Source organism: Coptis chinensis, chromosome 9 (assembly GCF_015680905.1).
Source record: "Coptis chinensis isolate HL-2020 chromosome 9, ASM1568090v1, whole genome shotgun sequence".
NCBI lineage: Eukaryota > Viridiplantae > Streptophyta > Magnoliopsida > Ranunculales > Ranunculaceae > Coptis > Coptis chinensis.
In genome coordinates, this window is record NC_141464.1 from 53477004 (window position 1) to 53549092 (window position 72089).

General features: G+C 37.7%; 3 protein-coding genes across 3 annotated transcripts; 2 read left to right on the forward strand and 1 right to left on the reverse strand.

The window, feature by feature from the left end:
- Window positions 1–2977: 2977 nt before the first annotated feature.
- LOC147476691 (pluviatolide O-methyltransferase-like) lies at window positions 2978–4755 on the reverse strand. Its single transcript, XM_086583336.1, has 3 exons — window positions 4646–4755; window positions 3599–4370; window positions 2978–3418 (listed from the first exon to the last, which is right to left on the reverse strand). The coding sequence occupies exons 2-3, from the start codon at window positions 4235–4237 to the stop codon at window positions 3119–3121; spliced, it is 939 nt and encodes a 312-aa protein (XP_086439462.1). The 5' UTR covers window positions 4238–4370; window positions 4646–4755; the 3' UTR covers window positions 2978–3118.
- A 14787-nt stretch (window positions 4756–19542) lies between these two features.
- LOC147476692 (secreted RxLR effector protein 78-like) lies at window positions 19543–20028 on the forward strand. Its single transcript, XM_086585799.1, has one exon. It carries the CDS (start codon window positions 19543–19545, stop codon window positions 20026–20028), a length of 486 nt encoding a protein of 161 aa, XP_086441925.1.
- A 3450-nt stretch (window positions 20029–23478) lies between these two features.
- On the forward strand, window positions 23479–24152 carry LOC147476693 (histone H3.2). The gene has a single exon (XM_086584446.1). It carries the CDS (start codon window positions 23604–23606, stop codon window positions 24012–24014), a length of 411 nt encoding a protein of 136 aa, XP_086440572.1. The 5' UTR covers window positions 23479–23603; the 3' UTR covers window positions 24015–24152.
- Window positions 24153–72089: the final 47937 nt, after the last annotated feature.

Below are 72089 nucleotides of genomic sequence, written 5' to 3' on the forward strand. Positions count from 1 at the left end.
ATGCACCTAGACTTATTCTAGTGTCATGTAGGAGTAGAGTAGGATTTATTTTTCAAGTCATTTACATTCAAGTCTTGTTTTTACTTTTTGTTCTTCAATTCAATCTTTTTCTTTTCAAGTTTATATTTCAATCTTCAATCAAAATTATTTATTTTCAAGTTTATGTTTCATTCATCAATCAATACAAAGTTTGAGTCATTCAAAACAAGTCATGAGTTCTAGTTAAGAATACTACCTTTTCTTCTTCACAACTCCCATCAATCCATATTCTAAACAATTTATGGTGACCCTTAACTTCAATACTCTTTGAAACTTACTTCCACAATCAGCAACTTCAATAACTAGAACCAATGTGAGGTCTCTGCTTGATAAGATTAAATGCAAAATTTCAGGGTGGAAAGGCAAACTCTTGTCATTCATGAAGCAGAAACTCTCTTAAGAAATTTTCTTTGGAGTGGTAATCCAACTATAAGCAAGAAAGTGGTGGTGGCATGGGATAGGTGTTGCAAACCCACTAGTGAAGGGGGACTTGGTATTTGAAGAATGAAAGAGATGAATCCTGCATTACTCATGAAATTAGCTTGGCATGTTCTTACAGCAGATGATGACTTTGCCTAGTTCATGAGGCATAAGTATTTTTCACGAGACGAAGAGCCTATTAAATACAACACTCGGTCCTCTATCTAGTTCGGTATTAAGTGGGCTTTTGAATATATAGAGTAGAATTACCAATGGAATATTGGAGACGGTTCAAAAATTGATGTATGGAGATATAATTGGTTGGGAAATTCAAGTATAATGCAAGAATTGGGACTGACTAGTGCTGATCTTAAAGGATGCAATGCAAGACTTGACCAAGTAATAAGAGAAGGTGAGTGGAAAATACCAGTTCCTGTTCAGCATGTTTTTGTGCAAGCTGGAATCAACTTGGATCACTTGCCTGTGTTAGATGCTTCAGTACAAGATTCAAGACTGTGGTTACCGGATTCCATAGGACAATTTAGTGTTGCGTCAGCATTTGAATTGATCAGAGCAAAGAAACCTCAAGTCAATTGGGCTTCTATGGTTTGGGATCCCGCTATCCATCCTAACATCTCTGCCACGACTTGGAAACTATGCTCTAAAGGTGCAGCTATGGATGATGCAGTTAAGCTAAAAGGTGTTAAATTGGCTTCTAAATGCTACTGTGGGTGTGCAAACGAAGAATCTCTCCATCATATTCTATGGGAATATGATATTGCCAAAAACTTGTGGGGATGGGTGACTCAAAAATTTGGTATTACTACAAATTTCTCTTCTCTTCAAGAAGGGAGAGCAGAAGTAGCTTCTAAGAATGGTATTAAGCAACTATGGCATACAGCATTGATTAGCGGCATTGTGGTTCTATGGAAACAAAGAAATATGGTGTATCATGATGATTGTAGGCCAAGTTCACAAACATGTCAGAAAATGCTCACTGCCAACATTCATATGGCCTATAGACTGTCCACAAAGTCTATGTCGAGCTTAACCAATGAAAGCATTCTAAGAAACTAGGGTCTTCCACCCATGCCCAGGATGGCACCCAAAGTGCAAAGTTGCAGATGGTTCTTACCAGACGAAGAGATAATTAAGGCAAATGTGGATGGCTCTTCAAGAGGTAATCCAGGTTAAGCGGGTGTGGGAGTCGTATACAGAGACTACATGGGTCAGTTTAAGTTGGCGATGACTAGAAACATTGGCAACCAAACCAACTTCATGGCTGAGGTGTTAGCCATCATAAAGTGCATTGAACTAGCAGTACAAAAGGGTTGGTATATACTTTGGGTAGAATCTGATTCCACGACTGCTATACATGCTTTCGGACATAATAGGCTACCTTGGTTCGTCACTCATAGGTGGAACAAGTGTAAATCTAAGATGCAACAAATTTATCTCACCTCAACTTGGAGGTAAGTGAATATGGCTGCAGACTATGCTGCTAGACATGGAGCTAGTGCAATAGAGATGATAGCGGAGTTAGAGGAAGGAAGGCCCCACTGGCTTCGAAGATGGGACATGCCGGATACTACATACTATAGATTCACTGACTAAATGTACTCTTAAAGGGTGACTTGTTGGTTTTGTGCTATATTTTGGGACTTGTATCTTGGAGGGCTTATGATAAAACACTCCCTTTGGCTTAACAGCCACTTTGTATATCTCCCCTTTTTTTATTATTTATAAAATCACATTGCTTACCGAGCCAAAAAAAGGACATGAGTCTTGTTTACATAGAGATCAAAGGTTTGTTTTTGTTTCTAATATAATATTAGAAACCTACTGTAATAAGGAATTCAAAACTTGCTTAAGAAGTAAAACTAGTTTTGGGAATTGGCTAAGCCCACTAACATATCACACATGAGAAACTCAAGCTAAAGCCCGAACCCGACTAAGTTAGTGGTAGCTTACCAATGTGGGACTATCACACAAACATAAAGTAGGAGGGAACACTCATTGTTCTACTTCTTCACTTTGAATACACAGGTAGTTTGAAATACACAAAGGAGAATTCCAACAATTATTGTTTGTTGTGGTTGTTGATTCCATAGCTTAGGTTTGTGGTTTGGTTTGTGGTTTGTGGTTGTTGGTTGTTGGTTGTAGTGAAAACTTAGATTTGATTGGAGTTTGGAGTGTCCATATACAAACTATCTTAGAGGGGCGTGATTGATTGGCCTCGTTTTCCTGAACATGCCTATCACAATTTGTGTTTGTGTATATCACACTATATACACATGTGGTAGCTACTTCAGGAAGAAATCTGTCCGTACGTAAAGTCGTCATTAGTTGAATACGGTAGGTTCTACTCTGTTTAGTTAAAGTTGTGCCGCTAACTATGAAGTCATTTGATAAAAACTCTTTTGGGAACAAATGAGTATGCATTTCTTTTGTCGCAAGGTTAGGGGCAAGCAAAAGAGTATACAGCCTAAATGAAGTTACAAACAGAGAGAGAAGTGTATACAGTGACAACACGATAAACTGTATTATATCATGATACCCATAACTTACTATGCAACTTTCTAGACCAACGCAGATTTTTATTTTGAAGGAAATAAAAGGAAGAGAATAGGAACGGGACATGTTAATCGATAGACTTCAACTATGGGAAAACTTCAATAACAGATTTTGAACCGAAACCATGAGTGATCTTGTAACTCGTAAAACCAGCCTCTAGGAAGAGTTTCTCCCATTCAGTCTCTGTTCTCTCTTTTCCAGTAAGCATAACCATCATGAGAATGTCGAAGCAAAGTTGAGTTTCTATTGCTTCATTTTTTCCTTTATTGACATCCACTACTATATCTATGATAATCACTTTCCCATTATTGTTTACTGATATTGCTTCTTTGCATCGCTTCAGTATATCCACGCATTCCTCGTCGGTCCAATTATGCATAATCCACTGTTTGATTAGCAAGTTTGCACAATCAGTAAATGGTCTTTGTTTTTCCAAATCGAAATCAGACAGTTTATAACAAGGTCATAACTCATAAGTATGTGAATCTCGTTAATTATTACATCAGGTGGGATAAACTAGCTACAAAAAAAATGACTGGATTGAAATAAAGGATAAGAAAAGAACCTTAAGTAGGATGATATCTGCATATGGAATATATTCAAACATGTCACCACCAACGAATTCTACATTTTCACTCCCTTGCATGTGGGAGACTACATGGGGAAGATCTAAGACAGTGCATCTTAAGTGGGGGAATGCCTCTGAGATTGCCTTAGCACAGCTTCCAGTGCCACCTCCTACATCAACCAGTGATGAAAACCCCTCAAACATAGGCTTACATTCTTTAACCACCACATTCATCACGAATTCTGAATCCGTAGACATTGAGGCATCAAAGCTCTTGCTAGCGTCAGAGTGTTGGGAGCAATAACTCCAAAAGTCCATCCCATATGCGGCCTCAAATGGTGTCGACCCTTTTCCTTGGAACCAGGAACTCATGAAATGACAAGGCGTTACACACAAAGGATCTGTCACTGCTAGCAAAAAAGATGACAGGTTTATGTCATGATTATTCGAGAGGAGCTTGGATGTAGGTGTTGACACATATCCTTCTTCGCTTTTGAGTTCGTGGATCTTCTGTACAGCAAAGAAGCCAGCGTGCACCAATACACGCATGAGACGGAAAATAGGAGCTGATTTCGTCTCAGGGATAGATAGTGCCTTCACCAACTCTGATAGGGTGACGGGTGACGGGTTTGTCATTGTTGTATATGATATCTGGTATGCCTAATTGTACTGCACACCTCAATGACATGGTAGTTATGTAGCTTAGTGTCTGATTCCATATATGCGCTTGAGCTGCAACATCCTCCTTTGCACTAGTAATGATCTCCATCTACATACATACAAAGTCAAATACAAGAAACTGGTATTAATTTGGTAAGGAGTTTGTTTCAATTCAGATCTTATAGTAATTCCAAGTGATTAAATTCCAGCCAGACTTAATTTCAATAATAGAATTCTGCTGCCTCTACTGGTCCAAAAAGTAGATTCATAAAAAGAAAAATCACATCTAGAAGACATGTATGTAAAGACTAAATCTGACAAAATTCTCTTACTGCCTAGGAAAATCTGGATTTACGTACAAACTTTCATAAGAAATATGTCTACCTGCTTTTTTCCAGCTAGATCAAGTTTCTCAGACATAGCTAGAGAAAAAAAGAAAGAGGAATTAGTGGGAAAGCATTCAGTTTACTCTGTTTTGTATATATGTGTGTGGGTGTGGGAATCAACAAAACCATAGGTAGTACAACGGTATGTATTGCTAAGTTAACATGCATCTAAGATGCTTGCCAGGGTGCCAATGTATAACTACTATAACAATTGTTCCCGGCGTGTTTTTTTATAATATTTTTTTATTTAATTAATTAATTTAATTGTTTATTTTAAAAATTAAAATTGATTGGACTCGGGATACGTGGGCTGGTTTTGGGCCCGAAGTTCGTGTTGGCTTTGGGTTTGGACCCAAGTATATAAACACTTTTTCTAGAAAATAGGGTTCGAAGATAATATAAATTATTAAAAATGGAGGCGGTTTGTTTCTTTGGAGCATTGGGCCAATGACCGGGCTAGGAGGATTTGTCGAAATTGTTCATACATGTGAGTAGCTATTTTGCTATTTCACCGGATTGATGATTTTCGTGTATCGGTGAATATTGTTTAATGTTTATGTTTTTATATCTTGGTCATTATATTGCTTTAATTCAAGGCCATCACGATGTCTGTTGAAAACTCTATTGAAAATCTTGTTGTGTAGTTAAAAACTTAAACTCAAAATTTTGGGATTTGGAACCTGTTGGAACTTCGAAAGTCGCCAATGGCGTCGCGAGTCCAACAAAGAAGAAATCGCCTAGTTTTTATTGAACCGTTGTTGTAATGTGTTTGGTGTGAGGTATTGACGTGGGGATTCTCCGAAGTTTTGTGTCCGGCAAGAATGGCATCGCCTATCTTGACGCCGGTTTGAAACCTTGTCCCGGTGATTCTAAATTTCATCGGCTTGAATGGTTTGATTAGTTGATGGACGTCCGGGATGTAAGATTGGGAACCTGTTGGAAGCTCCCAAGAGGCGATAATGGTGCCGGCGCCATTCTTCGGGCTACCGAAAGGTTTTGGATATTTGTGTTTTATTGTTTGGGTTGGTCGGTTGGATGTGTTTTGGTTGGATTAAGGTGCGTGAGGGTCGCTGAGTGGGTCGTAGGAAGCCATTAATGGCGGTTCAAATTATTCGAGATCTAGTTTTTGAGAAAATATATATTGATTGATTTGGGGTTTCGGTTTTGTAAATATTGTATGGTTTTCATTCTCGCCATTTTCGAGTTGGTTGGGGACGAGTGGGGATGAGTGGTGGCCGGTTTCGGTGGTTTGAGGAGAACCGGTGAGAAGATGATGAACAGTGATCCGATTTTGGGCTTGGGCCTTAGTCGCTTTTGGTTGGGCCATAAACTTTATATGTTATGTTAGGCCCGATTCTATTTTAAGTTTTGGGCCCGATTTTTGGTTGTTTTGTTTGGGCCCAATTTAATTAAGTTTTGGGACCCGGTTTTAGTGTTAGTTGTGGGCGAAGTTCTATTCGATTTGGGCCAAACTAATTAGTTGTTGGGGCCCAGCTTTCGGTTTGAGTTTTGGGCCTAAACACTAGTTAGTTATTGGGCCGGATTAATCCTTGGTTTCGGACCAGTTTCATATTAAGTTTAGTTTGGGCCCAGTTTAAGTAAGTTTTGGGACCAGTTCTAATATTAGTCTATGGGCCCGTTTCATTTGTATTTTTGGACCGAACCACTTAACTGTTTTTGGGCCCGTTTCTAATATTGCTTGGGCCAGTCCATATAATTTAATATAGATCCATTAGGTCGAATTAGAATAAATAAGTGGACTTTTAGACTTAGGGTTCTAAGGTTTGGGCTTGGCGATTAGGTCCAACCATTACCTTAGTCAATGAGCCCGCGTGAACCATGCACTTTGACCTTAGCCATGAACCATGGCTATGACTCTGAACACAAAAACACTAAACGCCAGTTTGACTTTGACTAGGACAGTTTGACTTTGACCATCGACCGTTGACTTTGACCTTTGACCATGGACGGTTGACTTTCACCTTTGACTTGGACAGTTTGACTTTGACCATGACATGTTGAGTTTGACCTTGACCATGAGGTGTTGACCTTTGACCGTTGACTTTGACTGTTGACCGTTGACTTTGACCGTTGACTGTGAATGTTGACTTTTCCAGTTTTTCATATGTTTGTTTATATGGATATATATATAGTAATAAAATACTGTCGGATATTGTATAACTTGGTTGGTAAATTATCTAATTTAGATTTGACGTGAGTAGTGTGTAAAAGCATTGGCTTTTGATTGTGGATGGATTGTTTAATTGTCACGCGTTTTATGTGTATATTATATGGACACATATAGTAATAAAATGCTGTGGAAGCTTGTATAACTTTGGTTGTCATTATCTAAGAAAGATTTGACCTTGATGATTGGGTATTTTTTTGTTAAACAAGAGAAAGTAAGTTCTGTGCGTCAGCTTTGCAACACAAAAAGCTTCGATCGTTTGGATACAATGGAAAGAGTTGTTCCATTCGAAGATATCCCGTCGAAAATCAATTTGCTGAAATTAGGATTTTGACCGTTTTCAACCTAAATTTTCTTCTAGATAGTCTGAGATTGGGACTTCGAGTTCTACATGAAAAAGTATGTATACATACCTTAGTTTCTAAATAATTAAGTTACATGTCATTTGGATGAATGTAGAAAAAAACCATAGCATTGACTATGTGGTCGATAAGAACTAATGAAGGCTTGATTCCAATCTTGAAAGCTTTGGATCGTGGCGACTTTGAGCAAAAGTGCAGCCACTACACTATACTATATTAAATATTATATATTAGTTATTGTGGTAACTATATGTGAACGTGATTGGTAATGCGTGATTGTGGTTATTTAACATGTATTCACGAAACATTTAACTAATGTGTTATTCCCCGATTGAACCTTTTTTGATATCTATGATTTATATAATTGATAATGAGGTGAGTTGATTAGTTATTGTGTTTGGAATCTTTAGTAATGAATTATTGTTTGAGACGATGTTTGTTTTGTAATAAAAAATATTATAATAAAATGAGAACTCATGAGTGTTAAAATCCGTGTAAAAAGTGTCCGTGAAAGTTTAATGTGTAAGCCATCTTTAGAACTCTCCATACTCGGGATTTGGTAATGAGATATTATGACTTGTGATGTCATGTGATAGTTGGGTATTCATTGAATGTGCCATGAATGACCCGGTATTCATTGAATGTGCCATGAATGACCCAATCGTTTGACCGCCCTAGAGAGGAACTAAGGTATTAGCCTTGGGTTGGTCGTATTCCTTGAATGTACACGGGAATGTAGGTTTGGGTATTCCTTGAATGTGGCGGAATGACTCGGGGCATTTATTGAATGTGCTATGAATGGCCCGTTAGTGTTATGATGGGTATTCCTTGAATGTGGCGGAATGACCCAAGGTATTCATTGAATGTGCCATGAATGACCTGATATTTTGTTATGCCCAAAAGAGGCTTTGTGATTATGTGTATGGAAAGCCCGAGATGGTCATGACTCACAAGTTCTGAGTTTACAAGATGAAAGTATGTTTCTGGAGGCTGATATCCCGCTTGGGGCGACGTGTCTTGTAGTGGTACTTCGGTGTGAGTGAGTATACGGGATATGTGTGATTTGGCAAATGTGTGTAGTGCAAATCGTGGAGTAGGAACTAAAGGTTGGGCTGTGTCTTTGAATAAATGAGTCAACGAGATAAGTAATAAGCAAAGTAAAATATTGATTTTCGTGTGATGGAGTTATTGCATATGATGTATATGATTTCTTATGATAAATGTTTACGTGGTTTGTATGAGTTGATACTCACAAGGGATGAATGTACTCCTTGGTTGTGACTTTTCCTCGTTCTCATAAGTAGGCAGTGATACTAAAGTAAAAGTATATGAATTGTGTGATGTTATGGATATAAAGTGTGACGGTGAATAATATTAGTAAATGATTGTAATTTCTATGTGAAATGAAATGACTATAACTTGATATGTTATTACGAAAATATTAATGACTTGTGATAGTCCGAGATCTATGGTTATGCACGCTAAACTTTATGACGAATAATCTTTGTCATATGAATGACTATCATTAATATAGATATTATGATAAGTGGTATTCCTCAAAGATACGGGACGAACCAGGTTATATCAATTAGACTTCAATGTCTTAAATGAGGTTGGGTCATGAATAGAATTTTGACTGGCTGAGATAAATCAATTTATTGTGATGTCTAACTCTGTTTTGCAGGAGGGTAGGAGCTATTAATCTTTTCTGCAGGGACGTAAATATCCTACCCTAAGACGACGTGTTGGCTTAAAGGTAAGGTATACCAAACTCATATTTAATTAGGTTATCATATGTGCAGTTAATAAATGAAATGTAAGTGGTATTGTATTGTGAGTTATCTTGGAAAGTGGGAATGACGAGTAATATTATATGAGATTCTTGGAATTTGTATGTTGGGGGTGGAATCTTACTTGGGAAGAAACTACACGCCGTTTTTGGAAAACGGAACTATATTGTCTTCAAGTTGAAATGGTTTGAAATGTTACATTTATTCATTTGAAATATTATTATATATATTTTGTTGTTAGTCTACTCATACCAAAGAAATTCAATTTTGCTGACCCATGTTTGCTTTGTTTTGCAACGTGGGTGTGTTCTTAAAACATAGATGGTGGAGTCACGATGGATGAAGACACGTGACTTGGATTTGCTCTTGAGTCTTACGGTTTAAGTTTTAAAGTGTACGGTTTTGAATTGAAACAAATGTAATAGAGTTGGTTAGTAAAAATTTTATTTGTAAATGAAGCGTTGTTCTTTCGGTTTAATCTGATCTCGAGTTTAATATCGTGGTTGATAATATGTTAGTGGGTTTTGTTTCACCCCGGGTTTCCAGGTGAGTGAATATCAGTTTTAATTATTCTGGAAATTTGGGGTGTGACAACTACACTTCTTAGATTAATTGTTCATGGCCGGCGTCTTCTTAATTCATTAACAAGGTGATGCAGATCAAGACAATTTGAGGCCCTATGCCAAATTATAAAAGAGGGGACTTCGAATATTGACTTATTATATATGGTATTTTATTGCTTCTTATAACATTATATTGCTAGTTTTTGAAGCTTTTAATAAATAATGACCCACCTTCCCTTTTTATGAAGAATTTGTTGGACAACGATTGTTTACCGAACAGAGAATGAAGAAGCAAAATGGCGCATATTACGGTTATTACCACTTTAAACTAGTAACAATATGCGACCCTGCTACGCACCGGTTCTTGTAACGTTTTGCACAAAATGGTACTAATAGCGCAGCCACGAAATTTCTTGAATAAACCATGAGACTTGAAAAATCCTAATCCTCAAGGACCTATAATAGGAAGGAGGTAGATTCCAATAGTGCAGGGAGGTATTACTAAATAATTAAATAAAATGAAGTGCTTACAAATACGAATTACTAAATAATTAAATAATAGGTGTTTACAAATATGTAGAGAGGTGTTACTTAAAAATGGAAATAAGTAGATTAGAAATCAAGAAATGAGGCTCACCTCCTTCATTCAGAACTCATTACACTAATCCACCCTCAAATCGCTAATACCCACTAAACCCCCCTATTTTTAAGTCGTTTATATGTAACCTCCCTGTTTTTGTAAAAGTAATTAAATCTCGGTCTAATTTTAATATCCTCACCAAAATTATTTCCTTTTCTACCCTTTCACTGAAATAGAGATTTAAGATTGACGAACCACCGAGGATTACAAAAAAAAAATGAAAAACACTGAAACAATGATGTTCTTGTTTCACCATTGAAGAAATAAGCTTCCACTTTCAGATTTTCATTGTTTGTTTGACTATTGAAGAAACAAGATTTGACATTGAAGATTTATAAAATGGTTATTCTTACATCTGAGAGATTGAAGAAAGTGGTATATATTTTCATCTCGATCGTCTTCAAATTTGTGTTGGATGCTTTCTCAATTTGATTACGAACTCTATTCAATTAATGCTTCTTTCGTATTTTATAGTTTTATGCAATTATACATCTTGATATTGTTTTCACTTTACTTTAACTTTGTTTTATGTGTTTCTATTAGATTTGAATTTGTTATGAAAAGTAAAATTTTAAGTGATTTCATCGGTTTTTGGCATAGTGTTATTACTATGAAAAGTTAAATTTGCATAGTGTTCATCAATTTTGACATTGTTTTTGTAAATGCAATGAAATGGAGGGATTGTGCTTTTCTGTCATTTGTTGCAAAATCCTAACTAGTGTTCGTCTTGGCGCTAATTTTATTATCATGGATTTTAAGGGGGAAAATGGTCGGATTTTATTCCTTTATCCATTGGACATTTCATTTTATTCGTTCTTTGAAGCATAGTGTGATAGAGACAGACTCGGAGCTTCAATCCTTGGCGTGCTTCTGTTGGGTGAAAAGTGAGTACCGTTGCTATGGCCACCGCAAACTTCAACTCTTGGATTATGCTAGAAAGCCACTTGCCTGTCACTACAATGGTGGACAAGATCCGTGGAAAAATTATGAAAATGATGTCTAATCGGCAAGAGTTGGAAGACCAAACAAGAAACGGAAGCAGAGCACTAGTGTTGCAAGAGGTAGGAAGAAGAACAAGTGCCCTTGCTATGACCATCGCAATCCAAGAGTGGGCTCCACTCCTACAACATGCTCTGCACCGATTCAATTATTTGCTATTTGATGGTTGCTCTTATATAAGAGCAAGATGTTGATGATTTTGCATTATGCTTTGATTTATTCTTTGATGTTGCTCGTATATAAAAAATGAGATGTCGATGAACCTGCTTTCTTTTTTTTTTATGTTGTTGGATTTTATAGTTTGACATTGGATTTTATATGTTATGATTTTTAGTTAGAGATTTTTAAAACAACTAGTTAAAAGCGGTTTTGTATTAGTGTGTAAAGATACTTTTACATAGTAACTTTTGGGACGACTGAAATTAGCCTGACACCTAACATAATATATGTAAATGTATTTTTACATAGTCATTATATATGTAAATCTATATTTATATAGTAACTTAACCTATGAAAACATACATTTACATAGTTACTTTTTGGTAATAAAAATTGTTCGACACCTAATGAATGTAAATGTATTTTTACATAGTCATGTATATGTAAATCAATATTTACATAGTAAAACTACTATGAAAATTTAAGATTGCAGAGTAAAACTACTATGCAAATTTAAGATTGCAGAGTAAAATTTAAGAATGTAGAGTAAAAGTACTATAAAAATGTAAGATTGCAGAGTAAAACCACTATGAAAAATTAATATTGCAGAGTGAATTTTAAGATTGCAGGATAAAACTACTATGAAAATTTAAGATTGCAGAGTAAAACTACTATATGGACTTGACAACCTTTAATAATCGAACCCAGGGGAAAAACAATATTTCGACTTAAGTCTTACTATGTACCATCACCACATGTTTACATCTCCATAACTGCATATTTTTTTTTCTAAATAACTTCATATAATAACAGTTTCAAAGACACAAACACTCCAAGACCTACCTATTAAGGCTTATCAAAACTCTAACATCATGAATTTTTGAATTGACTACTTAGAAAATATAAGAATGCATAGTAACAATTATTACCAAGTCTGTGGTTCCCTTTCTAAAATACAATATGTTTTCAATTCTAGGAATGAACTAACCATTGGCACCATACCAACTTTAAAATCCGAACAAGCTCGACTTCTGATTTTCATGTGGAAATTTAAATTTACATAGTAGTTTGACATAAGAAAATTTAATTTTACAGAATAATTTGATATATGAAATTTTGAATTTACATAGAAGTTTGATATAAGAAAATTGGAATTTACATATGAAAATTTAAGTTTACATAGTAGATTTGTGAAACAAAACATGCCTAATGTAGATTTGTGAAACAAAACATGCCTGATGAAAATATTTGTACTATGCAAATTTAAAAAATGCATAGTAGTAGTATTATGCGAACTTAAAACTACATAGTAATATCACATCACTCTGAAAATTTTAATTTGCATAGTTTAACTCTCTAATCGTTGTGAAAGCTAGAACCAAAAAGAAAAATATCCCCAACAAACCCAAACGGCCAAACACAAATTTTGTTGCAAAACTTTTACAACCAATATTAACATTCAATCTTTAGTATTTGGATTTCTCTTTTCAAGTAGGAAATCAACAATGTCGATATTTAATCTAATATATAATGAGAACAAATTTAGAAATTGAATTTTCATTATCTTCACCCTATTTTCAATCTTCAAAATTGTCGTTCGAATGAATCTATAACCTTCTTTAATTCTTCCACCATAAAATCGATATTAAATTCTTAGAATTTGGGATTGTGGGGAAGACAATACCATTTGAGATGGTTCTGAGTTTTTTGAGAAGTTTTCTCTCGTAAAGAGAGAGAAAGCTGGCCTAGGTTGTTTTAATTACGTGGGTATTTTGGTAAGTTCTGGATGCATAAAAAAAACAGGGGGGTTTTATGGTTTAGTCCGTAAGGAGGGGGTTTTTATGTAGCCACTTGAAGGTAGAGGGAGATTAAACGCAAAACCTGGATTAGAAATACACTGAGAGTAGATTCCGAGAAAGTCGGCTATCTAATAGTGTAGAGATAACCCGCACGACCCTTATTATTTTAAAATTGTCGAAAAAAGACATGGATGGTAAAAGGTAAGACGCAAAATAAAAACTGTCCCACCCAATCAAATGACTCGACTTATTTGGTAGGCATGTTCAGTGTGCATATTTATTGTAGTACTAGGGTATGCCTGTGCCTACGGCCCGCGAAACCTCAACGCGCTTTCCGTGCGAAACAATTCGAGACGTACACGCGCTTTCGGCACGAAACAACTCGTCACGCCTTCGGCGCAAGGCCAACCCAATTGCCCATTATCCATAAGCCAATAGCATCAATTGGGCCAACCAATTGTGCAGTTCCATGTCAAATTTGGAGGCCCAATAGTTTATAAGCCCAGTCGCAATTGTTGACTTTTGGCTGATTTTTGGATAGATCTCATAGTATTTATTGCACTTGATAAAATTGCACAAACCCTCCAAACACTTGGGTTTGCCAAGTCATATTTTGGTGAGAATGATTACCTACCATTTGATAGGGCATTTTAGGCCCCACACTTCTCTATTTTGTTAGATAGATGCACAACAATCAGTTTGTATACCTTAAAATAAGTGCACATATAATTGGTGTGCATACCTCAATAGCTAGGCATGTGAAGAAGTAATATCAACAACCAATGTATATTATACATGTGTCCGACACATTACATTATTGAACATTTCTCCAATCAAGCTACTTACATGTCACCCCACTCAGTAACTGACCTCACACAGGGCATATCACCGATCTCCAAGAACGCTCACCAATTAGTTCAGATGATTACTTATTCTCGGATTGCCTACCTCATATGATAATATAACGGTCATAAACGCATAGGACAAATATTTCTAGCAAGACCGGAGCTTCAGCCACGCTCATCAGAAGAAGAGAAAATATCACTAAGATTACTATGTAAACTTGATTCATGTTCACCGGAGAAGTTGATACATAGACAACTCACATAGACCCAAGCTCAGTCAATACCACATTCTCCACCATTTTCTCTCATTTTCCTAGAATTGTATGCATGGTTACGCACAATACGAATTTTTACATTGCGTTGTCTGCATGTCAAATTTCTTGAGAAAATTTTATTATTCACTTGTTATTCTCAAGCCCACGAAACATGAAAAACCTCAAAGAACAAAAATTGTCGACCAAATCGAATAATGAATGAAAGCATCATATCCTCTTGCAGCAAGAAAATTAGTCACTCAAAAACCAAGTAGCCACTCCCAAATTGTACTTTGATGGTGCATTTAGGATTCTAACGGCGGGCCCAATAATTTAGGAATTTAGGAAAGTGGACCCTTAGGTGTGCTAGAACTGGGCCTCCTATTTTTGGACTCCTAATGAGGAGAGATTGATCTTTCCACGCAAAGGAGAGATCTATTTTAACAAACGTTGGATGGGAGCTGATTTGATCCGGAAACAGAAAGATTACACACTAGTGTTTTATTTGGAAACTCTACGTGTCTGACAATTGACAATGACCAAATTAGAATAGATAAATACAAAAAAGACCCGTTAATCCTCGCATCTTCTTTCCCTTTCTCTTTTTAAGATAGATCAATCTTCCCCATCTTTGTTCTTTTCCATTTTTTTTGTAATGAACTGTAATGGTAATAATGTATAAAAATAAGGAATTCATCAATAAGATGAACACGGATTCTATTAGTACTGATTAAAAGACAAATATTTCATCAAGAGGTTCAACAATGCAAGAAAAAAAATAAAGACAAAGTATTATACAACTAAAATTATAAATTTATTCATCTCTTCAATCCTTCAACATATGAATACATGAACAATCTGTTCAAGTTCTTCATTGAGTTTGATAAAAATCAAGACCCATTTGCTCAAGTCTTGATGAATTTTCCCCTTTTTGAAAGATGCTCAGTATAATAGGTTGTATAAATTTACACAGCCACATAGGAGCCACATGTGTTTTTAAAAGAGATTTACATAATAAGTTTAATGTGTAAAAAAACACATCCAATAGTGAACAAGTGATGTTAAACAAGTGGAACTCATTGTGTTTAAAAATGTGTAAACTTAGTGCTCATCAATCCATGTGAAACTCAGTGCTCACCAATCCATGTGAAACACATCAAAATATATAAAAACAAGTGATGTTGGCTTCCCATTGGTTTAAAATAATGAGAATGCAAAACTTATGAAGTCCCATTTTTTAAGTAGTGGGTAATTAGAACTAATTGAGTTTAAAAATGCGTAAAATTATTTTCATTTTTAGATATGTGTTTATACATTTTTAAACTAAAAATGCTTTTATATAATTTTTAAAGTTGGATATTTCAATTTGTACTAAAAGTGGTTTACACAATCATTGGTCATACTCTAAGATGACGGGTTTAAAATGTCATTTTCATTATTCATTTCTCTTTATTTAAACTCCCCTAAATTTTTTTGGTTTGGTTTTGTGAGCCACACAGTGCCTTTTTCGAGAACCAAGTTTTCGAGCTTAAGTAGTAACAATGGGGACCAAATTTTCGGAACCCGGTGGTGATATAACTTAAATAGCTTAAGTGATCCTATGCCCTTTTTTGCCGCTTATAGTTAAAATACAAAGAGGGAGACAGGTTCTTATCTTAAAACCTTTAGTTTCCCTTCTGTTTTAGGAAATTTCTTTGCAAAGTTCCTGCTCGCCAAGGAACCCTACCCTTCTCCTCTTGTCTTCTTCTTTGTCTAATCTTATCCCGGTGAAATCCTCCACAACTCGAGTGTGTGAGTTCGGGAAAGATTTCTTGGTAGTTGTCTTGTGTGGTAAAATCCTCCACTTTGGATTACGATGTGAGTTGCTCAAGATAGTCGACTCCCTTTGATCGCCTTTATTGGTAAAATCCTTCACTCTTGAGAGTGAGAGTTAAATAGGACGAAAAAAGGATGAATCTGTATGAGTTTGAAAACCCCAACCGCTCCAAATTTGTGGCTGTTGGTAACCCCATATGGTTGCACAAGGCTTACCCGAAATAATCCAAGAGTCCCAAATTGGGTTCCACTAGATCAACATCCGAGAGTAGTCATGTTGGCCCCCGAAAAGGTATAGATAGATATGGCTTCAACCAGAAAACCCTTTGTCTTAGGCAATAGAGACACGAAATCAACAAGCTACGGTACAAAATAACGGTGGTGGCTCTAGGTGGAGTGCCCTGTTTGGACGGAATGGAAACCAGGAATCTATAGTAGCGTTCACATCGTATTCTCTTAGTATTATAGATGGCGTAGCTCAAGTACCAGAGGAACTGGTTGAGCAGGGGATAAAACAATGGGATGAGTACTTGGTTGGATACTTCTTGGATAAGCGACTGTCGTTCCCTATGGTCAAAGATTTCCTAGGAAAGAAATGGAAGCTCAAGGGAGAGTTTGATATTACGGTCGATAAGGAGTTGTTCTATATGAACTTTACCATTCGAAGATCGGCAAATGATTTTAGATGAAGGACCGGTGTTTATTGGGGGAGAGTGTTTGTGATAAAGCCTTGGACAATTGACGTCAACAGCCTACGAAATAAGGAGAATACTATACCGTTATGGGTGAAGTGATGGGCGCATACTCAAAAGGAGATGTGGACTTTGGATGGATCCTCCCTTTTGGCAAGTTTGGTTGGTGGAACACCAAAGTTTATGGACGATGCTACTGCCAAGAGGAAACGGTTGACGCGTTTGCTCGATTTTGTATTGAATTTCCGGTAAACCACGGTATAAGGATAACATAAAGATAAAGGTTGGGGATCGCGAACTTGATATTCCTTTGGAGTATCCATGGAAGCCTTAGTCCCGTGAGAAGTGTTGTCGCTTTGGGCACACCACACAGCTATGTGGAAGTCGGGCAACGAGGTCGGGTCCGCGGCGAGATGGGCAACCGTATGTTGGTGGAGGGACAAGTAGAGAGTGTGGACGGGAAGGAAGAATGAACACGAGAAGAAGAAAGCGCCGATGGCAACAGAGAGGGATCTTGATAGGGCACAAGAGAGTGTGTATGTCGGCGAGCAGTGGTAGAAGGAGAATCTTCTCATGCCCTTGTGGTTCTTTGGAAATGTTGAGAGGGATCGGATGCGCAGAGTTTGAGCAGTGGTGAACAGGAACAGTGTGGGCTAAGCTATCAGAGGCCTAGTGCAGAAGGCCAGCAGGGTACGCAGAACAGCATTTAGCTAGTATCTCCAGGTCGAGTTGAAGGTACTTTTCAAGGGCAAGAGGATGGCGCTGATAAGCTTATGTTGACGATAGTGGAACCCCCTTCCAAAAGAAGGCGTAATTATACATCCCGAACTGCGAGTGTTTTTTGCGAAAGCGTAACATCTTTGAGGAACTTGGCGGACTTGGAGGAGGACGACCTCTCCGGATCGCGGAACCCGAGAACATTCAGTGACTCGCAATCCACTCGTCCCAAAGCGAGCGTAGCACCAGAGAATAGTCTTTGTCCAAACAAGAGCCCAAAACAACGTAACTTCGTATCAAAGAGGCGGCTTGAGAAGCGTGGAAAAGGACGGCCGAAAAGGGTGTGGGAAGCGGCGGGGTCACTAAACCTATTCCTCATCAATGATTAGGGTGTGTAGTTGGAATATAAGAGGATTGAGCGATCACATGAAAGCAAAAATTTAAATAAGTTTATTGTGGAGAAGAAGATTAGTTGCATGGGCTTGTTGGAAACAAAAGTGAAGAGGGAAAAACACCTCTCTATTGCTGATTTGGTTTGCCCATCGTGGGAATATATACATAATTATGCGAAAGTGATGAACATGGACGATATGGATTGCATGGGATACGAAAGCAGTTTGGATGTACATAGAGAGGTGGAAGGGGGGCCCGATTCTTACATCGCAAGGTTGAGAGCCTACAAAGATGGGTTCTCCTTTTACCTTACCATTGTTTATGCTAGTAATAGAGTCATGAGAGGCTCATCTTGTAGGATGAGCTGAAAATGATAAGTGCCGGAACCCAAGGTGCGTGGTGTGTGATGGGAGACTTTAACAATGTGCTTTTTTTTGCACGAAGAGTGGGAGATAGGGCTGTCCACCCCGCAGAGACTCTCCCTTTGGCGAAGTTGCCTAAATACGGGCAGGTTTGACCACGCCAGAATCTGGATGCTTTTACACATGGAACAAATGTGGGGATAAAATAAGGAAGTGGTCAAGATTGATCGGTGTCTCATCAATGCGCCTTGGCGTCTATTCCAAAGAGCAACAAAGGTGGAGATCCTAACCCAAGGACTCTCTGATCATTGCCCGTTGATTCTGAGTTTTTTGCAAACTTTTCGAAGTAACACTCCTTTTCGATTCATCAATGTGTGGATAATGAGCCAGGATTTTATGCCTACTGTTAGGGCTTGTTGGGAAATCGAGGACCATGGGAGTCCGCCATTCATGCTAACAAGGAAACTCAAAAGTTTAAAAGGTGTGTTGAAAGGGTGGGCACGATCGGTTAGGATCGATACTTTCGAAAAAGGGGGCTGAAACAAGAAGTGAACCGAAGCGCGATTCAAGAAAAAACTGAACGGTCAGCCACTTGACCTTACTCTTAGTGCACAAGAGTTTTCTTTGTGAGGAAGAAGCCGGTGTCACCTTCTCAAGCCGGAGGAAGCCGAGTGGTACTACAAAACCGATATAGATTGGTGAGCCGGGGATAAATGCAATCGCTTTTCTTCAATTCTTTGAAAGAGAAACAAATCAGAAATAGGGTGTGGAGTATTACGGATCGCAAGGAACTATAAGGGAAGGTAAAGAACCAAACCAGTGAAGCATTTCTGCGCACTATAAAGAGCTACTTGGGGTGTCGTCGACTTGTTGTGACACCGATTTTCGAATGGTGTGCATATTACCGAGGTAGAACTTCGCACACGCCCGGATGTTAGCTTCCCCTATTAGGGACATGGAGATTAAAGATGCACTGTTTTGCGATGGGAGACAACAAGGCACCGTGCCCGGATGGCTTCAATGCTTGTTTCTTCAAAAACATCCGGGATATTATCGAGATGATTTCATTAGAGCTATTCAGCAGATTTTCAGCCATAAGCGGATACGAGTATAAACGCTTACCTTTAACTGCGTGGTCTTATCCCGGTTGAAAAATGCCTCGCGATATTGCTTCTTTTCGACCTATAGTATGTTGCAACATCGCGGTACAAATGTGTATCAAAAGTGTTAACTAACAGAATGAAAGATTGCATGTCATCTTTGATATCAAGCCCCCAATCGCTTTTATTCCGGACGATCAATTCAGATAATCTTTTGATGGCCCATGAACTGTTGCGTGGGTATTCAAGGAAGAATGGGCAGAAGAGATGTGCAATAAAGCTGGATATTCAGAAAGCTTATGACTCTGTCTCTTGGGTAGCAATTGAAGCAATTCTACACAAGTTCAAGTTCCCACCTCTGTTCATAGAATGGCTCCAGATGTGCTATACTTCGCCGTATTTCTCGGTGATGGTAAATGGGTCTCCTGAAGGTTATTTTCAAGGGAAGCGAGGCTTAAGACAGGGGGACCCTGTGTCTCCTTATCTGTTCGTGCTAGTCACGGAGATTCTGAGTTCGCTACTCCATCAAGGGCTCCAGTCTCGGAAAATTTCAGCCCATTCAAAGTGCAAAAAACTTGAGATATCTCATTTATGTTTTGCTGATGATGTGCTCCTGTTCTGCAAAGGTAATATGGACTCTATTATAGTTGTAAAGGGTATCTTACATTCTTTCTCTGGAGCTACAAGGACTAAATCTCAGTAATGCAAAGACAACTCTTTTAACTGGAAGTATGACTGAAGCGGAAGGGCTAGCATTAGCAGAAGCCATGAACATCTCTCTTGTAACCCCACCAGTCACTTACTTGGGGCTGCCACTCACGCTACAAGATTAGGGGTAAAAGAATGCTTGCCGCTCATAGAAAGATTACCGGAAGAATCTCAAATTGGAAAAACAAGGAGTTGAACAGGCGGCAGAGTCAGCTTGTGAAGTCGGTGCTTTCATCCTTCCAGAATTATTGGGAAAACAACTTTTGTTCTCCGGAAAGCTGTGCTGGATAAAGTAGCTAAACTGTGTAACAGGTTCATCTGGGCAAGACCGAGTATGGCAAAAAAAATGCACCATGCGAGCCACGCTACCCTCAGACTTGACAAGGAGCAAGGAGGACTTGGTTTGGTGGACCCACGGGTTTGGAATCAAGCTGCATATTGTGGATTAGTGGGCTTGGGAGAACCACATAAAGTGGGCTTGGGAGAACCACATAAAGAAGAAGCATTTTTGGACCATGAAAGTTCCGCAGGACTGCTCATGGGTGTGGCGAGGGATCCTAAAGAAATGAGAGATCACCGGAAGTTTGTTAGATACTGAGATAGCCCGAATGGTAATGGGACAAGCTTTTGGCATGACCGTGGTGTGCAAGCCCACTCATCTTGGACCCTGATGCAAGGGCCCTTCTGGCTGAAGTCGTTCCAATGGATGCACTGGTCAGTTCGGTGATTATTAATGGAGAGTGGGCAGAGAGTATCGTCGACCTACCCGAATGTGAGGTGAAGAGGCGATCATGAACACCGAGATTAACTCATACACCTTGGAGGACCAAGTAGTTTGGACGCCATCGAAGTTCGGGCTGTTTTCGTGTCCTCTCTGCCTATCGGGTCTTGAAGAATGTTAAAGTAAAAGTAAAATGGTACAAGATTGTATGGGGAAAGTTGTCGGCTGCCGGGCATTCATTCACCGTGATGGCGGTTTGTTCTCTGATCGTTACCTACCCGCAATAGACTCATGGCGAAGAAGGTGATTGGGCATTCGCTACCGCCTCTGTGGATTTATATGAGGAAAGCTCGGCGCGACTTGTTCTTTGATCGCTCCTATTCAAACCGGTGTGGAGCAGTTTTAAGGAGGCGATGGGGTTACCAAGCGAGTTCAAATTCTCATCTGAGAATGGTATTACATCATGAGCATTTGTAGACCGAAATCCATAGCCTCCGAAGTGTTGAGGAAGCTTAACATGTCTTTGGTGCAAGCGATATGGAATGAGAGGAATTGGAGGCTCAAGAGGCAACGGTTTCTCAGTGCTGATTCAGTGAGAATGAAGGCTGTGAATAATATGAAATTGTATCTAGGGAAATCGTTGGAAGTAGTGAAGGATGATGTCGCAGTGCGAACTGTTTTGACTAGGCTCGGGATTGGTGTAGCGTACACGCGAAGGGAGGACCAGTGGGTCAAATGGATGAAACCTGACTCTGACATTCTTGTCCTTAACACGGATGGATCTCTACAGCAGGGAAAAGCAGGTTATGAGGGGTTTTAAGGGATCGAAATGGAGAGGTTCTCATGGCTTTCTGCGGAAACTCCACAAAACAGTCAGTCTTATATCAGGAGCTGCTTGTGGTCCAAAAAGGCATTGAAGGGGTGGAAAAAACAACATAAGGGAGGTGGTAGTCGCGGTCCGACTCATTGAGAGTGATACGATCTTGAGAAGAGGGAAGCTCCACCTTGGTATTGTAAGAACCTGGTGGCTCAGATTGGGTGTGTAAAAGCAAGACTTGCAGAGGTTAAATTCCAACATGTGTTCAGAGAAGGAAATCAAGTTGCGGATTACCTGTCAAGAGTTAGTAGTAATTGTAGTACTCATAGTATAGAATGTAGTAATCAATGCATGTACTTCCTCCCCCCCATGGATCAAAAACTTAGTGCTTTGATCAAGGGGGATAAAGAAGGAAAATTGTACTTGAGAGTTTGCCAGTAATAAAAGGTTGGGGTCCCCTTAACCCCTAGTTATGGGAAAAAAAAAAAAAAAGTTGCTATTTTGATACGCTCTAAATTTAGAGAGATCAATCTCTCCTTATCATTTGCCTAAGCATATTAAGCCTTCCATTCGGCTAAAGTACCCGCGAAGTCACCAATCCGCGTGAAACCTATTAAACAACTTTCCATCGATAGCAACTCAAATCTAATAACGGTTTCGATTTCCTCCCAGAAAAACCAAAACCAGAGAAAACATTGTTAGTTGCCAGGTCATCAATCCATGTGAAACTCACCCGACCTAATAACATCCCTCGATTCAAACCACAGACCGCTAAGATTTCTCATATCCCTCACGTAGGGGTGATAAAAGGGCCGGGCCGGGCTAGCCCTACCTCAAACCATAAAAGCCCCTCATGATTGAGGGGGTCGGGCCCACCATTTGATTTGATATTGAGGGCCGGGTCGAGTAGTGGTCAAGCATGAAAACTCAAGCCCTTAACCTCCCTCGCCCCTCATTTTTGAGGGCCAATGAGGGCCGGGTCGGGCCCGGCCTAATTAATTATACTTCACTAGTTTACTATTTTTTTTATTTTTTTTTTATTTTTTTTTTTTTTTTTTTTTTTTTTGTAATTGATTTAATGATATGTATATAAGTATACAAAACTAATTCTTATATCTTTAGAAAAAAATATATAGAGATGGTGGAAGAGATGATATTCTTAAAATATCTACATTTTTAATACTTAACTATGTTGTTAGGTTGGATTTGCTTTATGTATGACTTATATACATATCATTAAATCAATTACAAAAGTGCATATATTATATTATGTTATAATTTATCTCCTATTGAAAACTAATTTAATAATTTTTTTATACAATTTAGATAATTATAGTATAATACATAAATATAATGTAAAATAACAAGAAAATATGGTTTTCTTTTAGGGTTTACACAAATATATAGTATAATACATAAATTATCACCTCTATTTTGGGTTTACACAAAATACTCATAATAATTCACTTTTCCTTTTATATTTGAACTCTTTTACTCAAATTACAAAAATACCTCATATGATATGTGGTAAACTACTATTATTAAACATTATTTGTAGTGAAAATATTTAGTTCAAATAGGGATAATTGTGATACCTTACATATATAATGTAAAAAAATAAAATATATCTTATCGAAAAAAAAAAATCGGGCCAGGGCTCGGGGCTTGGAAGGGGCCGCCTATTGGTAATCCCGTAACCTAGACCTCCCCTAGCTAACAAAGCATGAGGGGCGGGCCATACCAAATCTGGAGGCCAACTTTTGGCGGTTTTGGCGCTGCGATTTTTTGAGGGGCGGTCGGGTCGGGCCGGGTTGAGGGCCTGGGGCCAAATTATCACCCCTACCCTCACGTCACCAATCCGCATCCTCATTTTAACACTCAAAAATCAATAACAACCGTCGATAGCACAAAACAAAACGAACGGTCAATATTTCCATCTTCCACATACTTCAATTCTATAAATACAAACCCAAAAACCACAAATTCTTCACATCAAAACTTTCCCACATCTCAAAACTCTTCATTTTAAGCAATGGCAAGAACAAAGCAAACAGCACGAAAATCAACAGGAGGAAAAGCACCAAGAAAACAACTAGCCACAAAGGCAGCAAGAAAGTCAGCACCAGCAACTGGAGGAGTGAAGAAGCCCCATCGTTTCAGGCCAGGGACTGTTGCACTGCGAGAAATTAGGAAATATCAGAAGAGCACTGAGCTTCTCATCCGGAAACTTCCATTCCAACGTCTGGTTCGTGAAATAGCGCAAGATTTCAAGACTGATTTGAGGTTTCAGAGTTCGGCTGTTGCTGCTTTGCAAGAAGCTGCTGAAGCTTATTTGGTTGGGCTGTTTGAGGACACGAATCTTTGCGCCATTCATGCCAAGAGAGTGACCATAATGCCTAAAGACATCCAACTTGCTAGAAGGATTCGTGGTGAACGTGCTTAGGGGTAGTTCTGGAATTGTGAAGATGTTTTAGTGATTTGTGGGTTTATGTTTTGATGTAGTTGGTTGGAATCTTTGTTTACTGAAATGGATGTAGTTATCTGAATATGTGTTTCTAATGAAATTATTAGAATTTCTACACACCATTTTGTCTCAACATTTCAATTTTGATAATTTTGTTTCATTTAAGTTGGTCTTGCTCAAATTCATTTTATGGAAAACTATTGTGGGGCTGTTTAGGGCATTTCATCAGCAGTAATTGGGGTGCTAGGTTCAAATCATACTATATGGTATTTAAATTTGTGAATGCAATTGCTAATGGGAATAAAGTTGGAGAACTATTCCACATGATAATTGACACTGAGCCCAAGCATGTTGTGCGCATTCCGAAGGGCATTGCAAGTTGGTATTTGGTGAATTGTTGCAACACATTTCATCCCTCGGACGAAATCCATTCACATTTACTGTCTCATGGTAGACTGGTGCGCGTTCAAGCCCTTTGGTGAAAGTTGCTTACCATTATTACTACCTCGTGGTGTACTGCCTTGCCCTATGTTTTAAACACCTGAAGCTATGCGCCGTCATCTAAGTTTCTTTATTGATGAATCTGTTCTTACTCAAATCTAAGTTTTCATAATGGGGATGTTGGATGAAGACCTTATAAGTAATTGCAGAAGGTGATAATTAATAAGCATTGGTGGTGAAGTAAGTTAATATTTTGGATGTCAATTTCAAGTCTCTGGTATATGCAGAGAAATGTATCAAGTTTTTCATTTTCGGACTTCTAAATGTATCAAGTTAAAATGTTAAATGATAAACTTCAACTAACGCATTAAGCATCTAATTTGAAACTATACCATATGATTTATCTGTAAATTCTGCCTCTAGGAAGAGTTTCTCCCATTCAGTCTCAATTCTCTCTTTCCCAGTCACCAAATTAAATGCATCACGAGAATGTCGAAACAGAGTTGTGTTTCAGTTGCTAAATATTCTCCTTTATTGACATCTATTACTATGTCTGATAATCACTTTCCCTCTTTTGGAATTGCTTCTCTGTGCCGCTTCAGTATCATCTCGCATTCCTCGATACTCCAATATATCTTGCATAATCGACAAGGGCATATGACACGTAGTACCCCATTTACTGCCTTCTTAAACTAATTGACTTCGATTGTCTGAAAGAGAATCCTATGGCAGAATATTGTTTACATTGTCTGGTTTGTTTATTTATTGGATCAAGATTGGAGACTTGGAGTTCCTACTTTCTAGTTTCTAGGAAGGGCAATACCTCAACAATTGTGGGGAACAACATTTTCATATCTGGATAACTGGATTATTGTAGTAAGTTTTCTTATTTGGATGACTGGATACAGCTCTTTCCATTTTGCATTTTTCTATTTATTTTCCATACCAATCTTTTTCTTGAGATACATATTTGCCAGTTTTTTATGCCACAAATTAGAAGACATATAGAGTTTGCATCCCATTAGTAACTAATTATGTGGCACAAACTTCTGGATCTGAATTTCAAGTTTGATTGTCGGAATGTGGAAATATGTACGGACCATTTCATGCATCCACAATATGCTGGGACGGCTTGGAAATTATGCTCTGGAGCTACTGCAAAAGATGATAATCTCAAACAAAGAGGGATCAAAATGGTGTCAAAGTGCAGAACTTGCGGTATGAATGAAGAGTCTTTGAAGCACTTATTGTGGGAATGTACTTTTGCACAACAGTGTGGAACTGGCTCGCCTGTAAATTCAAATTCAGATACCCTTTTCTGAACATGGCCATTCAATTATGCTATCGCAGCAGTGTGATCATTAAACATCTATGGATAGCAGTTGTCATAGGAGGAATGGTTACGATGTGGAAACATAGAAATAGAATTTTCTTCAAAGGATGGTCAGGTCACATGTGACCCTTGCATTCCAACTCTCAAATTAAAGGACATACAAGTTCTTCCGATGTTGATATTTGTAGAGAGTGGGGATGGCCGCTTAAACCAGGCCCAGCTCTCACCATTTGAAGATGTATGTGGTTGCCCCCTACACAGTACATCAGGTCAAGCTTAACACTGATGGTGCAGCTAGAGGCAACCCAGGACCAACTGGTTATGGTGTTTCCTGTGGGGACAATCATGGGAATTTCTTGTGCGTATTCGGAAAGGGCGCCTAGGGGTGACCACTTGCTACTTAGCTGAATGTGTTGCTATTACGGAGGGGGTGGAAATGGCTCTCTCGAGGGGATGGAACCATCTATGGGTGGAGTCTGACTCTTCTGCAGCAATAACTGCCTTCAACTCACTATCCATGACTTGGGAACTTCTGAGCAGATGGAAATAGTGCTTGGTACAAGCTGAATCAATACTTGTCACACACATTTGGAGAGAAGCAAATGTGGCAGCTGATGCAGTTGCCAAGAGAGCTTCTAGATTGAACACAAATGAGAGTATAACTTGTAATGCAGACCCCATGGCTTGATATATAATGAGAATATGTTTGTGGACAGGCAACTATTTGCTGTCCACAAGACCTCAGCTGGTGATTGGTGGAGTGGTTGCCCGAAAATACTGTTTTACTGCCCAAAAAACTGTTAAACTGTCCGAAAATAGTTTTGACCAATAGAAAAGTGATGTTTGTGGACAAGTCTGTCCCCAAAATCGGACTCATATATAATTGGGAGGAGCCTTATGGCCTTTATGTCATAAGTGAATGAGTGATTCTAGGTGCTTTGGCGCCTTAAACTTGTATTTTTTTTCCCATTTTTTCCTTAATATATTTTTAAGACATAATGACCTAAAAATACAACGTACTTTGCAGCTTTTTACAATAAATACAATGTATTATTTTTCTTGCCTAAAAATATAAGGTACTTTCAATTTTTTACAATTGGTACCATCTGTTAACTAGACCTAAACGGAATACGATTTGGCCGTTTAAAAAAGGCCACGTGACTTGCACGCACTACGTTTTCTCAATTGTTTACAATGAGCACGCAACTAAGCACCAAATCTTTGCCACGTTGCCCCCTCAATTCTTCCCATTTTTCGTTGACTAACCTAAATATCTTTTCGCAAATTTTCTTTTCGAGAAACAAAGGAAGCTTCTATCTTTCTAAATCTCGATCCGAGCCAACAGTAAGCATTTACAATAGAAGAATGATTGTTTATTGTTGATGTCCACCTTCTTTGTCTTTTGCTGTGTCTTTGTTGTTAAAGGATAATGACAATCAACCATTGTTTACTATTGATTGTTAAAGGTTTAGTTATTATAATTTTTTTTGTCTTTTTCTGAAAACAAACAAACAAACAAATGTTTATGTTTATGCTATTCTCGATTTCCATATTGTTTAATTAACATCTATGATTGTATTTTTTCAGTGGCTGAAACGTTTAATTATCTTGACCATTGTGTAGAGGAAGGGGTAGAGGATGAGTGTGAGGGATCTGAGAGTGATGATGACTATGAGGTTGAAGAGGAATTTGACACTGAATCTGAGGCTGCTAGCCTTGATCATATTAGTGATGCTGAAGAGGATATCATCAAGATTAGAGTAGAGAAGATTGAAAGAAAGAATGCCAAAAAAAAATGCAAAACAAAATGAGCAACCAAGTGGTTTAGTTGATGTCTCGTTTGAAAATACTGAAATGCCTACTGAAAATGAGCATGATGATGTTACTGAAAATGAGCATGGTGGTGTTGATATATTTGGTGGGATTGGTTATGAAGCAATGGGTGGGGATGGCAATGAACCTAAACTTGTTGATTCTGATGAGTATGATAGTCCTTCGACTGATGAGGATGGCAAGAAAATTAGGAAGAAGTCAGTGTTTCTTATATTTTAATCGTAGGTGTGATACAATTACTCTTGAACCTGTTAAGGGCATGAGATTTGCAAATTGTGAACAATTGAGAGATTTCTTGAAAGATTATGCAGTAGCCAGACTTGTTCCTCTGAGTTTTTCTAAGAGTGCAGAAAAATATTTGCTTTTAAAGTGCAGAAATTGTACTTGGAGATTGTGGGCAACTTATATGCAGAAAGAGAAATCTTTTCAAATCAAGAGTTTGTGTAATCAGCACATATGCCAAAGAGATTTCAAGATAAAGATTGGAGATGCAAGGTGGTTGTGTAAGAAGTACATACCAAAGATTGTTGCAAACCCATGCTGGAAACTGAGAGAGTTTAAGCAAGATGTGGATGACACATACAAGATTGTAGTATCTGAAGTGAATTGTTATAGGGCTAAGAAGTTAGCTATGGCTGAGGTAAAGAGTTCTTTGAGAGATCATTATGGTAAGTGTTTCAACCCCAACCTACGTGGCAAACGTCCATTAATAAGAGTCTCCACTTTATTCGTTTAATCAACAGGGCTAAAGCCCAATTTGCAATACTATAGATTGATGTACATGCCCATTAACTTATGTGTCTAGGGCTGAGCCCTAGCCACATGACTTGCCACTTAATTGTACATTAATTTATGTCAAGATTCGTTTCTTCTCAAAGAGATAATTATCAATTAAGAGTTATATTCAATTACAATTACTTGAGCTACAAGGAGTCTCTATTCTACACATATAAATATCAAACTATTTTTCATACAGAACTACGTTCTTGAGACTTGATCCCATCGATAATTTGGGTACGTAAGCAACCGAAAGGTACAGTCTCATCATTCACTCAATCACCATCACTTTTCTAACTGCTTTTATATGTTCTTTGTCTGTTTCGTCACCACTTAGTATTTTGATTATATTTGGTCAAAACAGTAAGTTAAGGGATTATGGAGAGGAGATTTTGTTATCGAACCCAGGAAACTCTGTTAAGATTGCAGTTGATAGGCCTGACCATACCAAAATGGCTTTTTTTTATGAGGTTTTATGTATGCTTTGAGGCTTTGAAGAGTGGTTGGAAAGATCGTTGTAGAAAAGTTATAGGTCTTGATGGGACTTTCTTGAAAAGCTTTTGTAAAGGGGAGTTATGTGGTGGATGTAGAAAGGAGGACATGCACTTGCAGAATGTGGGAATTGCCAGGCATTCCTTGCCCCCATGCTATAAATGCCATTTATTTTTTTAATGAAAACCCAGATGACTATGTGGCACACTGGTACAAGAAGCAGACCAACATTAGGATTTATGACAATTGCATGCAACCTTTGAACGGAGAGATCTTTTGGCCACAATCTACAGCTGAAAAATGTCTACCACCTAGGGAGAGAAGAATGCCATGAAGGCCTAAGAAATGTAGAAGAAAGGAAATGCATGAAGGACCAAGAGGACATTTAGTGAGAAATCAAATAAAAAGAGATAATAGAGTCATCACCTGCACACATTGTCAGATTTCTGGATACAACATAAGGACATGTCCAAATATAAATGAACCAGCAGTTGATAAACTTGTAAGTTAACATGTACACATTTTTTTTAATCTATTTATTACAGTCATTTCCAATTTTAAGAATGTTAGGTTGATTGTTGTTTTTTTTGTCTTTTTTTGTGTCTATGTTTTTGTTGATTATCATGTAGGTGACAAGGTCTGGAAAACCTAAGGGCAGGCCTAGGAAAAACCCACTACCACCTCCAAGGAATTCCAATGTAGTACCAAGAGGCAGGGGAAGGGGTAGGGGTAGAGTACCTCATATACTAGTTGGAATTGGAGTGTACTAAGACCCTAACAGTGGGGAGCACTATAGCAATGTGAGTATTCTTGAATTATTTAGACAAACAGACAATTATTTATGTTTTGACATGTCTTATAATTTTTTTATTACGAATTTTTTTTATGTCATTAGCCTCCAAGACAAGGTGGACCAATCAACTTTAATGAAGCTGCTGAAGCTCAACCTACAGTTGTAAGTGACATCTCAAGCTCAACCTACAGTTGTAAGTGAAGCTCAACCTATAGCTAGAAGGACAAAAGCTCAACCTACAGTTAGAAGAACTAAAGCTCGAGCTACAGTTGTAAGTGAAGCTCAACCTTCAGGTGAACCTGAAGTGGAAAATCTATCTCAAGCAGCAAACCAAGTTGGTAGTCAAGTTATAGCTGCAAGTCAAGTTGGACGTCCATCTACACCCTAGAATGCATGACTGTAGCTAATGCTAGAAGGTTGCCAGCTCTTTTAATAGATGACTTCTCACCAGAAAAGGCACCACCAGTGAGAATTGAAGAAGTGACACAGACAAGTAATTTATACACAAAATCTTTAATTGGATTTGCTCCCCAATGGTCACTAGTTTGATTCCCCTCAAGGCCACTGGCGAGGCAGTACCCGGTCAAATTTGCAACCATGGCCTCGGGATTAGTTGAGGTATTGCGTAAGCTGGCCCGGACACCCGGTTAGCAAAAAAAAAAGCAACCTGCAAGGACAAGTGAGCAAGCAATAAGACCAAAAACAAAAAGGACCAAAACAGTGGGGTTGGAAAGAGCACTCTAAACAATGTGGTCAATTTTGGCTGTTTAATGGGATTTCTTTTTGGTTTTGTCTTTTGGTTTGGATATGTAATTGCAATACACTGAGACATGCTGTAGTTGTCTTTTGGCCAGTTTTGTCTTTTTGGTTTGGTAAGGTATCTATGCTGCAAGTTGCAGAACCAATTTATCAACCCTCTCTCATTGCAGAACCAATTTCTCTTGGTGTCTTTAGTCTTGGTCTTTTGGTATGTTACAAGTTGCAAAACCAATTTCTCAACCCTCGCTCGTTGCAGAACCAATTTCTCGATCATCCTTCGCACTGTGTCTGTGTTTTTGTAATGCTAGTGTGTATGTATTCTTTTTTCTTTATGTTGCGGTACTAGAATGTTTTTTCAAGGTAACATTTTCAATCGAAAGCTTAAGTTGTTTTGTTGCAAATCATTTTGTCTTTATCAAGCTTCAGCTTTTAAAATTGATTTCATTCACACACTAATCATCATGAAATATAGATAAGAAAACTTCCATTGCTTGATACCACAAATGCAAGTTAGTGTTTCAGTGTTTGGCCTCCACTTGCACATGATGCAATCCGTGGATGTGCCAATAGTTGAATTGCAAGTTCGCAACCACACTGAACAGGATAGCCTCAATCAAAAACACTTTCATCCAATGGCGCATGTCCTTTTCATTCAACAAAATTAGGCTTCCAGAATAAATGTCATGACACATGACACATCTTATCATTGAATGATTGCCATTTCACTGAACACCAAAGCAACTCTTAAATTGCAACAAAAAACAAAATACATCAACTTGAAAATAAGGACAACAACAGACACTAAATAACAACACCAAAATAATCTGCATTTACTTGAACAAAATGATCAACCAAATAAGGAGAACCGATAGAATGGTCAATAATTTCATTAACCTACAGATCCTTTTGTACTTTTTCTTCCATTCTTCTGTTTTTTTCTTCTCTTCTCCCAGCATCCTCAACAACTCTAACTCCCTTCTTTCAAGACGAAACACATCAAGATTTAATTGGTTGTTGATATTATGCAATGTCGTATTATGACGCTACAACTCAACCAACCTTGAAGAAGTTGAATCAGCACTTCTAGAAGAAGATTGATCGACCCATACAAAATATTCACAAAAGGGTTTATTGCCATAATTGCGACAACCCTAGAACTTTCTTCCTGGGTTTCTTTCAATGCGTGAAATCTTAACAACAGCTGGGTATCCACATTCACAGATGTGTCTTGAGTTGACTGAACTGGAAGACATAACTTAAGAATTAGTGGTTAGTCAATTATTTGAGGCTCAACATCAAATTATAAAGGAAAGAATGGCGGGAAATAAGAATTGGAGGGAAGAATTGAGGGGCAACTTAGTTGCGTGCTCATTGTAAACAATTGAGAAAACATGGTGTGTGCAAGTCACGTGGCCTTTTTTAAACGGCCAAATCGTATTCCGTTTAGGTCTAGTTAACAGATGGTACCAATTGTAAAAAATTGAAAGTATCTTGTATTTTTAGGCAAGAAAAATAATACATTGTATTTAATGTAAAAAGCTGCAAAGTACGTTGTATTTTTAGGTCATTATGTTTATTTTTAACTTACCCAGCCAAAAAAAAAGGTGACGGGTGGAGTCCCATCGGCATTATTTTACTTTCTTCTTCTTTTTTAGACCAATTGCTATTCCTATGCCTTTAGTAGTTTTCTAAAGTATAAACCATGTTACTCCTAATCTCCTTCTCATATAATTCATCCCATCTGCACTAAATGTTTTGCACTTCAGAGTAGTCTATTTAATATAAATGGGTTCCAAAAACCTTGCATTACTTGCTTTTCTCCTCTCACTGAACCTCCTCTTCTTTGCTATACTCCCTGCAAACGCACAACCTACTTGCTCAATCAATGATTTGGCAAATTTTGGCGTACAGTGTGGCCCTCTTAGTTTGTCCAATAGTAATGGGTATACTGATTGTTGCTCCTTAATCTCTGGGTTGAGTAATTTTGAAGCAGTTACGTGCCTATGTTATACCATATTTGGGGGCTATGTGACTGTTAGTCCTCCTATTTTTTCTTCTACAACGGGGGTCATTCAAAATATTCTCACAAATTGCGAATATCCCAGACGATTACATGTGCGTACTACCTAGCTAACGAAAACGCTATACAATTCAACTGCGCACTTATTCTCTTGCACTGCCAATAAATGGATGTGTGTTACATTAATGTTGTGGTTTGATTGTTTGAGAATAAATGGATGAGTAATGTTTTAAGTTGTGATTGTTTATCGAAAAAAAAAAGTTGTGATCGATTGTTTGAGAATAAATAGATGTGTACTGTTTTAAGCTGTTGATTGATTTATATTTATATCCTCATCTCTCTATATTAAAGCATAGACCATCTTAGGTGGATGGTTTTTTTCCTAGGTGGCACCATTTTTTAGAAAGAGATTGTCACGTGGACATCTGAATTATCGAAAGTTTCCTAATACAACTACAATTTGAACACTATGTTATACAATTTTGTCTGATGAGTTTTAGTGAAATTAGTGTAATTTTCTAATACACTTGTTCCAAAATTTCAGTTATTGTAATTTTGTTTCACTTGTGCTCTTTCTCTAATTCATTTTGTTGAAAACTATTATTGGCAATCATCTTTTTCCTCAATGTCATCGTCGTCTAAACTATTATATGGTAGGCAGTAATCCCGAATATTGGGTTGGAAATTTGGGTGGAGTGTAAAAACAGTTTGGGCTGAGCAAGTAATGGGTGGGGTTGTGTTGGAATTTTGGAGTGTTGTGTGAAATGGGGGATGTGTATATGGGGTCTGTTGGGCTTGGGTATATGAGGTATGTTGGACTAGACCGGTGGAATAAAAGTTATTAGAAAGTGGGGCCTTGTTATATGGACTATGAAGGGTCTGTTGGGCTTGGACTTGGACACGGGCTTGATTGGAATTAGAATTTACCAGTGTTCTAAAAAATGGCCTAGGCGGCCCTCTAGCAGTGCCTAGGCGCTAGACGGTGCATAGCCAAACTGATTTCGTATGTAATCAGCAGATAAATCGGAGGTCCGGTTAGAAGGTCTTAGGCGGCTGATTAATCGGCCTAGGCGGTGCTAGGTGGCGAGTCGGCGAAATACAACAGGATTTGAAAAAACAATATCAACATCTAGAATTTCGCCAAGAAGAAAAAAAGGGGGAAAAAAAGAAGAAGGGTGAACTAGTGTTCCCCCACCACTAGATCAGCCAATTTTTTTTTTTTTTTTGTGTATTTGGGGGGGGGAGACCCTAATTTCCCATCTAGTGGGGTGGAAATCCTAATTGGCTCATCTAGTGGGGGACTAATATTGGTAAACACCATATTTTGAGAAGAATTGAAGACTCCAATCTTCACTCCAAGGTCTGATCTCTTCCTAGTTGCGCATCTTCCATTCCTCCCTACGTCTCTCTTCTTTTCTCCTCTTTTTTTTTTTTTTTTTTGGGTTTTTACGTGAGATAGTTTGACAAAAGGGAAGGGTTTTAGGGACATATTTTATCTTAACACTAGCTTTCGAACCCGTCCTACGAACGAGTGCTGTTATATTAAATTATTCTAAAAAATATTCGAACTATGTAGATAGATCCATTTATGAGATATGAATATTACATTGGTCACTCATCCAAATTTCTTGCAACATGAAAATCACACTCCATAAAATAATAATAATAATAATAATAATAACACACTTTTATAAAAATCCTTCGAGTTCTTTTTGTTGTTTAATAATAAAAGTTTGATAAAAATTTTGTGAGAATGCCCAATGAGGCGAAATTCATATTGAATATACTTGAATAGCAAGTCATTCCCAATCATATACTTGTTGAGACATTTCCACTACACATAAAACAACAATGTTTTGAGGTTAGTTCAATGCATTAGCATTTAATTTCTGATTTTCCGTTAAATATTTTTTGAGATCAGTTCAATGCATTTGTATCCAGTTTTTTATTTTCTGTTAATTCATCTTTGAGGTTAGTTCAATGTAATTACATCCAGTTTCTGATTTCCCATTTTTCAATTTTTGTTAATTATTCTTTGAGGTTAGTTTCATGAATTTGCACTTAGTTTTGGATTGCGCGTTAATAACTCTATAAGGTTAGATTAATGCATTTGCATCCAGTTTCCTATTTCAATTTAATTATCATTTAAGTTTAATTAGTTCAATGCATTTGCATCCAATTTCCGATTTCCCGTTAATTATTTTTTAGGTTAGTTTAATGCATTTGCATCTAATTGTCAATTTCCAGTTAATTATTCTTTGACGTTAGTTTGATGCATTTGCATCCAGTTTTCGATTACACTTGAATTATTCTTTGAGATTAGTTCCATGCATTGGCATCCTGTTTCTGATTTCATGTTAATTATTCTTTAAAGTTAGTTCCTTGCAGTTGCATCCAGTTTTCAATTTTCCGTTAATTATTCTTTGAGGTTAGTTTGATGCAGTTGCATCTACTTTCCGATTTTCTGTTAATTTTTCTTTGGGGCTAGTTTGATGCAGTTTCATGTTGTTTTCGATTACCCGATAATTATTCTTTGAGGTTAGTTTGATGCATTTGTATCCAGTTTTCGAGTTCCTATTAATTATTCTTTGAGGTTTGTTGAATGCATTTGTATCCAGTTTCCGATTGCTTGTCAATTATTCTTTGAGGTTAATTAGTTCAATGCACTTGTATCCAGTTCCTGGTTCCCCGTTAATTATTCTTTGAGGTTAGTTCATTGCAGTGTTACATCTAGTTTTCGATTTCCCGTTAATTATTCTATGAAGTTAGTTCATTGCAGTGTTGCATCCAGTTTCCGATTTACCGTTAATTATTCTTTGAGGTTAGTTCATTACATTTGCATCCAATTTTCAATTTTCATCCCACTAATTGTTTTTTGAGATTAGCTCAATGCATTTGTATCAAGTTTCTGATTTCCCGTTAATTATTCTTTGAGGTTAGTCGATGCATTTGCATCTGGTTTCCGATTTCCCATTAATTATCCTTTGAGGTTAGTTAGCTGGATTTGCATCCAGTTTCCGATATCATGTTAATTATTCTTTGGTTCAGTGCAGTTGCATCCAACTTCTAATTTTCCATTAATTATTCTTTGAGGTTAGTTAAATTCATTTGGATCTAATTTCCAATTTCACGTCAATTATTCTTTGAGGATAGTTTGATGCATTTGCATCTAATTTTTTATTTCCCGTTAATTATTTCTTTGAGGTTAGTTTATGCAGTTGCATCTAGTTTTTGATTTCCCGTTAATTATTCTTTGAGATTAGTTCAATGCATTTTTATCCAGTTTTTGATTTCTCGTTAACTTTTCTTTGGTGTTAGTTTAATACAGTTGCATCTAGTTTCCAATTTTCCACTAATTATTCTTTGAGGTTAGCTCGATGCATTTGCATCAAATTTTCGATTTCCCATTAATTATTCTTTTAGGTTAGTTCAATGCAATGTTGCATCCAATTTCCGATTTCCAGTTAACTATTCTTTAAGGTTTCTTCAATGCATTTGCATCAAGTTTTCAATTTTCCATTAATATTCTTTGACGCTGGCTGGTTCAATGCATTTGCATCCAATTTTCTGATTTTGCATTAATAACTCTTTGAGATTAGTTCGATGCATTTATATCCAGTCTCCTATTTTCAGTTACCCTTTAATTATTCTTTGAGGTTAGTTCATTGTAGTGTTGCATCTAGTCTCCGATTTCCCATTAATTATTCTTTGAGGTTAGTTCAATGCACTCACATCCATTTTCCGGTTACCCATTAATTTTTCTTTGAGGTTTGTTCAATGCAGTGTTGCATCCATTTTTCTATTTCCCGTTAATTATTCTGAGTTAGTTCAATGCAGTGTTGCATCCATTTTCCGATTTCTCTTTAATTATTCTTTGAGGTTAGTTCAATGTTGTTGCATCCAACTTGTGATTTCTCATTATTATCCTATTTCCCGTTAATTATTCTTTGGGGTTGGTTCAATGCATTTGTGTCTAGTTTCTGATTTCCTGATAATTATCAAAGTTGCAGGTGTGCAATACCAACTTCTATTTATCGTTATGTACAGTCCTCAAAGCAGATAATAAGAATGTTCATCATTTGCTAATTCATGTTAGCACGTAAAGAGCATGAGCACTGATATGTTTATTGATTCAATGACCCTTTTTCCAAAAAAACTCAAGTACTCCTTTTCATGGTTTAATATTTGAAAACCATCGGAGACAAATGTGGAATGTGGTCCGTGATAGAAGACAAATAAATACTTAATTTACTAATAGTGCAATTACAAAAAAACTCACTCTTAAAAACATGAAAATTTCAAAACAAACCTATGATAAAAATTTCAATTTTCTTATACGAGAGAAATCTATTAATTAGAACCCCATCACAAATTAAAGTGAAGTAAAGCATAAGAAAGAGTCGAATTAACATTGAATCACAGCATCACTCTATATTAGAAATGAATTCAGACTGCAACACTAACAAAAACAAAAAGTTGGATAAGTTGCCTCTAAATATATATCAGTTGCTCTATATAGTCCATCATCAATAACTCGGGCATAGTCAAGCAAGATTTCAATGATAGCAATGAATTTCCGTAGATCTAGATATGGATCAGGCGCAATTTTCGCTAGATAAGCATCAATGAGTCGTCCAACCTTCAGGACTGAGCCATGACTTGGAGAACCAAGACCTTTAAATTCATACCCAAAATGTGATACTTTTTTAGATTCTTCGTCTTCGATTTGTTGCAAAAGAAACCAAGTGCTAAAAAATCCTTCCTTTTGTAATTGTAAGTGGGACGAAAGTACCAATGAAGTAGCTTAAGGCTAACAAAAATATAGTAAAGCAACACATGTGAAAGAAAATCAGCATTATATTAGATTAATAGCACACCTGAATCTAAGAACATACAAAATAATCAAGTTAGAAAATCAATCAAACGTACCCAACTGGGTAGAAAAACGCAGTACCGACTGCTTTAACTTTAAGATACATTAAACATTAACTTGTGAACCGAAAAATTGGGGAAACCGACTCCCAAAAAATTTAAGAAATATCAAATATGAATTATGTTGTGTGCCTGAACTTCAATTTTAAGAAAATAAATCCATATGAGCATATTACTCAACTATTATGGTACATGATCATGGAACCTTTTGGTTTCCTTCAAGTATCTATATTATCGTGTAGGTTTACATCATTTTACTTTAAGTATGCATTTGAAGAATGGTAGTCTGAACGGCACAAATGTTCCAACATAGACATATGTACACAATAAAATTAGTGTGACCAAAAAATTTAGAAGTACAATTTCAAGTTTTGAATATATAGTCCAACAACTTCACAAAACACAACCTAACTCAGTTATATCGTATTAGATTTGCAAGGTTTACTTAATATGATTATTATTATTAATATATATATATAGCAAAAAATACCCTAAAAAATAAGAAAACCTCATTTAGTCTACTAACTCACCTTCTGTTGAAGAATCTCCTATTTCTGGCAGCGCCACTGACACTCCCTGAGAAATTTATCCACTCCAAAATACTATCGGCATGCAAACTACTAACACACAAACCTTAAACATGTACAAAGTAATTCATTCCCACTTGAGTACAATACTAACAGCAAGAACCCCATTCAAAATTAAAACAACGATCATAAACTTATCAGATTATGCAAATATAACCAAATAACAACCATGAAAGTAAGTTTGGATTACTTCAACTTCTAAAGATATTATGGATAGAATCATTGATGTCTACCCATACACGAATTGGTCTAGAAATGCTCTTAGGAAATTAAGAGTGAAAAATAAAAAATAACAACCACATATTGAAACAAATAAAAACAATATAGAATATGGGGAAAAAAACACTTGGTTATCAGATCCATCAATAAGTAACTACATTTACATCTTTAGGATGAATTGAAATCTTATTATTATGTCAAAAGAAGTTTATCCGTTAGCATGGATGGGGCATGCTAATAACTACAGAAAAAGAAAATATAAGTCTGAAACACATTATATAAAATACAACTAGTAGATGAGGATTAGGTGAGTGAAAATAGTTACTTGAAAATTTTTATTGATCAAGAACTGCTCATATGGAAGAGAAGTTCAAAGCTCCAAAACTATACATGTAAGGTTTAAAGCTTTAGATCCACTTACTATCGTTCTTATGGAATATACTAAAATATGTGGATAGTATATAGATAGTGACGACTAAAATAAATAACTTAACCTTCTCCCTAGATAAGGAAGTAGACTGAGTTGATAAACAGTTAAGGTTGGTATATATACGTAAAATGTATGGTTTGTCAATCTCAGAAGTCACAGTCAAACGTACTAATGTTAGACCTGCATTACCTTCTCCCTTAACACTCCAAACTTTATGGTAAACACAAATCAAAAGAAAGAAGACTTTTGAAATCAGCACATACTGGGGAGGTAGAGAAAGAAGACTTGTAGAAAGAAGACTTTTGAAATCAACACAATAGTTGTAAATTGAAGAACTCGAGAATATGGGATACTTAGAAGTTCAAGAATTGGGACTTTTAGTTCCTATTTAGTTTTTTTTCTCGCAGCTTGTTTCTCTAGCTTTTTTATCAGCAATTTTTTTTTCCTAATTTGAATATAGTCTCTCCTGTAATCTTTATTATTCTTTGTTTGCATGTGTATAGATTAGGAACAGGAAACATGATTAATTAGGACTCTTGAAGAAGAGAGTCTCTCCTGTAATCTTTATTATTCTTTGTTTGGATGTGTATAGATTAGGATACAAGAAACATAATTAATTGGGACTCTTACTTGCTATTTTTTTTCTCCTATTTTTTCTTAATCTCTCTGCTTACGTGGACAACCCCAATGAGCCCGAAAAGGGACTGCTATTATATATATATATATATATATATATATATATATATATATATATATATATATATATATATATATATATATATATATATATAAGATGTAAACAAACTCAAAATCGTTAGGGCATCTATAAGTTTTGGATTAGGCTAATTTTTTGTAGATATAATCTCCTAACTATTCTAAACATTGTCACAAATAATCAAAAAAATCAAAAAATTCTAAACTTGCCAAATGTAGTTAACAATTTATAAAATTTGGCTTATTGTAGACCGTTTATTTTCACCATTTTTGATACTATATTTGGCAAGTTTAGAAATTTTTTTTTTTTTTTTGATTATTTGTGACAATGTTTAGAATAGTTAGAAAATCATATCTACAACAAATTAGCCTAATCCAAAACTTATAAATGCCCTAACGATTTTGAGTTTATTTACATATTAAGATAAAATATGTCCCTAGAACCCCTCCTTTGACAAAAATGTATCACTGTAGAATGTTATGATTGGTTTGACCGTGTGCACACCCCCACGTGGCTAATGTTTGAAAGCATTTACAAGTTTTTCCTTTTCTGTGACCATTATCCTGATGTTGACCCATAAAAATGAGCTGGTGCAGGTACATTTTTTTTTTAACACTTGTTTGAGTTTTTTCCGCTAACACTTGTTTGAGTTGTTTCTATTCATTAATAATTTTCTATTATTACATTTTTCGATATTAACTTTTCCTCTTCTGTTTTTTTTCTATGTAAAGAGACAACTACACGTTGGAAGGAGTTTTGTTATTACATAACAGAAGAAGGCCGAATATCTAATTTATTTTGTTAATTGTTGATTGTACAAGAAAATAAAAGAAATAAAGAAATGGCAATGTCACATTCATTTTTTTGGTCAAATTGTGTTGATATATATCAAAGGCGCCAATATTTTACGTACAAATAAATAAAAATAAATTGTACATAAAAATTTAAATTGATCCATTTCTTTATTTTCATTTCACCTTTTCAATTCAATAACTTTGATATCAAGTCTTGCATTTTTCTTCTTCAGTTCTTCAACAATTTCATTTTTTGTCAATAGATCCACCCAATTGAAATATCTACACTTTCATATCAAATTCTTGCCACGTATCAAATAACCTAGAAAAATATATATATATATGAATGCATCATAGAAAATATATGTTTAAAAAAAATGTTCAATGGTGTATGTAACTGACCAAATAGGACAAGTTCACGTGTTAAAAATGTACAAAATCTTTTAAAAAAATCTATGAACTTTCATTTCTTCATTTTTCATATGCACATACACGTTTATACTATATATATATAGATGGCCTAGGCGCTCCCCCACCGCCCGACTACCGCCTAATATTTTTTAGAACATTGGAATTTAGTTGAGGCGAAAATTGGGTTTGGGAAAAAGATCGGGTAACACCGTCGAAACCAGCGCCTCCTCCTCCTTCTCCTTGAACTGTGTCATGCCGAAAGAAAGTGGGGTTGTGGAATTGAGTTTGAATGGGCGAGGTGTTAAAGTGTTGACTTTGTTGGGTGTAAATGAAAGGAGGACCTGGATCATGGGGGTGTTGGGTTCGGGAAAGAGTTTCAAAAGGGGAGGGATTTAATTGTGGTTGGGAGTTTGTAAGAATTGGTTGCTGGGGATTAAATTGTTAGGAAGCAGGGGCGGAACCAGGATGTAATACCAGGGGGGGCTAGTTTGAAGTTCACTACTATGATTTTTTTTTTCTTAAGAGAACCAATCAAATCAAACTATTCCATCCACTCTTTGTGTCAAACGAAACTATGTGAATATCTATTTGAGATCATAATTAACTAACATTGTAAACAAAAGAGTCGTCATTTTCATTATAATACTCAAAATGGACAAAAGAGTGAGTGTCGTCACTACAAACCTAAACAACTATAACAAAGACATTTAAACAAAGTACAAAGTATCGCACTAGCGAAATTTTGCCTTACATGGCTTCTTAATAAATTCATCTACTATCCCATCTAAATTGACTTCTTCAACAAACTCTCGTTCAATATAGACAGTCATACAATCGGGAAGAAACACATCCCCCATCTTGTTACGAAGCCGTGTTTTGACGATTTTCATAGCTGAAAATGCTCGTTCTATAGTTGTCGTGGAAATAGGAAGTGTCAAGATAAGACGAATCAATCTATCAATAAAAAAAATAGTGTTTTGACTGTTTTGTTTCAACTAATCCTTGACATAACTCGAAGATTGTAGACATTTTTTTGAAAAAGAGCATGATTAACCACATCAATCTTGTAATGTTGTAGTTGGCTTCTCAAAATATATATCTCCTGCTTAGTAAAGTCTTCCCAATAAAAACAATCGGCGAGCTTGCAAATATCATCAATATCGAAGGACTTAAAAGCACCACTTGGATCCAAAGCTGAGCTAAGTGAAAGAAGCTACATTGCTTCATCGGGGAATCTATTCTTTAACTCCAGTAACTAGTAATCTATTACAGCATTAAAAATATCAAAATGGTAATGATGCTCAACTGTAATGTAATCTCTCCGCTGACAAAAACGACCTGTACTGGCCATGTAATAAGTACCCATATCAAGCATAACAATGTCATATCTTTCACAAAATGAAATCACATCTCTAAGGAAAATATCTCAACTTGATTTTCTTAGTTCTTGAAGAAGTGTTTTTGTACATGAGACTAAACTGATAGCATTTAAGATGTCTTGAGACTTTTCTTGCAAAGCTTGACATAATAAATTAGTGATTCCCATTATCTTGTGCAATAAATGCAAGAGAAAGACAAATTCAAAGTTTCTCATTGCAATTAAAGCACCTTTAGCTTCCCCACGCATAAAGTTACTTGACCCATTCTCCATGACACTTTCAAGAACTATACAAGTTACACCAAACAACTCTATCAAGCTACTAACCGATTCAAAATGAGAACCCCATCGAGTATCTCCAACTCGCTGCAAGGTGGACACTTGATTAACTCCTCTCCACTAGTGATTTCACCACTAGCTACCAACTTATCAATCTCAATTTGTCGAGCCTCCTGTAACTCAACTTTACGCTTTGGCGAAACATGAAGATTAACTATAGAAGCCAACTTTGAGAAAAATAACCAAACATCTGACACATCTTTAGAAGCCGCAACTAAGGCAAGTTGTAAACGATGTGCAAAGCAATACACATAGTATGCATATGAACACTCCTTAAGAAATAATGCTTACAATCCATTCCATTGACCACGCATATTGCTAGCACCATCATACCCCTGACCTTTCAAATTTGTAACAAGCAAATTGTGACGAGCAAGGACATTGGATATAGCTTATTTCAAAGTCAATGCACAAGTGTTTTTCACGCCGACAATGCCTAAAAACCGCTCTCTAACAAAACCACCACTATCAACAAATCTTTTGACAATTACCATTTGTTCTTTGTTTGAACTATCTTATACTTCATCGACAATGATACAAAATTTTGCATCACCAACTTCTTCACGAATCCTCTTTCTCACCTTTTTAGCATATATATTCAAAAGTTCCTTTTGAATTTTATGTGAGGTATATTTGGCATTTCTCCGAGCCCCACCTATTAATTCCACAACTTTTTCATTCAACATCACTGCAAACTTCAACACTTCCTTGAAATTCTCACTATTCTTTGATTTGGTTGACTCGTCATGACCTCTAAAAGAAATCCCTCGTAGCGCAAGCAATTGGATTCATTGAACAATAAATTTAACTAGCAAACGATTATTAGCAAGCTCTTCTTGACATTGCGTTTTAAACATATTATCAATGTGTCGAGAAGAATTCATAAAATTCTCACAAGACAAGGTGGCCGACCTATGTGGTGAATATGGACCTTCTTCATGTTGCAAGAAAACACACTTTTTTCCATCATTAACCTTATTCCAGTTTGTAAAACCTTCAATAGAAAATTCTGAACGTTTATGCGGATTTGTTTAAAAAATGAAACAAGAAAAACAATAAGTTTTATCCTTCTTTATTGAGTACTCTAACCAAGGAAATTGTGAGAACCAATTATACTTGAACTGATGACCTTGCTTTCCAAACTTAGTGCTTGGATATTGTTTTTCCTATAGACGAGGTTGTGTAGGCCTCTTGGAGAGATAATATATTCTAACCACTTCTTGTTGATCAACTAGGTATTCGTAAATTGGAACACGTAAACCCGGATCTTGTTCAAATGAAGAAGTCGCATCAACTTATTAAAGCACAACACTTTGGACTTGAGGGGAATGATCAACTTCATTGATCATGACCGGTTGGACTTGAAGAGAAGGTTCACTTTCTTCTATCACAACCCTTTGGACTTTTGAAGGACGTTGCTCATTGCCATCAACTCTTGAAGTATCAAGATTAGGCATAAGAGTTTCATCACTTTTCGATGTAGCAGCTTTATGCTTAAAAAACGATAATAGAGTTTTTGTTTTCTTTGGTGCTTGGTGTTGCGACATGGTAATCTAAGATAGTAGATCATTACTAATAAATTGGTTCTATACATTAATACATACACTAGATTCAAAGAAAAGGGATTGACTTACATAAAATCATTTGCTTTTTTCAATTTATTCTTTGAGTTCGAGTTCTAATGTAATAAACAAACATGAAATCATACAAATATAAATAACTAGATGCTTGGTGTAATGGTGTAGACGTGTAGTAGACAGTAGTGTTATGATGTTGTAAAGTTATCCACAGCCCCACAAATCAATTTTTTTTTTCTATTCAACAAAGTCATAAGAATATAAATTTTACCCCTACTAATAATAAAACTCATAATTGAACTAACCTCTAGGCTCTTTCGACAATCAATGAATCAAGTGATCAACAGTGTGGAGTTAGTGCACGCAATTCAACAATTTTGCAATTCGACAATCAGAAGGTTGGTGCACGAAGGTAAGAAGGTTGGCGTGCATGAGGCCACGAGCTCAATGCCTCAATGAGAGAGAGCGAAGAAACAAGCTAGGGTTTTGAAGTCCAAAAAAGTGAAAAGTCTGTTTTTGTTTCCATAAGTCAACTTCTCGTTTTTTTTTGTTTACTAGTATATATGCTTTTCTTTTAAGGAAATTTGGGGGGGGGGGCGGGTTAGGTTGTTGGGTTTGTGAAAAAAGTTGGCGTTGAGAAATTTGGGTTATTGGTTGCTGGAAAGTTGTGGGGTCTGTGAGAATTGATTGTGTAGGTCTCCAGTGATGGGCGGTTGTTAATTTGTTGTTGATCAGTGGTGGGTTGAAGTGGTGAAAGAGACGGATGTTGGGAAAAACTTGGTTGTCGGAATTAACCTGTTTGAGTGTCAGTGTTTGGTGGAAGGTGGGATGGAGCAGTGGCCGTCGGTGCACTATAGGTGGTGTGTGGAAGACGATCGGTGTTGTCGACATCTTCATCCGATTGTTTTGTTCTTTCTCTTTCATTTTGAAATGTCACGACAACTATCTCTTGAGCGATGTTTGTGTTGTGATAAGAGCCCAAAACTGTAGTTTTAACCCTTTAATAATCATACTGTTAGACCAATTATGTGAATAATAAGTAAGAGTTAACACTGATTACGCTGCTTTTATGCATTTCAGGCTTCAAAGTCCATTATGTGCGTAAATGTACCACTTTAGCGAGATACAGAGCAAAAGTCGCCAGAACTTCCGAAAGCCGTATCTTTGGACTCTCGACCTGAATTGGGCATACCTTATGTCAAAACGACCGCCTCGAAAGAGCTTTGTAATGGTCCAAGCCTTGACCCAATCAGAGGAGCAAAAGTGGACGAAAAGTCTGTGGAAGTCAACTGCAGCTGAAGAGGCCTTTTGATCGAAGAATTGGGTTTTGGGGTCCGATCTCTGCCCAAAACATGGCTCCAAGCCCATGCACGATTTTTGGATCTGAATGTATAAAAACAAAAGCTTCATTCTTTGTTAATGGTAGATAGTTAGGTTAGAAAATAAATTAGATTAGTTAGCCTCCATTAAACCTTAATTCTAGATCTAGTTTTCATTAGATTAATTAAGTTTAATTTCATTTCAATTCTTGTTTTAGATTAAACTCTCAAATTATTGTTCTTGATTGATTAGATAATAAAAATAGTTATTTTGTCAATTTCGATTTATAGATCTAAATTCCATTATTGTTTGTTATCATTTCATAGTTATTAACTAGATTTCGATTATTGTTTAGTGAAATCGCATAAAGTTAGAATCTTTTCATTATGTTTAGTTTAGATTTAATGGGAATTGTTAGTTGATGAATCAAGGCTAAATCCTCCATTAAAGGGGTTGATGAAGCCTTGATGAAAACTTAGTGGTTAGTATAGAATTGGTTGTAGAATCTATTCCACTCTAGAAAGTCGTGTTTAAGCCATGAGAATGGGTGGACGACTTCACATGCTAGTTAGTACTTTCGTAGAAAATGCCATGAACACTAGGGATTAGAACTTGAATTTCTTGCCGTGAAGAACGTGAGAATCGAGATACAAGAATCTATACTAGGTTATTAAGTTGGATTCGAGGTGGATTCAATTCCCCTTTAATCCTTTATCTAGATTCAAAAACAAGCATATTTCCATAGTATTCGTAGTTAAATTCAACGTAGACTCATTTTAGTTTCATCGTAGTATAACACCCTTCGTAAAGCTCTCATAGACTTAAAAACGACTAGTTAGATTAGAAAACATCCATGCTAGGGAACTAGGAGTGGAACGAACTCTATCTACTCCCCTATATCTCAATTGGTTGAGAGTAGAAGAAATCTTTGATAACTCAAGCACGTAAAAGTATAGTTTTAGTTTACTTACGTTTTGGATTCGTAGTTCATTTCGTAGGTAGACTATACATTTTACATTTTATCAAATGGCGCCGCTGCCATCTTAGTTGCACTTTAGCATTGTTTTCTTTGTAGAAATAGTTATTTTTAAGTCCCATTTCACCCACCCACCCTTGTTTGATTCATACTGTGGTTGCCGCTTCAGTTTTGGAAAAATTCGAGAAAACGCGACCGAAGCCAGCACGCTTCAAGGAGAGCGACCATTCGCGCTATGTTACCGAATTTCAACAATACACCGAAGCGCACACGCTTCAAAGAGAGCCAGCCGCCGTTACTGGAATTTCAACAATACACTGAAGGCCCTAGCGCAAAAAGAGAGCGACCCACCCGCCTTCTTTATCGAGCTTCGACTTTGCCTTGATACCAAGACAAGATAGAGCGGCGCTTCCTCCTCGAAATTCCGTGATTTCCACAGTTTGATTTAAACTTCGAATTGTCAAGTTTTTCAGTGTTCTAATCTCTTATTTACACCGAACACGCCAGAAACAAGACGCTTATTCATAAGCCGAAGCAAGGACGCTTATCGTATTCCTTTCTTCCACTCCTGATCATCTTCCGCCGAGGAGTTTTAATTCTAGTATAATCAGCTTGTTTTTCAGAGAAATAAATACAACACGCCTATCTAGAATTTCACACACTACACCTGATATTATGGTCAAGAAAAAGAGACTCCTCTCTCTCGACTTTTATAAAGCTTTGAAATTTATAGCCCTAAATCTTGCATCGTTCTAGCGTAATCTAACGGGGATTTTCAATTCCCCAAACATATTTAATTGTTATCCGCTTTCCATGGTCTAGACCATGAAAACCTTACCAACACATCGCGGGATTGAACAAGTCCTTACAACATTCCATCATCCTACCGTTGGTACGGAACAGATTAAACCGGGGTATTTCCCTTCACCTTAGCTGATAAGGCGCGCTTTGTTAACTCGCCCAAAAGCTAATTCTCGTGGACTCGTGGGCCAAACTTGTTCAAATTGTTTATGGAACATTTTACCCACCCCTAAAGACGGATGAGATGCTTTCCAAGATTCATTTTTCCCGACAAAATCCTCATGAATCATTTTCTCGAGGCTTGGAATCGCTTCACCGACCGCTTATAGAGTGTCCACACCATAACTTAGCTAAAGACACGTTAGTTCGCGGCCTTTTTCAAAGGACTTCTACACCACCATAAAGAAGTCCTTGACATAATGAATGGGGTAGTTTCCTAAGTAAAGGAGCCAATGAGGGCTTACAAATTTTTTAGAGGATCAAACTAAAGCTTAAATAACAACTGGGGGTAGTGACGATTACTCCCCGGCCCGCTAGTTCTTCTTCCACGCTTAAAATTTACCAAGATGTTTGAGGTTAAACCCGATCTAGAACTTAAAAATTTAATCAATCTCTAACTAAAAAGGTTGAGGCCATTTCTGTACAACAAAAAAGCCTATCCCCGCCATGAATGTAAATTCAAATCCATGTAGTTTCGGTGAGTCCCCGAAAGATCCCGACTCCCATCGCCCTATAGCCTATGAACATTCTTGTTCAATTAATAGTGAACCTAACCCCCTTGAGACAAAATCCCAACTTCGGTTGGAGAAATAACCAACAAGTCACACCTCCGTGGTACAATAATCAATATGTTAGGCCACCACACGCTTACAACCAAGCTACACCAGACAAGGATTGTCGGGGTAATTATAATAATTATAACAACCAAGCACAACTCGACAAGGTCAAGCACAAGGTCAATATAGTTATAATAATTATAATGCTAATAGAGGTATCGCTCCTAGTAAATAATAACTATCACAATCCGCCTATAAATAATCAACGCGACATAGTTCCAAACACCACCCGCGACTATTACACCCACACAACCGGATCGCCTTGACACCTTCATACAAGTGAGCCAACAACTTTTCCAAACCATGGCTCAATCTAACCAACACATTCTACAATCTGTTAATAATTTAAACAAACAGCTTAGCCCAAGAGAAAGCCCAACCAAAAGGCGTGTTTCCGTGCCAAGCGATACCCAACCCTAGAACAAAGAACACACAGCCTTTGAGGTAAACGGGTAATACTAGTAATGAAACTACAAACGTGGGTGAAAGAATGCCATCACCACTCTCCGCCTCGAAGAGTGGTTGATAACAAAGTAACTATGCCTATAGTTACCCCATCAAGATTCCTCCTACAACGGATATCGAACTAGATACCAAATAGAAACCGAAGAGCCTACAACCGTAGAGGTACCCGCTAAACCACAACCTAAGAAACAAAAAGCCAAGGTTAAACATCCTGTTGATCCATATGCTAATTATAGAGAGAAAACACCGCTTCCCCAAAAATTAGCCATGTTAACTAGGGATACAAATTATGAGGAGATTAGGAACGCTTTTCAAAAATCTAACTATAAACCTTCCCTTTCTCGCTATTAAAAGCTACCACACCATGCTAAGTTTCTTAAGGAGTTGTGTACTACTAGGCGTAAGACCAATATACCAAAAGACTTTTTTAACGTAACAATTCCCAACGCTTATCCGAAAAATAATGGAATTGTTAAGTACAAGGACCCGGTCGCCCCTATCATACAATGCACCTTAGGAGATTCTCACACGACGAATCGCTTATTAGACACGGGGCTAGTGTTAACTTATTCCCATTTTATTTGTATAAACAAATAGGTCTAGAGGAGATGCAACCTACTAAAATGACGTTGCAATTAGTCGACCGGTCTATTAAGTATCCTAAGGGTGTGGTTGAGAACGTCTTTGTTAAAGTCCAAAATTTTTACTACCCAAATTTACTTCGTTATCCTCGACACGAAGTCACTAACGACTTGCACCTATCATTTTAGGGCGCCCTTTCTTGGCACGCCAACGCTACCATAAACTGCCGCGATGGTTCGATGTCCTTGTCCTTTGGCCATCTTTCTCGCTGAGGTAAATGTTTTCAAAACTAGGACACAAAAGATCCCGATTCATCTACAAATGGAGAGGTTAGCATGATCGAGAGCTTAGCTCAAGATTACTTCAAAACATGTTTCCAGAGAAACAGATTAACAAATTCCTTTCCTTCGAAATTCGACTTTAAACAATGACTCCCCGGTAGTAGATTTAAATAGAAGAAGAATTCCCGCAACTCTTTTGCACCGCTTTTTACCACTTCATGAGTCCCCCTGCCAACAACCATACATCCTTTGATGCTATGACGAAGATGAATTTTTCAATCTCTATCCCAGTGATCCTTTTGACCCAACTATTGAGGAATGTCTTGCACATATCAAGATTTCGATGATATGGACTTGAGAGCTCTAGCTGAGAATCATTCACCTTCCTTCACCAATATTCCCCACCCTCCACCTTTTCAAAGGAACCTCGAAGTTTGCACTCGATCCTTTAGTTTCTCCCCCCGGCTTCATGATTTTTAAATCCACCTAGTAAACAAATACTTCCCAAGGATAAACCACTTGACACTTTCATTTTCGACTTGAGATAGTCCCTAACTACACCATGAATGAGTTTTGTGCTAAACCCACATCCTCATTTTTTCCATGCTTTTTCTAAAACTTATCCCAATCCACCATATCTTCCACAACCATTCACTTTTCCACATTTATTCACTAGGACACCCTCTCGCTCAAAGATGAAACATAAGGTGCATGCTCGGTTATGTTATAGGTCTATTCGACTTCGCTCTCATTCCACTAGGTCAAGGTCGTAGGAAATCTTGGTGCTTGATTGTGTTTGGATATGTTTTCTGTGATATTTATTTATGGAACGATCCACAACTATTTCGGTTGTTGATATATGATAAACTGCATATTCATACATATATTTAGATAAAGTCTCGAGTATCTGACTATAAACGACTCAATTTTTGTGTTTGGTGCACTTCCTTTCATTTCAATATATTATTGAGTGCACCATTCAGGTAACCGGGCCCTCCCTATGGAGTGTGTGGCTGTAAGTACCGGATCCTAAGTCCACGTTTCACATAATTCACGCTTTCCACTCTTGCATGTTTTCTCGGTTTTGAGTCATGTTTCTCTATGGTGTGAATTATGTCTTTATCGCTTATTGTTTTCCTTTATATTAAACCTAATTCATAAAAAGTAAAAAAGTTTAAAGATATATAAAAATAGTAATCTAGCACGCCTCGAAATCGACTTTAAAAGACCGATCGTTTTAAAACAAATTTTTACAAACCTGTTTTCAAAAATTTGTTTGTTTGGTTTTTCCATTCTTGATCACTCAAATTCCTATTCTTACCCCACCTCGCTCCCTTGAAGAGTAGCTAGATTTCTACTTGTTTGTTGTTTTGATGTTGTCTTTTATTATTTTTAGTAGATAGGATGTTACGTTGTTAAATTCGTAGTTAATTTTGACTTTTGTAGTGAAATGTTGTTTGAATGACAATATGAATATAATGTCGTTATTTTCATTGTGCGTGATTAGTTAATGTTGATCCCACCTTCCCAAACTGTTTGGGGGTGGTGTTATCTATTCCAAAGATGATTTTATATAAACTTCATTCATTCTACACTCACAACCCACACTACACCTAATTTCCATCACTCACCTTTCACTCCCACGCTTCGCCTCATTTTTCAATTTTCAGAACTCCGAAAGCCTTTCAAGGCTTCTACAGGAGCGACTCGCTTCTGTATATTTTTGTTCTGAATTTTGCTCGAAAGCGCTTCAAGCGACCATACTCATCTATGGACCTAGAGCGCTCGCCGCTTCAAGTTGAGCGCGACCAGCTTAAAACACTGAATTCTAAAATTTCAGAGCCGACTCGCGCCCTATAATGAAGCGCCATACTTCCGTGGACCAGAAAAAATTCCAGTTTTCTACGGGTAGTTTCCAGATCATTCATAGCTATTCCAGAGCGTAATTTTGAGATGACATCTCCTATAATAATACCAGAACAGTCTTTCAAAGATTTGTTCCAAAGCACTACTTATGGTGCTTGGTTTCGCGAGGTGATCACACACGTAGGCTAGGAACCGTTTATGGGTCTTGCTAGCAATTGTTCTTGAACTTGCCATTCCCGCTGAAATACAAGACCCATGATGCTATTGGGTAGATAATATGCATGTCCGGAGAGGGAGGTAAGTTTTAGTTTCTGTTAGTGTCCGCTATGTCCCAAGCAATTTCATTCTCGTTAACCCCATAATGGGTGGAACTCTTATAGAGTTAAGGCCAATTTTTATTTCCTATATTAGTATGTTCTAACCTTGTTTTGCGGATGTTTCGATTTCACGCTTTCAATGGTATTTTTCTTACCCTCTTTATTTACAATGCTTTGAGGACAAAGCATGCTTCTTGTTTGGGGGGGGCATAGAAACACGTGTAATTAAGACATCTGCTAGGATATAAATATATAATATGCATTTGTTTTCTAGTGAAAATTTTCAAAAATTTAAAAATATAAATAAATAAGTTATGCTATACACTTAGGAATATTGGTATTGTTTATTTCTCCATGCTTTTAACAATCTAGAAGTCTCACATAGCTGTTGTATCAGATTAATTGTTAGAAACGTAGGTTAATACGTAGGTAATAATCTTTGCATCTATCTATAAATATATTACATGAGTATCTATGATTGTTAGCAAGTAGTTTCAAATCTAGGCTAGAGTACTTATTCTACAAATCCCTGAGAATATAGCCTAAAGCCTTATATGAGCTAAAACATTTGAGAAATGACACAAGGGAGAAGTTAAATCCGGATAGAGAAATCACACGCCCACTTGCTTGATCACTAAACCATATCCTAAGCGAGAATTTAGGCCTTCTTTGGATCGATATAGCCAGAAATTCAAACCTATGAATTATTTTCCGCTAGTCGCCACTCGAGCCCTTTCATTAGCCCTTCCATAAACCACAATTCCTTTACCCCGTTACAAAAACAAAACAAAAAAAAAAAGAGAATAAATCAACCTACCCAATTTAGAATAAGTCCGGAATAGAATGAGTGAAGAAAGAAGAAGATAAAACCGTGGTAAACAAAAATTGTTACTTGCTTCAGAAAAATAAAGAAAAGAAGTTTCCATCCAAAGAAAAGAAAAATTGAAATAAAATAAAAACTCCAAAAAAAAATAGAATAAAAAGGAGTCAAAAGCCAAGGAAAAGAAAAAAAAAAAATACGGCTAAGGATGGAAACAAAGTGTAGAAGCAAAAGAAAATAACAAGGTTTTCTCTAAGTTACATAATACTGAAGACTCTATTATCTCGGACTTGTCCTTTTGAATATCCATTTCCTTCCTTCTTAAACCATCTCCTAATCCCCCGTAACACCTAATAAAGACCTCTAGCCAATTAGGAATAGGTTAGTGTGATAGTAAGTGGCGATGATGTGTTTGATCGACCCCGCTTCCTTTTGTTGTCATTGAGATTGTAAGGTAAAGTGTGCCCACTGCATTAATCGGAGTAGCGAAACTTGAGTGCAAAAATCGAGTGTTGTTTCTTGACTATTATTGTGAGAACCTATTTAAGGACGCTTATTCCGAAGTTCTTTAAAACAAACCCGCTAAACATTTGATAGTACTACTCATTGTATATATGTTTATTGTAGATGATTGATTATTATGCATATATTAACTTAGGGTTTTGACTGGTTATTCTTATGTAATTGCTAGAGAGATGTATAGATAGTTGAGCATGAATAAGGAAACAATAGTTTTATTTTCTTAGTCGCCAGAGTATAGATGAAGTTTGTGAGTACCTTCACTAGAAAACTCTCACGAGGCTATAACTCGTCCACTAGGGAATTCCTAGTGGTTTAAGGCCTTGTTGCATATGGTCAATGCAATCGCACTCAGCGAAACGAGAGTAGTTAGAACTCCATTTTTGGTCACTTATTCTAATTTCTCATATTTGCTTGAGGACAAAGAAAATGTCGCTTGGGGTGGTTTGATAAGAGCCCAAAACTGTAGTTTTAACCCTTTAATAATCATACTTGTTAGACCAATTATGTGAATAATAAGTAAGAGTTAACACCGATTCGCTGCTTTTATGCATTTCAAGGCTTCAAAGTCCATTATGTGCGAAAATGTACCACTTTAGCGAGATACAGAGGGCAAAGTCGCCAGAACTTCCGAAGCCGTATCTTTGGACTCAGACCTTCTAATTGGGCATACCTTATGTCAAAACGACCGGCTCGGAAAGAGCTTTGTAATGGTCCAAGCCTTGACCCAATCAGAGGAGCAGAAGTGGACGAAAAGTCTGTGGAAGTCAACTGCAGCTGAAGAGGCCTTTTGATTTGAAGACTGGGTTTTGGGCCCGATTCTCCGCCCAAAACATGGCTCCAAGCCCATGCACGATTTTTGGATCTGAATGTATAAAAACAAAAGCTTCATTCTTTGTTAATGGTAGATAGTTAGGTTAGAAAATAAATTAGATTAGTTAGCCTCCATTAAACCTTAATTCTAGATCTAGTTTTCATTAGATTAATTAAGTTTAATTTCATTTCAATTCTTGTTTTAGATTAAACTCTCAAATTATTGTTCTTGATTGATTAGATAATAAAAATAGTTATTTTGTCAATTTCGATTTATAGATCTAAATTCCATTATTGTTTGTTATCATTTCATAGTTATTAACTAGATTTCGATTATTGTTTAGTGAAATCGCATAAAGTTAGAATCTTTTCATTATGTTTAGTTTAGATTTAATGGGAATTGTTAGTTGATGAATCAAGGCTAAATCCTCCATTAGAGGGGTTGATGAAGCCTTGATGAAAACTTAGTGGTTAGTATAGAATTGGTTGTAGAATCTATTCCACTCTAGAAAGTCGTGTTTCGCCATGAGAATGGGTGGACGACTTCACATGCTAGTTAGTACTCGGTAGAAATGCCATGAACACTAGGGATTAGAACTTGAATTTCTTGCCGTAAGAACGTGAGAATCGAGATACAAGAATCTATACTAGGTTATTAAGTTGGATTCGAGGTGGATTCAATTCCCCTTTAATCCTTTATCTAGATTCAAAAACAAGCATATTTCCATAGTATTCGTAGTTAAATTCAACGTAGACTCATTTTAGTTTCATCGTAGTATAACACCCTTCGTAAAGCTCTCATAGACTTAAAAACGACTAGTTAGATTAGAAAACATCCATGCTAGGGAACTAGGAGTGGAACGAACTCTATCTACTCCCCTATATCTCAATTGGTTGAGAGTAGAAGAAATCTTTGATAACTCAAGCACGTAAAAGTATAGTTTAGTTTACTTACGTTTTGGATTCGTAGTTCATTTCGTAGGTAAACTATTCATTTTATAGTTATCATGTTGGTATACGGCACATGGTTGAGTTTGGTCAGTTACCAAATTCATATTGGAAAGAGGCACCGCCAGCACCACACCACACCACACGGTTAAGATTTTGGTTTCCTATTCTAATAGGATTCCAATTTGATACCCACGACCTCTATAAATATGAGACCGGTTTGTGGGATTTGTTATGCTCAAGTTTGGATGCTTAAATTAGTTATGTTCAATTTGTGAGAGAGAGTTTGTGAATTCTTCGAGATTCGTTTGTGAGTGATTGTACTCTATTTGTTTATCTCTTGATTAATAAAGTTCTCCTCTTTTGCTTCGTGGATTAGGCTAACGCCAAACCATGTAAATCTCGTCTCCACTTCTATTGGCTATTCACTTTGCATTGGTAAGTATTTTAATTGATTTGTTTTTTGTCGATTTCTATCACCACATTCAATCTTCTTTGCTCCAATGTCATGCTTCCGCATTCACGTAACAAATTAGTATAGGAGCCAAGGTTCTACCTGGGGCTTCTTTTGTTGGTTTATTGATTGTTTTGTGGTGTATGAAAATTTAAGAAAGTATGGCGATGGATCCTCCATCGGGTACTACTTCTACGACGTCTAAGGAGAAATCACCTCCTACGAATTTGAATATTAACCATGCAAGGATTGATGTGGAGAAATTCGATGGATCTAACAATTTTAGTATGTAGCGTTGTGAAGTTATAGATGCACTATGCCAACAAGACTTGGATGATGTGTTAGACAAAAAACCATCGGATATAGAGGAGAGTGTTTGGACTAAGAAAAATAGGCGAGCTTGTGGTATCATAAGATCATGTTTGGCTAGGGATGTGAAGTACCTTGTTCTCAATGAGACTTCGGCCAAGGAAATTTGGAGAATCCTTGAAGAGAAGTACTTAGATAAGACAATAGAAGGTCGTGTCTTTATGAAATCAAAGTTGTATGATATGAGAAAGAAATAAGGTGTTTCATTGTCCCAGCATATGAACGAGTTTAACAAGTTACTTACCGACGTGATGAACATTGAAGAAGAAATGAAGGATGAAGACAAAGCTTTCCATTTGTTAAGATCTCATCCCAAGGAGGAGTATGGGCATATAAAAACCACCATTATGTTTGGGAAGAAAGCTTTGAACTATTTTGAGGTGTAGTCTGCATTGACAAGTTGGGATATGATGAACAACAATGAAAATGAGTCAAGAGAGTCGACGAGCATTGCTTTTGTGGTAAGAGGGAGGTCTAATGACCACCCAAGCTCTAGTGGTGATAGAAGTAAATCTCATTCCAAGTCAAGAGGACAAAATCTAGCCCGTGATGAGTGTGCTTTTTGTCATGAGGTTGGACATTGGAAGAAAGACTGCAAGAAGTTGAAACATAAGCAGAAAGATACTGAGCAGAAACAGTCCAATGTCAACATTGCTCAAGGAGGTAATGATTATGATAGTTCAAATTTCTCTTTTCCTATTACATCGAGTATTTGTTTCATTGATTCCAGTCATTGGATTTTGGATACGGGTGTTACCTATCATGTTTGTCCCGTAAGGGAGTGGTTTACAAGTTTCAAGGAGCTTGAAAGTGGTGATGTGTTGATGGGGAATGATCAACCCTGTCGTATTATGGGGATGGGTAATATTCGTCTCAAGATGTATAATAAAACAGTTAAGGAAATAAAGGATGTTCGATATGTTCCCGCTTTGAAGAAGAATCTTATCTCTGTTGGTACTTTAGAAGCTAAGGGCTACAAGGTAGTCATTGGCAGTGGTGTTCTAAAGATAGTTTATGGAGCAATGGTTATCATGAAAGGCATACGTCAGAATAACTTGTTCTATTTGAAGGGTGGTACAGCTAGTGGAGAAGTAACTGTTCTTGAGCATTCGGAGGCAGTTGCTAAGGAGGCCACCAGATTATGGCATATGCGTCTTGCACATGCAGGTGAGAAGTCCATACAAACATTAATGAAGTAAGGACTGTTGAAAGGTGTTAAGACCTGTAAGTTGGATTTTTGTGAGCATTGTGTTCTGGGCAAGCAGACAAGGGTAAAGTTTGGCACCGCTATCCACCGTATGCGTGGAACCCTTGATTATGTTCATTCAGATGTTTGGGGTCCTTCTAGGAATGCATCTTTTGGAGGGAACAAACATTATTATGTAACCTTTGTTGATGATTACTCTAGGCTATGAGAAACAAGGATGAAGTCCTAGATATCTTTGTGAAGTGGAAGAAGTTGATTGAAACTCAGACTAGCAGAAAGATCAAAAGACTCCGAATTGATAATGGTGATGAATATACGAGTGATTCGTTCTTGCAAGTATGTCAGAATGAGGGAATAGAGAGGCACTTCACAGTGAAAGGTACGCCACAACAGAATGGGGTAGCTGAGTGCATGAACCGTACTTACCAAACATACACCGTACATAACCGTGCATAAACCATACTTACCAAACATATAATGGAGAAAATGTGGTGTATGTTGTCCAATGCTGGATTGGGCAAAGCGTTTTGGGCTGAGGCTGTGAGTTATGCATGCAACCTTGTTAACAAGTTGCCTTCAGCTATAATTGGAGGTAAAACTCCTATGGAGGTTTGGTCTGGTAAACCTGCTCAGGATTATGATTCCCTTTGTATGTTTGGGTGTCCTGCTTACTTTCATGTCAACGATGGTAAGTTGGAACCTAGAGCAAAGAAAGCTATCTTTGTGGGTCTGAAAAGTGGAGTTAAAGGTTATAAGCTATGGGATCCGAAAGATAAGAAATTTGTTTTGAGCAGAGATGTGACATTTGATGAGGCTTCTATGTTGAAGTTTACTGACTCTCAGCAGGTGGAGAGTATGGCCAAAGTGGTATTACAGCAGGTGGAGATTGATGCATCTTCACCTAGTCTAGATGGTTCTGTATCTAGTAGATTGACAACCATGGATAGTCAGTCAGTTGATGTTCCAGTTGAAGACACCGAAATAGTGAATACAAGTGATGGAACAAATGATGATGCAGAGATTATGGCTCCATTAGAGGAGCAGATGAATGTTGGTCATTTGGCTCCGGTTCATGAGCCTATTGGAATTGGTAAATCTAAGAGGAATGTCCCCCCCATTGTATTGGCTAAACGATTACGTTACCTATGCACTTCCTGTTATTGAAAGTCTTGATAAAGATGCTCCTTCCTCATATTATGGAGCAATCCAGTGCTCCAAGTCAGAAAGGTGGAAGACAGCTATGGATGAGGAGATGCAATCTCTTCATAAGAATGATACCTGGGTGCTTGTAAAGTTACCTAAGGGTAAGAAGGCGATTGGTGGGAAATGGGTGTTTGTATTGAAAGAAGGATCTCTAAGTGATGAGTTACATTACAAGGCAAGATGGGTAGCTAAAGGCTACGCTCAGAGCGAGGGGATTGACTATAATGAGGTGTTTTCTCTAGTTGTGAAGCACTCCTCCATATGCATCCTTTTGGCCTTGGTAGCTCCGTATGATTTGGAGCTAGCCTAGCTCGATGTAAAAACTGCTTTATTACATGGTGATTTAGAAGAGAAGATTTATATGACTCGGCCAAGTGGGTTTAAAGTTGCAGGAAAAGAGGATTTGGTGTGTAAACTGAAAAAATCACTATATGGTTTGAAACAGTCTCCCAGGCAGTGGTACAAGCGGTTTGATCGGTTTATGCTAGGGCTCAAGTACACAAGAAGTCACTACGATCATTGTGTCTATTTTTGCAAACTACATGATGGTTCTTTCGTCTACTTGCTCTTGTATGTTGATGATATGCTTATAGCCTCAAGAAGCAAGACTGAGATTGATAAGCTTAAACACCTTTTGTCCCTCGAGAATTTGAGATGAAGGACTTGGGTGAAGCTAAGAAGATTCTTGGCATAGAGATTCGAGAGATAGAGCAAAAGGTGGTTTGTTTGTCTCAAAAGACATATTTGAAGAAGGTACTACGTGGTTTGGTATTGATGGGAACACTAAGTCCGCGGAGTACATTCTTTGCCCCTCATTTTAAACTTAGTGCTACTATGTTTCCCAGTTCCAATGAGGAGTGTGAGTACATGACTCATGTTTCATATGCAAGTGTTGTTGGTAGTTTGATGTATGCGATGGTGTGTACTAGGCCAGACATTTCACAAGTTGTTACTGTTGTTAGTAAATATATGCATAACCCTAGGAAGAAACACTAGCAAGCTATGAAATGGATTCTACGGTATATTTTTGGTACTGTAGATGTTGGTTTGATGTTTGAGAGGGATACTAGTCAGCTTTGTGTGGGTTATGTGGACTCTGACTATGCAGGTGATTTCGATAAGCCGCCACCCACCATCATCGGTATGTATTTACTTTAGCTAGTGTCTCAGTAAGTTGGAAGTCTATTTTGCAGTCTACAGTTGCATTGTCTACGACAGAGGTAGAATATATGGCGGTGACTGAGGCTATGAAAGAGGCTATTTGGTTGCAGGGTTTGTTAGATGACTTGGGTATTGTGCAGGATCAGCTCGAGATTCATTGTGATAGCATGAGTGCTATATATTTGGCCAAGAACCAAGTTCATCATGCCAGTACGAAGCACATTGATGTGTGTTTTCACTTTGTCAGAGAAATTTTAGAGGAAGGTGATATTTTACTCACTAAGATAGACACCAAGGAGAACCCAGCTGATATGTTAACCAAAGTGGTTTCTGGAATCAAGTTTCAACATTATTTGAATTTGATTCATATCCTTCATTTGAGATGATTTGGCTCTTAGGGGCATTGGTGAACTACGGTCGGCTTGATCCTTTAACAAGGGTACGTAGGCAGCCACTATGTGGTACAGTTGTGTTTGGTCCTTCGGGACATTTCTTATTTGTTTGGTCCTTCGGACATTTGTGCATTGAAGAGGGGATTTGCTATTCGGTTGATCGGTTCAGATTTGGATAAATCTTCACCGAGGTGGAGAATTGTTGGTATACGGCACGTGGTTGAGTTTGGTCAGTTACCAAATTCATATTGGAAAGAGGCACCACTAGCACCACACCACACGATTAAGGTTTTGGTTTCCTATTCTAATAGGATTCCAATTTGATACCCACGACCTCTATAAATACAAGACCGGTTTGTGGGGTTTGTTATGCTTAAGTTTGGATGCTTAAATTAGTTATGTTCAATTTGTGAGAGAGAGTTTGTGAATTCTTCGGGATTCATTTGTGAGTGATTGTACTCTATTTGTTTATCTCTTGATTAGTAAAGTTCTCCTCTTATGCTTGGTGGATTAGGCTAACGCCAAACCACGTAAATCTCGTCTCCACTTCTATTGGTTATTCACTTTGCATTGGTAAGTATTTTAATTGATTTGTTTTTTGTCGATTTCTATCACCACATTCAATCTTCTTTGTCCAATTGTCACGCTTCCGCATTCGTTTGCGTAACAGTTTGGAAACTCCAAACGAAGCTTGTCTATGGCTTGATCAATGTGATGAAGCAAGACACTTTCAGTAATGAAATCTCCACTATTGACATCGTGGGAACGTGTTTCAACATCATCGTGATGGGCCATCGAACCAAAGCTCGATACCAATTGACAAAGCGGAAGCGATTTAAAAAGTAAAAGGTACTAGAAAATTTGATAAATTGTTTGATATTGAATAATTGAATGTCTTGAATACAGAACTTGTTCTATATTTATATAGTTTACAAAGCTAATGGAAATAGAAATACTACTAAAAGTATGATAATGCTTAAACTGGAACTCCTAATCTATTTAGGAAGTGGTAAAAGAAATAATTATTATCCTAATTATAATTATAATCCTAAGTAGAAACTACTGTTATTGTCCTGCATCAATATCTGAATTATCGAAAGTTTCTTAATACAACTACAATTTGAACACTATGTTATACAATTTATCTGATGAGTTTTAGTGAAATTAGTGTAATTTTCTAATACACTTGTTCCAAAATTTCAGTTATTGTAATTTTGTTTCACTTGTGCTCTTTCTCTAATTCATTTTGTTGAAAACTATTATTGGCAATCATCTTTTTAGGGACTATATATAACAAAACATCAGTAGATAGCAGTAATTAATGGGGATTTCCATTTATTATCCTTTGGTTTTGTTTTCGAATTCTTGAACAATCACAGGACATACACCTCCTTTTGATGGTTGGTGTCAATGGAGAAGACATGGGTACACCAAGAGGACTTGAAGTAGGGGAACTGGGAATCTATATACAAAGAGATGGATACTTTTGAAGGTGATGGAGCAATGGAGTGACTTGAAGCTTGAAACCTCTTTATTATCCTGTTCAACTGCATAACCTCTGTGTGGTTGAATTTGTAGTTCAATTAGGCATACCAGATATCACTTAGCTTACAAAGTTACAACCATGAAAAACCTGCTCACCTCTCTTAGTTGGTATTTGGTACAACACTTTTAATTCCTCGGATGAATTTTGCTCAAATTTACTATCTCATGGCATATTGCTACTTGTTCAACCACCTGGGGAAAGTTGCATACCTTAGACTTTAGTGCCTTGTACGTGGTGTACTGCATACGCCGATATTTGAAACACCTGAAATTTTTGTATATATGTACCTTCATCTATAGTTATGATATGAACCAACAATGCTGCCGTATATTATTACATTCTAATAAATTAGAGAGAGAGATTGGTTGGAGAGAATATTTACTTGATTTATTTCTAATGAGATTACAATTGTTTATATAGAGATTACAAGTTCTAAATAGAGATTACAAGTTTAAAATAGAAACAAAATAGTCGGTGTGTATTTGACTACACGAGGCGCGGGGAGCTCTATATCTACTGTACAATTGTTATGCACGAGGCGTGGGGCGTGCTGATCTATTTGTGTTATGTACGAACGCGGGGCGCGCTATGCACTATGACGTGAAGAACAACTTCTAATACTCCGCCTCAAGTTGGAGAGTGAATGTCAAGAACTCCCAACTTGCGAATTAATCTCAGAAAGGTGTCCTTGCCGAGAGGTTTAGTGAAGGCGTCAACCACCTGATCTGAGGATGGAACGAACATAGGAGATAGTAACTTGGCCTGTATCTTGTTGCGTAAGAAATGATAGTCCAATTCTATGTCCTTCGTTCGTTCATGAAAAACTGGATTTTGAGAGAGATGAAGGGCGACTTGATTGTCACAGAACACGTTCATCGGAGAAGGATGAGAAATGCCTAAGTTAGAGAGAAGATACTTCAACCATTGAAGTTCACACGCCAGGGTAGCCATGGAACGATATTCTGCTTCAGCAGAAGAACGAGATACAGTGCTCTGTTTCTTTGTTTTCCAGGATATAGGGCTAGAACCAACAGAAGTGCAATAACCACTAGTAGAACGACGAGTGACAGGGCAACCGACCCAATCAGAATCACAGAAACCAGAGATGTGTAAAGAACTATTAGCGGATAAAAGAATCCCTTTGTTGATCGAACCTTTAAGATAACGGAGTATACAATGAGCAACATCTAGATGTGGAGTCCGTGGGGACTGCATGAAATGATTGAGATAATTTACAGAATAAGTGATATCTGGACGTGTAACTGTGAGACATAAGAGACGCCCAATCAAGCGACGATAGATAGTAGGATCCTGAAGTAATGTGCCATCATCGGTATGGTGGTTGATGTTTTGTTCCATAGGGAACTCAAAAATACGACCACCAGTGGTACCCAATCAGACAGAATGTCCAAAAGACATTTGCGCTGTGTAAGAAATAATCCTTCTTTGGAACGAGCAACCTCGATACCCAAGAAATATTTTAAACGTCCTAAGTCCTTGATATAGAACTTTGCTTCTAAAAATTTCTTCAAGTTTTGAATGAGAGATGGATTGTTGCCTGTGATCAGAATGTCATCCACATATACAAGGACAAATATAGAATCAAAACCACAAATATTAGTGAATATATAGAGAATAATCAGACTTAGACTGAGTGAAGCCAGCAGTGATAAGAGTGGTAGATAGTTTGGCAAACCATTGCCGAGAAGCTTGCTTGAGTCCATATAAGGACTTATTGAGGCGACATATCTTGTGCTCCCCCTGTTTGGCGAATCCAGGAGGTAAGGTCATATAAACAGTTTCATCCAAATTGCCTTGGAGAAAGGCATTGTGGACATCCAGCTGATGAAGAGTCCAATGTCTGATTGCAACGATGTAGAGAAGTAATCGAACAGTGACTAATTTAGCAACGGGTGCAAAAGTGTCATGATAGTCTTGGCTTTCAATCTGATTGTAACCCTTAGCAACAAGATGAGCTTTGTAACATTCAATAGAACCATCTGAATGATATTTAATCTTGAAAACCCATTTGCAACCAATAGGTTTATGATGAGAGGATGACGGAATAAGAGTCCATGTGTTATTTTGTTCCAAAGCTGTAATTTCAACAACCATAGCAGCTTTCCATTCTGGAATTTTGACAGCTTGAGAAAAAGATGTAAGAACAACTGAATAAGACACTTTAGACAAAAAATCTTTATGACAAGTAGAAAAGTTAGTGTCAAAAACATAGAAAGTCATATGATATGGAGTGGAAGACCGTGTTATCTTAAAGTTCGAGTGGATGAGGTTGGCCGAACGAGGGACTGTAGGTGCCTTGATGAGAGTAGGACAGTGATAATCTTTGATGAGAAGTGGTGGGGGGGTTTCGTACTCTAGTAGTTCGAGGTGAGGTAGGAGGGTTGGGTTGTGGTGGCTGAGGGAGTTCCAAAATTGTAGGTGCCGGAGTTGTTTGAGTTGGAAGAGGGTCAGTAGGGAGGGCGCGGGTGTGCTCAATTTGTGGTGGCTGAGGGCGCGCTCCGTCTACTAGAGTGACAGGAGATGATTGAAGGTCGAATGTCTCATTGTCGGGGATGGGTAAGGGATAAACTGGCAAATGGGATGGTGGGGAAGATAAATTCTGATAGGGGAAGACATTCTCATGAAAAATCACGTCACGGAAAGTATAAATTTTCTTGGAAGATAAATCATAAATGCGATAGCCCTTCTAAACATAAGGATAACCAATGAAAATGTCAGGTTTCCCGCGGTGATCAAACTTATTTTTAATGGAAGTGTTGTGAGCAAAACATAAACAACCAAAAATATGAAAGTGGACAAGAGTGGGAGGTGTTGTAAATAAAAGCTCATGAGGTGATTTGTCATTTAACAAGGTGCTAGGAATTTTGTTAATGAGAAAGTCATCTAACAGATCCCCCAGATGATAAAGTAAAGACAACCTGGATGAAAGATGATGCCTTGGTTAAGAATTTTCTGTGGAATACTATGGAAAAGGATGTTTGTAATACTGTGCGGTTTTTCAAAACCTCTAAGGAGATTTGGGAGTATCTACAAGAATCATACTCTCAATCTCATAATACTTCACGTATCTTTTAGTTGTATGAGAACATATTTGATCTAACTCAAGGTGATATGTCTATCTTTGAGTATTATAATTCTCTTTGTAGCAAGTGGGAAGAACTGAATATATATCACCCACTTACTACAAACATAAATCAGTTAAAGAAACAAAGAGAGGAATTTCGAGTCTCAAAATTCCTATCTGGGCTACATCCCGAGTTTGCTAATGTGAAAGCCCAAGTTCAAGCTGAATCTAAGCTCCCTACTCTGTCTGAAGCCTATTCTCTTCTCTCTCGTATTACTGCACCTCCTCCAAAGCACAATGACAGTGCGACTTTATTGATCCCTCCAAGTAGCAATAATTATAACAATTCCTCCTCTGGTTGTGGTAATGGAGATAGAGAGGGTAAAGCTAGTCGTGGACATGGAGGTGGTCGCAACCAAGGGAGTGGTCGTGGTCGTGGTATGGGCGGTTTTGATCCTTGTGAGCATTGTGGGCGCACAAATTATAGTTCTGATTTTTGTTGGGATATAATAGGACGCCCACCATTGCACAAAGCCAACAATGCCATAATAGTTAATCAGAAAGTGACCGACTTTCAACAAGTTCAAGAAGACCTTGCAACCTTGATGAAGCGGACACAAGTTATTCCAGTCAGTTCATCGAGTCCATCCAACCAGCCCATTGCAACCCTAGCCGATTTAGGTAAAACATGTCTTCATACAAGTGGTAACAACTCTTGGGTCATTGACTCAAGAGCTTCTGAACATATGACAGGTAATCCCTAGTTGTTTTCTAATCTTGAGTATACTCACACACCATCATATGTCATATTAGCAAATGGGGCTAAGGTTAGTATTCTTGGTCTGGGTACTATTCAGTTAGCTCATTATGTATCACTTGTCTCTGTCTTGCTTATTCAAAATTTCCCCTTTAATCTATTGTCTGTTCATCGTCTCACTGTACCCAATCTCTTCACTGTAATGTCATATTTTCTTCCACTCATGTTGTGCTTCAGGATCTACAAACAAAGACACTAGCTGGTGGGGGGTATGAGCACGGCGACACCTATTACTTTCAAGATGGTTATGGGCACTCTCACCAGAAGCAGGCTCTCACACGTCTTGGTCATCTTCTTCTAGCTAGTTTGCGAAGTTTAGTTCCCTGTATTTCTTCTAGTATTCATTCTTTAAGTTGTGAAGTTTGTGAGTTAGCTAAACATCGTCATGCTACTTACAAAAATAGGTTAAATAAGTGTTATAGTGCTCCTTTTCAGTTAGTTCATTTAGATGTATGGGGTCCTTGTAGAACCACTGGCATTTTTGGAGCCAAGTACTTTATTACTTTTATCGATGATTTCTCTCATGTTTGTTGGGATATATTATAGAAAATCATTCTCAAGTATTCTCTGTCTTTAAAAAATTCTATGCTGAGATTACTATTTAGTATTCTGCACACATGCATGTTTTTCGAACTGATAATGCCAAAGGTTATACCTCTGCAATATTCCAGTGTTTTTTAGATGACCATGGCATTACACATCAAACCTCATGTGTGGATACACCTCAACAAAATGGGGTTGCTAAGAGAAAGAACAGACCCATTCTTGAAGTTTCCCGATACTTAATGTTTCAAACAAATCTCCCAAAGTTTTTTTAGGCAGAGGCAGTCCTTACTGCCACATACTTGATTAATCGTATGCCCTCTTCAGTCTTAGGTGGAAAACACCACACTCTGTCATTTTTCCTAGTCAACCTTTTTTCCATCTTCCCCCTCGTATTTTTGGTTATGTCTGCTTTGTTCATAATCTTCAACCAAGTCGTGATAAATTGGACTCTCGTGCTATTAAGTGTGTTTTCCTTAGGTATTCATGTACACAGAAAGGGTACAAATGTTATAGTCCTCATCTACGCAAATCCTTTGTCTGTGCTGATGTTACTTTTTTTGAAGATGTCCCGTTTTACTCTTCAGTAGGGAAGGTGTCCTCTGAACCATTTGAGGATTGTGTTATGCCATCTGGTGTTGTTGATCTTCCTGCGACTATTAGTGTTAATGAGGGAGCGAATGATCAGGTTATTGCTACCGATGTTGGAGAACCAGCAGACGGAGCGCATGCGCGCCCTATAGATGCCCTTATAAGAGTGTGTGCGCGCCCCTTACCTGCAGCTGATGTTCGCTACAGTTCCACTGCTCTGCTGCCCTCACCTCTTCCCACTGTGTCTGTGGATCCTATTGCCATTCCGTCTGACCTCGATGTTCCTATTGCTTTACTGAAACTTGAACATCCACCTGCCAGTATGTGTCTTCCTAATAAGTATGCCCATCATTCTATCTCAGTATGTTTCCACTCATCATTTACCACCATCTGTCAAGTCTTTTGCTATGTCCTTGTTGTCTGTCTCTGTCCCTTCTGACTACAGGGACGCTCTATCCCATTCTGGCTGGAAGCAAGCAATGGACGAGGAGTTGAGTGCCTTGTATTCTAATGACATTTAGGTCCTTACAAATCTTTCTTCTGGGAAGAAAGCGGTTGCTTATAAGTGGGTTTTCACTATTAAGCATAATCCGGATGGTACTATTTCTCGTTTAAAGGCTCTCCTTGTTGCAAAAGGCTTTACCCAGACTTATGGTATTGATTACTCCGAGACGTTTTCTCCTATTGCAAAGTTAGCCTCTGTGTGTATTGTTATTTCTATTGTTGTTCATCATCACTGGCCTCTATTTCAGTTAGATGTGAAGAATGCATTTTTACATGGAGATCTCCTGGAGGAAATCTATATGGTACAACCTCCTGGTTTTGTTGCTGAAGGGGGGAAAATCTGTCAATTAAAAAGGTCTCTTTATGGGCTCAAGCAGTCTCCTAGAGCTTGGTTTGCGAAGTTTAGCTAGGTTTTGATGGCTAATGGAATGACTAGGTGTTAATATGATCATTCTGTGTTTTACCGAAAGACCCAGCAAGGAATTATTATCTTAGTTGTGTATGTTGATGATATCATTGTCACAGGGTCTGACAAACTATGTATTGCTCGACTTAAAGTCAATCTCTCAAGACAGTTCCAGACCAAAGATCTAGGAGAACTGAAGTATTTCTTAGGCATTGAAGTTACAAGGTTCCCTGGTGAAATTCATCTCTCACAGAGAAAGTATATATTAGACCTGTTCAATGAGACAGGTAATTTAATAGCTTGCCCAGTAGAGACTCCTATGGATTCGAACGACAAACTCCAGTCAGATGTTGGAGAGTTGTATGCCGATATTGAGGGATACCGTAGACTGGTGGGAAAGCTGATCTATGCTACTATCACTCGCCCAGATATCTTGTTTGCAGTTAGTGTAGTATCTCAGTATATGCATGTACCACGGATTCCTTACTACCAGGCAGTTATTCGTATTGTGTGGTATTTGAAAGGTTCTTCTGGTCATGGATTGGTATATCGTTCTAATGGAAATTTTGATGTTGTTAGATATTCAGATGCTGATTATGCAGGATCAGTCTCAGATAGACGATCCATTACTACTGGGTATTGTACCTTCCTTTATGGAAATTTGGTGACATGGAAGAGTAAATAGCAAACAGTTGTGTCAAAGTCTAGTGCAGAGGCTGAGTATAGAGCTATGGCTAAGGGGACTAGTGAGTTAATGTGGATTCATAATTTTCTACATGAGTTAGGTTTCGAGGTACAGCTACCAATCCCTCTTCATTGTGACAATCAGGCAGCCATTCATATCGCCTCTAATTCAGTATTTCATGAGCAAACAAAGCACATAGAGGTAGATTGTCATTATGTCAAACATAAGGTTGAAACAAAGGAGATAAGTACTCCTTATGTGTTACTGAAAGATTTAACTGGACACCTGATATGGATAGTGTCATGTTAGATGTTTTCGTAGAACATCTTGCGCGGGGTCTTAAAGGTGCAAGCGGGTGGAGAAAGGAAACCATGTCTGTGGCTATGAAGGATGCAATGAAGGAGAAACTGAACAAGGAAATCAGTATTAAACACGTACAAAATAGAATGAAAACAATGGGGAATATGGCAAATCATTACAAAGATATGAGAGGAAACTTTAGTGGTTTTGGTTGGAACTCCGATACTAACATGATAGAAAATGATCCAGCAGTGTGGGAGGAAGCAATAAAGGTAATTACGTTTTATTTTTACTAAGCATTGTTTCATGTTTTCTAACACCAGTTCTCCAACAGTATTTTACTTTGTTGTACGAGTTGGTGCTTGTTTAATTGGTCTCTTAACAGTTAGCCATTCACACCAAATTTTGCAGGCCAACAACGTGCTCAAGATGTACAAGGACAAGCCACTACCAAGGTTATTGGAATGGGTCGAGGTGTTTGGGGACAACGATGCATGTGGTAATATACAAAAGACGGTTATTGCAACGGATGACAATGGAAGTGGTCCTATGGACATGGATATGTCATCCCAGTTCCATGACCCGTTTCTTGGAGAAGACATGCATATAAACTTGGAGGATTCACAAGCTACTGGAGACGGAGCAGGGGGCCACAACACTGGTACTTCCCAAGCAACCACTTGTTGGAGAATTGACGATGCCAATCGATCCCCACTACTAAGATAACTTGTACTAGGACCAACTAAAGTCTCCAAACTAATATCTAAACTTTCACTACAACTAACCTAGCATGCCCACCTCTCTAAACAACTATCACAAACAAATAATAATGTAGAGAAAGTAAAACATACCACAACACAAGATGTAACGTGGTTCGGCCAATGATGCCTACTTCCACAATATTCAATCCTTTTATAACGTGGGAAAAACCATTATAATCACTCCTTTCAGTCTCTTACCTTACTAGATAACCTTACTAGATCACTCCTCTCTCTTTACAGGCTTTTCTCTCTACAAAGGTTCTCTCTCTAAGACTTGTGTTAGCTTTTTCGTGTGTTAGATTTTGCCAAAACCCAAAACTTATACTGCAAACTCGCGGTTCTACAAAAATAGAATTCTGCCGAAAATAGACTTCAGTAGCGTCGTGCCCCCTCGAACCGAGCCATTTCGAAAGCTGCGCTTCTGAAAAACTTCGGGGAAAAGTAAAGTACCGATGTTTGGGAAAACAAGGCTGAAAAAAACTATGTTCTTTTTCTCCAAGTGACCTTGGGCAAAACCATTTTCGAGCGATTGCTCGCTCAAACTTCTTTATACAAACATCACCGGATTCTCTCCTTCTTCCTCATATGAGGGATAACTCCAACAATCTCCCCCTCCTGAACAGTGAGGGGGGATACCTCCATGCAATTTCCAAATCAACAGGAGGAGTTTGCTACCATTCCGCCAGTAGCACAACAAACATCAAACTTACCTTTTGGTTTGACTTTTGTCATCATATCCGACCCATTCTTGTCGGTATAGATCTTCTCAAAACATAAATGCTTGTCTTCGAGTACTTCTCTAATCCAATGATAACGCACATGTATGTGTTTGGATCTAAAATGAAAACTCGGATTCTTTCTCAAATGGATGGCACTCTGACTGTCACATAAAACTACAAATTGTTCCTACTTTAGCCCTAGTTCAACGAAGAAACTCTTCATCCATATCATCTCTTTGCAACACTCAGTGGCTGCAATGTACTCGGCTTCTGTAGTGGAGAGGGCAGCACATTTTTGCAACTTACATTGCCAAGAAACTAATCCCCCTACAAAAGTAACCAGATAACCGGAGGTGGGCTTCATCAACTTTACATCACCTACCATGTTTGCATCAGTGTAGCCTTTAAGTAAGGGCTTACTCCCACCAAAACACAAACACGCTTTGGAAATGTCCTTGAGATATCTCAATATCCACTTAACACCTTCCCAATGCTCCTTACCTGGATTTGACTGAAATCGCCTGACAACACCAACGGCGAAAGCAATATCTGGTATTGTACACACCATTGCGTACATCAAGCTGCCCACTGCGGATACATAAGGAATATTTTCCATCTGACTCTACTCATGCTCACCCTTCGAACACATCTCTTTGGTCATGCGGAACTGGCCACCAAGTGGACAACTTACTGGTTTCGCTTGATCCATGTTGAATCTCTTCAACACCTTCTCAATGTAGCTTTCTTGAGAAAACCACAACTTCCCACTCTTTATGAACCGCATCCTAAGTATCTGCTTTGCTTGACACAAATCTTTCACCTCAAAAGACTTACTCAAGTCTTTCTTTAGCTTGGATATCTTGTCGATGTTCTGGCCAACTATCAACATATCATCCACATACAACAAGCGCACTATGAAATCCCCATTTGGAAATTTCTGAACAAATACACAATGATCGGAAGCAAACTTCTTGTAGCCATGCTTCACCATAAAAGAATCAAACTTTATGTACCACTGCCTCGGTGCCTGCTTCAACCCATACAAACTCTTTTTCAGCTTGCATACCAGGTGTTCCTTGTCTTTGACCTCAAAACCGTCTAGTTAGTCTATGTAGATATCTGCTTCTTCAAGATCTCCATGAAGAAAAGTTGTGTTGACATCTAGTTGCTTAATCTCTAGGTTCATACTTGAGGTCAAACCTAATTCCACCCTGATAGAAGTCATCTTAACTACAGGAGAGAAAATTTTATCAAAGTCAATACCTTTCCTTTGACCGAATCCCTTCACAACAAGGCGAGCTTTGTGCCTTGGATGTAAATTATTCTCCTCATGCTTGACTTTGAAGATCTACTTATTCTTGAGAACTTTTTTTCCTTTCAGTTTCTCAACTAAGTCATAAGTGTGATTCTTATGCAAAGAACCCATCTCATCTTGCATGGCCTTCAACCACTTCTTTTTGTCTGTACCTTTAAGAGCATCTTGATAGTACATAGGTTCTCCACCATCAGATAGTAAAACATACGTATGTGGTGGGTACCTGGTTGAAGCTTGTCTCTCTCTGTCTGACCTCCTTGCCCCATCTGCTCGTGCCTCAAGAGGATGCACTTCTGCTTGCTCAGGTGGTGGTTCATGCACTTCATCTGCATCTTCTATATCAATAGGTTCTATCCCATCATGAGCAATAAAATCATCATCATGAGCTTCAAGCCCATGGTTCTCTACATTCTCAATGCCTTCTACACGTTCCACAGTAGGAACTTCTGGTTATGAATTAACAAGATCATTAGTGAAAGCTTGTAGATTCTCACCCTCTTCAAAATCTGCTATGGTTTGATCTTCCAAGAACACCATATCTCGACTTCGGATTACCTTCTTGTTAATCGGATCATAGAGTTTGTAGCCAAACTTTTCATCCCCATAACCCAGAAAAATGCACTGCTTGGCTTTGTCATCAAGCTTTGATCTCTCATCCTTCAGAATATGCACAAAAGCCCAACACCCAAATACCCTCAAGTATCCATGATCAACATCTTTGCCTGACCATACTCTCTCTGGATAATCACTATTCAGAGGCTTTGAGGGCAATAGGTTGATAACATGTACGGCTGTGCGCATTGCTTCTACCCAGTAGCTTCTTGGTAACTTAGAGTGAGACATCATACATCTCATCCTCTCTATAATGGTATGATTCATCCTCTCGGCTATACTATTTTGCTGTGGAGTTTTGGGAACGATCTGCTCATAACGAATCCCATAAGTCTAGCAATACTCTTCAAATGGCTAAATGTACTCACCCCCATTATCTGAGCGAATACACTTCAAAGGCTTCCCTATCTCTCTTTCCACCATGCTATGGAAATTTTTAAACACGCCAAGTACTTCATCTTTGGTCTTCAGACTATATGCCCATATCTTTCTCGACGCATCATCAATGAAAGTCAAGAAGTATAAAGCTCCCCCATGGGACTTCACTTTTATAGGACCACATAAATTTGTGTGCACTAGTTCAAGGACATTGTCCTTTCTGTGAGACGGGAATCTTTGGAAAGACACCCTGTATTGCTTTCTAACCAAACAGTGAGTACATCTATTTAAATGCGTACCTTTTATGTCTGGTAAGGCCTTTTGCTTGGCAAGAACATCCATACTTTTTTCTCCCATATGACACAATCTCTTATGCCACAGTTCGGCGGAAGCTTCTTCTTCTGCCGCATTTACTTCTACTTTACATAAACTAGCATGTGTCTTGTAAAGAGAGCAAGTTTTTTTCCCTTTGGCTGCTACAATTAAACCTCTGCTCAGTTTCCATACCCCGTTACCAAATGAGTTTATAAAGCTATCATCATCTAACTTCCCAACGGAAATTAGGCTTAGCCGAATGTCAGGGACATGTCTTACATCCTTGATTGTCAAGGTGTAGCCGACATTGGTTTCTA

Excerpts from the sequence above, each read along its gene's own strand:
- LOC147476691 (XM_086583336.1), bottom strand. The coding sequence starts at position 4,237 with ATGACAAACCCGTCACCCGTCACCCTATCAGAGTTGGTGAAGGCACTA. Across the intron at positions 3,419-3,598 it reads CAGATATCATCCTACTTAAG|TGGATTATGCATAATTGGAC; the intron begins GTTCTTTTCTTA and ends CTAATCAAACAG.
- LOC147476692 (XM_086585799.1), top strand. The coding sequence starts at position 19,543 with ATGGCCCATGAACTGTTGCGTGGGTATTCAAGGAAGAATGGGCAGAAG.
- LOC147476693 (XM_086584446.1), top strand. The coding sequence starts at position 23,604 with ATGGCAAGAACAAAGCAAACAGCACGAAAATCAACAGGAGGAAAAGCA.